The sequence below is a fragment of the Panicum virgatum genome, chromosome 4K (genome assembly GCF_016808335.1).
Source record: "Panicum virgatum strain AP13 chromosome 4K, P.virgatum_v5, whole genome shotgun sequence".
NCBI lineage: Eukaryota > Viridiplantae > Streptophyta > Magnoliopsida > Poales > Poaceae > Panicum > Panicum virgatum.
The window spans coordinates 6,926,948-6,996,135 of NC_053139.1; the positions used below are offsets into that span (position 1 = coordinate 6,926,948).

The following is a 69,188-nucleotide window of genomic DNA, read 5'->3' on the forward strand; positions in this document are numbered from 1 at the left end:
GTCGAGAGCTGGCAAAGAGATTCTGATCAAAGCAGTTGCACAGGCTATTCCGACCTTTGCCATGGGATGCTTTGACATCACAAAGGAACTGTGTGATGAGATGAGTTCCATGATATGCCGCTACTGGTGGAGCTGTCAGGATAATGAGAAGAAGATGCATTGGATCAACTGGAAGAAATTAACGGAGCCGAAGGAAGAGGGAGGTTTGGGTTTCCGGGATATTCATGCTTTCAATCTCGCGATGCTCGCCAAGCAAGGGTGGAGACTAGCACAGAATCCTGAATCTCTATGTGCAAGAATCCTGAAAGCGAAATATTATCCAAATGGCGACGTGCTGAAGGCGCGAGCTGGCAATAATCCTTCGTATACTTGGAGTATTTTGAAAGGAATCGAAGTGCTGAATAGGGGGATAATTTGGAGAGTGGGTAATGGCAGGAGCATTAACATTTGGCGTGATCCATGGCTTTCATGGCTCTGATCGAGATTACCCATTACACCAAAAGGACAGAACGTTCTAACGATGGTGGACGAGCTGATAGACCCAGTTACTGAATGGTGGAATGAGGAGCTAATCCGTGATGTGTTCTGGCCGGAGGATGTGGAGTTAATCCTATCTACGCCGGTTCACGTCAACTTGGAGGACACCTTAGCCTGGCACTTTGACAGCAAGGGCATGTTCTCTGTCCGCTCGGCGTATAGGGTCCAACGCGACCATGAAAGGACTAGTAGCCATGGAGGTGCTTCTTCTTCGGAGGGCAATGTTGCTGGTTGCGTTCAGTGGAAGGTGTTGTGGAAGATGGGATGCCCAGGGAAAATTCGTCATTTCTTATGGAGGTTTGCCCATGACAGTCTAGCACTGAGGAAAAACTTGCAGCGTCGAGGGATGGACATTGACACAAGATGTGTGATGTGTAATGCACAGGATGAGAATGGGGCACACCTATTTTTTAAATGCAAGCTCGCAGAACGAATTTAGGAGGCAGTGGGTTTAAGCGCTGAGTGTCACCGGCTGGCTGAATGCAGGTCGGCAGGCGAGGTTATGCGGCATATACTGCTGATTGAAGCTGAAGTACAGTTAAAAGTTGTTGTGGTCTTATGGCATTGGTGGAATGAAAGAAACAGAGTGAGGGAGGGTGAAAAAAGGCGAAACGAGCAAGATCTCGCTTTTGTGATGCTTAAGTCTGCAGAGGAGTTCACAAAGCTGAATAAACAGATGGAGAAGTCGGAAAGGAGTTCTCTGAACAGGTGGTGTAAGCCACCGCCTGGCTACTTGTAAGTGAATTCGGATGGTTCATTCATCACACAAACGATGGAAGGAGGATGGGGTTTTGTGATCAGGGATGAGGGGGGTTCGGTGGTCCATGTAGCTGCAGGAAAATTGTCCTTTCTGAGGGATGGTTTGCAGGCGGAAGTGTGAGCGTGCTATGATATGAGGGGGTGAAGGCCGCGGAGCAGCTGGGAATCGGCATGGTTGTTCTTGAGACAGACTCACTTATTCTGAAGCAAGCGTTGTCGGATAATTCATAACGGCTCTCCACGGTGGGCGGAACCCTATACGAGCTGAAACAGATTATAAACGGAAGTTTTTTTTGTCTTGTGTCGTTAAGCATGTCCCTAGAGTCTGTAATAAAGTTGCTCATGCACTAGCAGCTGTTGGGCGGTCGTGTGTGAATGAGTCTACCCAAGTTTGGGATAGTACTCCGTCTTGTATTGTGAACCTGGGCTGGTTAGGTGTCACATTATAATTTCACAAAAAAGCAAATGTTCGCATAGAGTACCAAATGAAGTCTATTTGTAAAAAATTTTCAGAGATGAATATAACTTTTCGAGACGAATCTAATGAGCCAAATTCCATCATGATTGGCTACAATGATGCTATAATGACTGCGCTCAATCATCCCCTAATCGTGCGGTTAAATGCCTTATTAGCTAGAGTAACTATTACAGTACCATAGTTGTGGAGATAATTTTGTAATTAGATTTTATTTAATACCTCTAATTAGTGGTCAAAGCATCAAAAAGTTTTCATGAAAATATTTTCACGCCAACCCAAACACGGCCTTGGTGGCCAGCGACATGGCTGAGCCTCTAAGTTAATGGAAAATTATTTGTCCGCGCAAAAAAAAGCATCCCTGCAGGCCTGCCCCTTCTCAACTGGCGAGCTCCACGGACGAAGGGTCCCGTTTTGGTTCGCGGTTACACCAAAAGAATTATGCATGAAATATTAAACAAAATTTATTTACAAAAAATTTAATAAATGGGTGCAACTTTGCACGACGAATCTAATGAACCTAATCAATACAAAAATTTTAATAGATGGGTGCAACTTTACACGACGAATCTAATGAACCTAATCAATCCATAATTGACTATAATTATGCTATAATAATCATCTTCTAATCATGCGATCAAACATCTTATTAGATTCATCTCGTAAAAAATTATGGAGTTAGTTTTGTAAAAGAATAAATACCTCTAATTAATAGTCAAAATTAACTACAGTACCATATAATACAAAACTAAACACGACCCTAGTAATCCAATCACTATGAACGATGGGATGCAAAGATTGGGAAGTTGCCGTCGGGTTCGAGTTCACCGTAGACGATACAGATGCCCTGTGTAGTTCTCAACAAATTTTATATAATACATGTCACGTGAATATTCGGATATATGTATAAAGTATTAAATATAGTTGAAAAAAAAATTAATTACACAGTCTAACTGATTAGTACGAGATGAATTTTTTAAATCTAATTAATCTATAATTAAATATTATTTATCAAGTAACATCAAAATATAATACAATACCAAAACTAATAATTTTCACCAACTAAACAAGCCCAAATACTACTTTTCCACACCTCCATCTCTCGCCGGGAGATGCTCCTGCGCTAACACAAGCATATCATCGAAGAAATAAACGACATGACATCAGGACAACAACTCGCTTGCACCAAAAGCTCACACTAAATGACTTTGACTCTTCTTTATCAGTCACTCCGTGCAGTGGGGCCGCTGTCACACGTTTGGTTTGGCGCTTCCTGCCGCCGCTTCGCGCTGTCCGCCGTCGTCGTAGGCTCGTAGCTTCGCTGCAGCTCGTCCACCAGCCGCCGCAGCGCCAGCCGCGACGTGCCGCCGTCGCCCACGGCCGCCTCCCCGACGCGCTCGGCCCTGGCGCGCATCCCGCGCCCGGCCTCGCCGCCGCCGTCCATCAGCTCCCGGACCTTCCCGGCCACCTGCGCCCTGCCGACCAGCTCCGGCGGCGCGTTGGCGCCGGCCTTCACCCCCGCGCGCACGCCGGCGCCGAGGACGTTCACCACGTGCTTCGCGTTCGCGGCCTGCTCCGCCATCACGGGCCACGTCAGCATCGGCCGCCCCGCGGCGAGGCTCTCCAGCACGGAGTTCCAGCCGCAGTGGCTCACGAACCCGCCCACCGCCGGGTGCGCCAGTACGCGGCGCTGCGGGACCCAGCCCCTGGCGATCTTCCCATCGGGCCCCGCGTCCACCGGCGGCGACCACGCGCCGTCCAAGCACCGGACGGCCCAGAGGAAGGCGTGGCCGGAGCCCACCAGCCGGTGCGCGAGCTCGTCGAGCTGCGCGGCGCTGACGTGGACGTGCGTGCCGAACGACACGTACACCACCGACCCGGGCCGCTTCGCCGCCCGCTCGTCCAGCCACGGGAGGCACCCTTCCGGGTCGTCGTCGCCGTCCTCCTCCTGCGACTCGCCGGCGGCGAGGAACAGCGGGCCGACGAGCCAGGCGCGCGCCCCCGGGAGGTAGAACGACTCGAGGATCGCGGCGTAGCCCCCGTCCAGCGCGTCGAAGCTGTTCACCAGGACGCCCCAGCTGCGGTAGTCCCAGTCGCGGACCTCCTCGAGCAGGAACCGTGTCACGGGGTCGTCGGGGTCGGCCGCCTGCGCCACGGCGTGCGGGACCTCGTCCTTGGTAATCGTGAAGCCCTCCGGGAACCCCGGCACGGGGAACGGGCCGCCGTCGTCCTCGGCGATGCTCCCGGCCGCCGCGGGCGAGCGCGTGGCGAGGGAGAAGCAGAGCGCCAGCGAGAAGGCCGACATGCCGTGGAAGGTGATGCGGCGGGCGCCGGCGTCGGTGGCGACGCGCTGCGTGAACCCTAGGAAGAAGTCGGAGACGAGCGCCAGCGGCGGCGCGGGCAGGGAGGCCAGGTACCCCGCGAAGGGCTCCCGGAGCATCGCCGTGGCGCGGAGGAACGCCGGAAAGAGCGAGGGCGAGGGGAGCGCGTCGGTGGACTCGACGCCCGGCGGCAGCTCCGGGTGCGCGGGGAACGGGAGCTTGACGAGGCTGACGTGCGCGGGGACGCGGTGGCGCGCGAAGGCGAGGTTGCCCGGCGTGGTAAGTACCGTGACGCGGAGGCCGCCGCCCCCGTGGCGCGCGGCGAGCGCCGAGGCGAGGTGGAGGAGCGGGATCGTGTGGCCCTTGGCCATGAACGGGAACACGACGACGTGGTCGCGGCCGAAACCGGCCGGGGCGGCAGGACGCGCGGCTTCGGCGGTGGCCATGGAGTGGAGACTCATCTGTGGAGATGGCGGGTCTAGGCTGCGGACCTTTGTTTTATGAGGCTCGTGTCCTGTGCGCGGGATGACTATTGATGATGTCGACGTGACGGCATAGATGATGGACATGTTGAATTGCTGTATACGATGAATACGGAGATATTTGTGTACCGCCATTGTATTGAAAATTCAAAGGTTCCTACCGAGAAGTCTGGTTTGGTCTTAGGTATTGTCTCGTCTAAGCTTAATCAACCTGCAATTTATTTAGATTAGAGTTTGGTTAACTACCATAAGTCAAGCAATACTATGGAAACTTCAATCTGAGTCATTGGATCAACATCCAAGGAGCATGGAAGATTGATTAATTTTACAATCTGGACCCGCCCTTAGATTGGGTAATTACATTTTTGCAAATCCCCCTCCCACCTCTTTGCGCCCATCTCCTTGGATATTGATCTGATGGTCCAGATTGAAGTTTCCATAGTTTTCACGGATATATTGGTTTGCACCTAATACGTTCCCTAGGGATCTCAAAAAAAAAACCCCATGACCTGCACATCATACGCTCATTTCTTTGGCTAAACTTTGTCAAAAATTCGTTGGCTATATATTTTGTATCTGACCACGCTTTGTCTAATCTATAAGTTGTGGCTAAGACGCTAAGTCAATTCAGCAATTCATTTTTCATTATAATGACAAGGAGAAAACATAGTCTATATACATAGTACAGTTTTGCGGTCTAAGCTTATGGACTATTGAGCGAGCAAGATTAGAATCTCAAAAGTGACAATAGTACAGTTTTGCGGTCTAGTAAGTTTATGGGAGCAAGATTAGTAATCCCAAAAGTGACAAATAGTAATCCCTCGGTGGTGGAACGGAAGAGAGAGAACCAAGCAAATACCCTAGGCTGGATTGAGCCTCATCCAAATCTAATTGGACTTTAGCATTTCGATTCTACTGGGTCCTGTTTGGTTTCCTAGCACAAATAAAAGCACTTTGCAAAACTAACTTCATAACCCTTGTGCTATTTCAGAAGAGAAATCTAATGAGGCTTTTGACCGTATGATTAGAGGATAATACTATAGTATTAATGTAGCCAATCATGAATTAATTACTGTCGTTAGATTCGTGACGAAACATTGCACCCATCTTTAAAAAAATTTTACAAATAAATTTTGTTAATATTTCATGCATGCAAAATTCTTTTTGTAGTGAACCAAACGGGACCTAGATTTAGAACTAATTGACTATGAACATCCGTTTATTTGAGATCAAGTAGAATTATATTCTATTGGATAAAATTAGGGGATAATCCAAACTTTGTTGGACTAGAGCAAGGGAGCGCTCGATAGGAAAATAAGCAAGCCCAGACTTAGAAGGAAAAAAAAAAGTAAGCCCAGCCCACAAGAACCGTGCTGTTTTCAGCTTTCCCTCTCGTACAAGGTCCAGCCCCACCTGACAACGGCGATATATCAATCCTTGCGTGATCCCGTCTTCTCGCCTTCTCCGCCTCCGCGCAGCGACGCTCCCCGGCTACCCCGCCCCATCCGCCAGCCCGCTGCCGGCAGCAGCCTCCCCTCCCCCGCCGTCGCGCTTCCGGAGGAAGCAGATCGGAGAAGGTGAGCTTCCGAATCCTCTCTCTTCCCACCCCTGACCCTCCCCCTTGTTCTTTGTTTTTTTACCCACAAAGCCCTAGATCTGGTGGGTTCGTGCTCGCCTCGTCGCATGCCGCGGCGGATTTTTGTCTTCGAGCTGTAATTTTCGGCTGGATCCGAGCGATTTGGTCGTTTGATTTTGCCTGGCGCTCTCGTCCTCTACGTTTTTCTCGCTGGCTTCGCGGATATCTGATTGGCCTCGGTGTCGCTTTGCGGCGGATGGTTTGCAGGTGATCGGCTGCGATGGCCCGCTTGTACGTCGGGAACCTGGATCCTCGGGTGACGGCACGGGAGCTCGAGGACGAGTTCCGCACCTTTGGAGTTCTTCGGAGGTCAGTGCTCTCGCCCCAGATCTCTCATCTCTGTGCGATTGGTTTAGCGCCTCTTGGAATCCCATATTCCTATGTGTTTTTATGTGCGTCCGTTTGGGCAATCCATAAGGACAAATAAGGACTTAAGAATTTGTCCGTTTGGGTGATAATCCTAAGCGCAAATAAATAAAGAACTCGTTTCGAGGCAGAAGTTTCAGGGCAGTCCTGTGTTTCAAGGACAATTGAGAGTCACATGTTGTGTATATGCAAACCCTCTCTTAGCTCACCCTATGGATCATTCTGACATTCCCTGTATTGTATATTGTTCCACTAGTGTGCTCAGTATATATCACCTCATCCCATGCATCATTCTAACATTCCCAAAAATTTGTACTGTCCGTTCATTGTGTGACAACTATTTGTTTGCTAGGCCCTTACGTGGCATAATCTTTTTAAAAATTCACCAGGGATGATCTTAGGATAGCTTATCTGGACAAACTGAAAGTTATGGTCTGTTTTCTGAACACCAAAGAATATGATGATGTTCTAGATCTGTAATGTCCCTAGTACTTCTTGCAATTTTTCTGGATCATGAACATTAGGTGCACGTATTTTGCCTTTGTGACCATATATGCTGTTTGATGCTGATGATTTCTGATACGTTTTTTCCCCCAAAATTTTATTTGTGGAAGCAGTGTTTGGGTTGCTCGGAAACCACCAGGCTTTGCATTTGTTGATTTTGATGACAAGAGGGATGCTGAGGATGCAATCCGTGATCTTGATGGTATGTTTTGAACATATTAAACCTTTCTCAGCATGTTCTGTTAGATGTATATGCCATTTTCCTCCATTTCAGTCTTAACTGTCTTTTGGTGAAGGCTATGTATGTTCTTGGTGTTTTTTTTTGTGAGGAATATGAATTGCTGTTAATTACATCTTGATTATATGGAATTATGATTTTGGTTTTTGGATCAATGATCATGGGCTTATCTGTTCTATCAGATGCTGACCATTGTATTGGAAAGTAGGAAACATTAAAAATGCTTTTTCTGATCACAAATAAGTGGAATGTGTGGCCATCAGTATTTAAAATTTCAAGGAGATTAACAACAAAGATTTGGGCAACTATATTTATCATAGAAACAACCTTTCATAGCTTATGACTCATCTTTTTAAGTTAATATTGTTTCTATAAATATTTCTAGTCAAAGTGTCCAATTGATGATCATGTTCATCTCCTAAACTCCTAATGGAGTTGTATTTTTCATCAGTCAGATGAAGTAATATATGATTGAGTTCAACTTATTTGATCTTCTGTTAGCATTCTTTTTGTTTCAGGGATTACATTCCGGCCAGCCTTATTTTGTAGTTGAGGGTTTCTATATTTTTGTGCACATGGTCCTCTACTGATGTTTCAATCCTTGTAAAGCTAATGATACCTCATGTATTATGGTTTTATAGGCAAGAATGGATGGAGAGTTGAGCTATCACGTAGTGCCAGCAGTGGTCGTGGTGGTCGTGATCGGGGGTATGGTGGATCTGAGTCTAAGTGCTACGAGTGTGGTGAGACTGGGCACTTTGCTCGTGAGTGTCGTTTGAGGATTGGTTCTGGAGGTCTAGGCAGTGGAAGGCGCCGAAGCAGGAGCCGCAGCCGCAGCCGCAGCCGTAGTCCCAGATACCGCCGGAGTCCAAGTTATGGAAGAAGGTAACTGGAATCAATGTTGCTTACTGTTATGCTTGTTTTGCCCCTGCTTTACTGACTCTTTATGTATATCAGTACATATCCATCTACCTTGCTATAGTGATTATAATCTATATGATGTTGCCAAGCTAATTTTCATCATTTTGAATCTTCACACATGATGACACTGTCTAGTTTGTTCTTTTTTTGGTTGATTTGCATGTGGATCATTCTCTCTAGGGGAGCTTTTAAATTTCACTCTGACCTTATTCACATTCATCCACATCCTCCGGGCTATGTGGGATTTGAGTGATGAATGATAGCAGATTTGTGTATTGAGCCAGCAAAAATAACATCCATACTCTTATTTACATTGGTTTACTATACAAATATGTTCTTGCACCCTTGACATGTTAATTACGTAAGTTGCATAGTGAAACAATGAATCTGATGAAAACATTATCTTTGCGAACAGAAGCTACAGTCCTGCAGCGCGCTCTCCAAGGCGTCGTAGTGTGTCACCAGCCCCAGCTCGTGGACGCAGCTATAGCAGGTCACCGCAGTACAACCGTGCACGGGAGACATCTCCCTATGATAACGGGTAAGGCAGATTTTAGTTACCTTTTTTTAATTCTTAGGCACTGAAATATTGATGCAATTTCACTATTGCCAGACACCGCCGCAGCAGGAGCTAGAGCAAGATATTTGTGTCTGACGGATTGCTCTTTGGCCCGTCAGCTATAATCAATAACCTACTTGAAAGATCCATTGCCGACTGCTTGACTTTTGGTTAAGGTTCTCATAACTTTTATCTATCTTATTATGCCTGTGTTTACTTTATAATCAGTAGTAAAACATATTGGTGGGTGTATCTATTGAACTAAGACCAGCTGTCTTTTCTTGTGTGGTATAAAGGCATCGTCCTGCACTGCTTAAACGACTCGGCCGACTACGGCTCAGTTATGTCTTCATGGTTTTGTTCTGCGCTCTTCATTCTTCGCACGCCCTCGCATGCTTCATTCAGACAAATGCCGCATGTTAGTCTGCCTACAGCTCCTCTTCATGATCCATTTGCCTCGTTGAAGATGCTGCGCATCGCAAAGCAGTAATGATCTTCCTTCTCATACCATTTGGTAAGGTTTGATTGTGCTGACTAATGCAGCATCTGGTAAGTTTCTCCGTAGGCTGGGTCACCGTAAACTGCTCCTGGTTCAGGAACTGCAGTGTTTAGATGGATGACTCACCTGTGCATCACGTATAATGCCTTGCTTCGGAGAAACCAGGTAAGTGAGTGCCAGAAAGATAACTGACCAGGCTGATTGCTACATTGAGTCGACTTCTGGCTTTGCTCCACGTTTGCCACATGCCACCACGCGTTGCCTGCCTTCAACAGAGGACGACTGTTGCAATCAGCACAGGAAGTCTTCTCGCCTTCTGCCTCGTCACTGCATCATCCTGATCGACATTCTTCATAGATGCCTGCTACGAGCGCCTTCCTGATTGGTGTTCTTCATTAGAGCCCGCGATGAAGCCAAATCATACGTCTATCATATGCTGTCATTTTCTGGTTATTTTTGCAGATGATATATTACCTTCAGCTTATAATCCTGTTGGATAGGTTAAATGTTGGGACTAAAGATGGTAGAATGTCGGATGCTATTGGATATATACACAAATGGTAGATACATTCTGGTAACCATCAGTTTGACAGTTTTGATAACTGTTCGCGCCCTGAATTCGACCACGCTGCTCATGGTTGCTATCTGTGCTTCCATGTTTCTGATCCAGTTTATCGTCCTTGTTGATGGTCGCTGTACGGTGCTATCATCAACGTCGTCCAGCAATCCAGCAGGTTTGCTTGATTACAATCACCAAGGTCTTGAAGGTGGTTGGCTTGCTGAATCAGGCGTCTCCTGGGCAACGGCCAGGCGTTATCCTCGGCAACGTTTTTGCCTTCCGCGTCTGTTTGCTTGCGTAGCTGCAGCACGTATTTTGCGTGAGCTGTTCAAGATGTGACACGTAGGGTTGGAAGAAAAATTCCTCGCTAGTTCGCTCGACTCGCTCGTTAAAGGCTTGGCTCTAGCTCGACTTGTTTTATAACGAGCCAGTTTGTTTTATAACAAGCCAGTTTGATTTATATCGAGCCAGCTCAAGCTGCTCGCGAGCCATATCAAGTCAAATTAAATCTCAAACAAACAATTAAAATTGACTCGACCCATATATCCACACCTCCTTTGCAACTCGGTCCAGTCCAAACTGTGAAACCTTAACCATCCACGGTCCACCACCAGTCCACCACATCACGCACTCACGCATGGTCTTCTCTTCGCACTTTCCGCTCCTCCCGATTCCCAGCCGCCGCCCTGTGGTGCCCCGTGCCTGCTGCCGCCTTGCGGCCTACCCCTCTGCCTGTGCAGCACACGCGGACGCGGCAGCACCCGCTCTGCACAGCAGGTCAGCAGCCAGCAGCGCCCTCGCCCTGTTCCTCTGTTCGCCCACTGCCCTACGCGCGCGGCTGGCCGGCGCCACCCTGCGCCGCTTCCTGCTGCCGTCGCCGATGGGGTAGAGGAGAGGAGCACCAGAGCCGAGCTCGAGTTCTAAAATATCCCTGAAATGTGTTTTTGGTTTTGGCTCGCGAGCCAAACGAGCTGGCTCGAGCTCTTTAGCGAGCTGAGCCGAGCTAGTATACTGGCTCGTTTGTAAAACGAGCCGAGCCGAGCTGTAACGAGCCGAGCTGGCTCGATATCCAGCCCTAGTGACACGCAACTTTACTGCTGGAAAACAAAGCAAAGGAGCAAGTCCAGGTCTACTGCTACTGGTGCGGTGGGTTAGCTGTTGCACCGGTGGCGTTCGGCTCCATGGACGACGGGGGCGTTTTTTCCTCCCTGTGCGCACATCATGCTGTGAGTTAATTGAACACTGGGTACAGGTCATGTAGCGTTGACACGAAAAAATGGGTGATTTTCCTGGAAGTATGCGATCCAATCGACACGTACAACGGAATATCTCTGTTGGTACACGATACATTACAGTTGCCATTGTTTTTAGGACTTGTACAGCTATAAGTTGACACATGACAGAGTCTTAGCCCCCACAGAACCGCTCGGATGAACAGCTGCACGTGCAACCTATTCAAGTGCCACGACAAAGAATAAACGACTGCGCAAACTAAACGCGTGGGAGGAGAAAAACAAGAAATCAAGCGAAATAAACATTCGTTATAAACACAACTTAAAATATCACATGCAATAAGACCTTTGTCACAATAAAATCAACGCAAGAGTGATAGAGGGGGGAGCAGTCCTCGGCCCTTTTTTTCTGCTTCTGCCACGCTTAGATTATAAGCAAAGCGAAGATTTTTTTGCTTATCGTTTTCATTTCTTGCTTACCACATTAGTGAAAATAAGTGAGATGTTTGGTGGAATTATCGCCTATTTCCATTGGTAAGCTGATTATAATAAAAAAACAGATAGGACCGTCAAATGCAAAGGGGAAGCTAGGAAGTGGATGCACAAGCACAACTTCTACTATATGGTGTCGTCCTAACCTTATGTGCGTTATACTGACCATAAGTATTTTGATGAGTCATCCTACTTCATGGCTTTCTCAAGACTATGCAATCCCTAAGTGGTAAGGAGTTTTAATACAATTATAGTATTAATAATAGTTGTGCTTGTAAAATACCCTAGTACAAAAGCGTGCTGTCTTGTACATCTACACAATCACCAATAAATTACTTTGACAGTTATAACTACTAATACAAAATGAATTCATAATATTAAGAAATCGAAATGTGCTGGACCTTTTCAAAGCAACATTGGATACACTATTTTAATGATCCAACCGAGATATTGTAGTCAACACGACAGTATTTTAAGATTACAATTAAACTACCCAACCAAACTGTACTTTTAGCATCTGCATAGCCGTGCATGTAGATTAACTGTGCTCGATTTCTTCAAAAAAAAGAAAAGATTAACTGTGCCTCGCATCTGAAAGTCTTTAGTGATTTTTACAACAGCTTTCCTGTTTAATTGGTGAAAAGTTGTTGGTTTTGGTACCGTAGCACATTTCGTTGTTACTTGACAAATAATATTCAATTATGGACTAATTAGGTTTAAAAAATTCATCTCGTTGTTACTGTATAATTAGTTATTTTTCTAACTGCATTTAATGATTACATGTGTAAACAGGGCCAGGTCAACAGTAACATCTTCATATTACCCCCTAGCAACAACCATGGACTTTCTTCAGTTCCTCTCCTCTCCAAGACTCGACTACACCCGGTAAGTCCGACCCAGTGCACGGACACGGTCTACTGTCTTCTCCCCCGGCAGTTCTCGCTTTCCAACTTCCGTTCCCTGTCGCTTCCCTCCCCTGTCCACCTTCCCCTCCCCTCCCCTCCTCGAACTCCGCGCGGGTTGCTGCGATTCCCAGCGTCCGAGCGAGCACCCCTCCCCGCCTCCCCGGTCTCCTCCCCGACGAAGGACCGGCCTCCGCCTGCTCCAGCGCCGGATGAGCGAGGAAGGCGGTTTCTTGGGCGAGCTGCCGGTCAGTGTAGCGGCCTGACTCCATGATGTTCGGTCCGAGGAAGGTGGAGGACGAGATGGCGCTCACGAGGCAGAGGACCGTCAGGTGAGCACAGCGCGAGGACTCGGTGTTTCCGTGTTGTTTTGCCGTTCAAGGTCTTTGCGCGTGGGGTTGGAGATTTTTTTTTTCGGGGTGGGGGTTGGGTTTGTTGATTGGAGGTGATCGAAAGCATGGGAAAAGGCGCAATTTTGCTACGAATTTTCGTGGTTTCCGAGGGTGTTTGTCAGGAAGAGCTCTTGCTTGGGGTTGGAAAGTTGGTTGGTGTCGTGCTTTGCAGTCTTCCTTTGAGAATCTTGGAATTGAGCGTTTTGTTTTGGTTCCTCGAATTGGAAGCTAGCATAATTTGTTTTTCTAAAAGGAACCATGCCCTTTTATTTTTCTCGAAATAACTAAAAGTATTCATGTTGGATGATCCACTAATTTGCTAGCATTTTTTCGAACTAATCTGTTCACTGATTATAAAGGTTTATCTTTCGTGTGAGTAGGATTAGATAGAGATTGGTGCCAAATAGATGAATGAAACAGGAATATTATTTCATTTCTGGCTGTGCTTATGGGTTATGAATGGATGGCTCATCGCTGATAGCCTAAATGATTACTGAACCATCTTTACTATTACTAATGAATATTATTTCATTTCTGGCTGTGCCTATGGGTCATGAATGGATGGCTCATCGCTGATAGCCTAAATGATTACTGAACCATCTTTACTATGACTAGCAAATATGCCCGTACGTTGCTACGGTCGAAGATTAATGCATACATTATTGCTTATTGCTTGTTTTAGAAATAGTAGAGATAGAGATTAGGATTTTGATTGATGGACCAAGAAATCATTGCTTGCTTTAGAAATAGTATAGATAGAGATTACTAAATGGCAATTCTAATTCTATCTTCATTCCCAGATTCCGTGATGAGAGGGCAAAGCCAACTATACCCATCCACCAGAAGCAGCAGGGCCTAGCTGCTAGCAGGCTAGGCTTGGGAAGTTCAGGGGAAAACAAGATTTTTGTTTCAGGAGATGACTTATGGTACAACAAGATTATTGATCCGTCAAGTGATTTCATCCTGACATGGACCTATGTTTTCCGTGTATCATGCTTCATTGCTCTATTCATGGACCCTCTGTATTTCTATGTGCCCAAAATCTTTTATGCCCCAACCACTTGTGCTGGCAAGGATAGACACCTGACCGTCATCGTTACTGTCTTCCGATCAATTGCCGACCTCTTTTATGTCCTACAGATGATAATAAAGTTCAGAACAGCCTATGTTAATCCGAGCTCAAAATTAGGGGTTTTTGGTCGAGGAGATCTCGTCATAGATCCGAAGGAAATCGCAAAGCAGTACCTCAGATCTGACTTTATAATTGATTTAGTAGCTTCATTGCCTTTTCCACAGGTAATTTGGTTCCTTTTCAGAACTGAAAACTGCAATGCCTTTATGATATGCTGTGTAACTTTGTTCTTGTTGTTTTTCCTTTGATTGGCTGCCTTTGGGTTACCAAAATAAATTTTCTTTCTTCTCATTTACTATTGCCCTCTGGCAGGCATGCACACATACTCTCTTCTGATTTTTTTTTTAAACATGAAACGTGGTTTCTCAGTTTTTTACCCTTAAATATTATGCACTTTAGTTGAGAGTTTGTAGATGGTGAAGCTGTCTGATAGCTGATGTTTGAGTTATGTCTGTTACCTGACTAACTGATATACCTGTCTTTTCCTTTCTTGCAGATCATTATTTGGTCTGTGACACCAGCTATCAAATATTCTTTGTCTGAGCATAGCAACGACATACTGCTTCTGGTTGCTCTTGTTCAGTATATTCTAAGATTATACCTCATGATTTCCTTGAACAATAAAATAGTCAAAACGACTGGAGTTTTCGCGAAGACTGCTTGGCAAGGAGCTGCCTACAATCTTCTGTTGTATATGATTGCTAGCCATGTATGATACTTATATCAGTAATACTTGCACTGTTTGGTCACTTCATATCTTGAAAATTTTCATATTAATTTTAGAGTGCTACCATTTTATTCTACAGTGGAACTTCTCATGATGTAGTTTTCTTCTTTCAGGTTGTAGGAGCACTATGGTACCTGCTAGCCTTTGATCGCCAGATCACATGTTGGAAAAAGTATTGCAATGATGAGACTGATTGCGAGACTTGGTATATGGACTGTGGCGTACAACAAGATCTGAATTGGAATGGAACCTTAGTCTTTTCTATCTGCGATGCTAATGATACTGACAATCCCAATTATGACTACGGTATGTTTGAGTCATTATTATACAACAGAACTCCTAATCAGAGCTTCCTGAAGAAGTATTTCTATTGCCTTTGGTGGGGCTTGCAGAATCTAAGGTATGCCTTTATCTAAACAAATGTTCTCTGAAAACGTCATGACTGTTTATTTACTACTCGAGGAAGTTCAAAAGGTAATTATATTAGTATTATCTGTTAAAGTGAAGCTTCAGAGACAACAAAAGCAGATCTATGTTAATGGCTAATATGAATTCTAGCTTGGATTGTGCATGGGAAAGAAACCCAAAGATATTATAAGAACAGTGAATCTGACAATTGGTATGATGATCATAGTACATTTCTAATATGCTCTGTGGCACTCCATTCTCTCTCTCTCTCTCTCTCTGGACAGTTGCTATGGCCAGTCATTGTTGGTGAGTACCTATCTTGGTGAGACGCTGTATGCTATATTCGTGGCGGTGATTGGTCTTGTCTTGTTTGCGCATTTGATTGGAAATGTCCAGGTACTTTTATCTACTCCTAGCTTATTGCTTACTACACGTGCAAACTGAGGAATATAAATCTGAGATTTTGGTTTTGATATGCTCACAGTTTCCCATTCACTGTATGATTATTTGTACAAGTGTGTGTGATATTGTCATAGTGGTTTGAAATCTTCAAATCTTTTGTCTTGTTTCGAAGTTGGTACACTGAAATCTTAACAAGTTAATTATACTGAACAAGCTCCCCAATCCCAATCCCATTATGTCGAAGTATTAGTTAGATTTTGTTTTCGAGGGGTAATGCCAGCAGTTCTTTTACTAGGAAAATTCTGCTTATCAAATCTCATTATCTGCTAGACCTATCTGCAATCAATCACTGCAAGGGTTGAGGAGTGGAGAATAAAGCAGAGAGATACTGAAGAGTGGATGAGACATCGTCAACTGCCCCACGAATTACGGGAGAGGGTGAGAAGATTTATTCATTACAAATGGCTTGCAACTCGAGGTGTGGATGAAGAATCTATATTGAAGGCTCTGCCTGCAGATCTTCGCCGTGACATCAAGCGCCACCTTTGCTTGTATCTTGTTCGTCGGGTAAATTAGCTTACTACCTTTGCCATCTCAGTTTTGGCTAGCAAACATAGATGACAGTGTTAGCTGGCATATCTTTTATGAAGTTTTCATGGAGAATTCATAGCCTCGCGGATATCTTATGTCCGAGTATATTATTAACCTTTTATATTGCAATCCTGCAGGTCCCACTTTTTTCCCAGATGGACGATCAGCTTCTAGATGCCATATGTGAGCGTCTTGTATCCTCCTTGAGCACAGAGGGAACATATATTGTCCGTGAAGGAGACCTAGTGACTGAGATGCTCTTTATCATTCGTGGTAAGCTGGAAAGCTCCACCACAGATGGTGGCAGGACGGGTTTCTTCAACTCAATCACCCTCAAACCTGGTGATTTCTGCGGCGAAGAGCTCCTTGGATGGGCTCTCGTCCCCAAGCCTACCGTCAACCTGCCATCATCCACTCGAACAGTTAAGGCGATTCTTGAAGTGGAGGCGTTTGCTCTTCGAGCTGAGGACCTCAGGTTTGTCGCCAGCCAATTCAGGCGCCTCCACAGCAGGAAGCTGCAGCACACGTTCAGGTACTACTCTCACCACTGGAGGACCTGGGCTGCGTGTTTTATCCAGCATGCTTGGCGCCGCCACAAGAGGTGGAAGATGGCCAAGGACCTGAGGATGAGGGGGTCGTTCTCCTCCATGACATCGTATGAAGATGATGCCTCCCCAGAACAGAAACTCAAACTCAGGAGAGGAGTCAGCATCATCAAGGAATTGCCTAAGTTCAGGAAGCCTTCTGAGCCGGACTTCTCAGCAGATCATGATGAGTGAGGGGTAGCTTAGTAGCTGATACATCATACATTATTTGGTAAGGCAAGATGGCTGTTTCTGCTGTGAACAGATACTGCCTCGTTGGTCTTCCTGGAAACATGCACTGGTTGGGAGCTGACAAGTTACTATTGTGGATGAAACTTTCTAACATCTGGGCATCAACTAATATATGGCGAAACAGCTAAGGAGCTGGGCAGTCAGGGTTTCAGTGTCTGAAAGTAATGAAGAAGAAGAGAAGACTGTTATGTTGTGAAGTAACTTATCCGTATGGCAATTTCATTGGATATGCATTCAACCGATTGTTCATACTGTACGTACGCGTGTAGTTGTGCTTGGGCAATAGGGACCTCACCTTAAGAGTGGAAGATTGCTGTGTTGGCTGGCTGAGCAGATTTTACTTCAAATGGTCAGGGCTTCAACTATTCCTTTTTTACTTCAAATGGCCAGGGCTTCAACTATTCCTTTTTTTTTTGAAAGTGTGTAAATTGCAGCGTTAATTGTTTGTTTTACACCTATAACACCATACCCGGCTTGGTTATTAGTTGTGATATTTGCGGTCAGATTAACAAGAATGAAACAACGTGCAGATTCTTTTTTTTATTTATGTTCCTGATTTTGTTCCAGTTGAGTGGGGAAGTCACAACAAGGTGATAAAAGTACGCAAGACTAACGTTGTGAAACCAGCAACAAATAGGCATGAATCCTTCGTCAACTCCAAGCAGCACCGGCAGTAAATGAACATGATGATGCCTACCATTTCAATCCGATTCTTCTTCTTTTTTTGGGGGGGGGGGGGGTATTTTTTATCATCCAACTACTAACAGCGTCCAATTTTGGACATCAAACTTGAAAACCTGATATCTTTGATTACCACTACCAGACTATGAAAACCAGATAATCTGATTCTGACCCTGTTATCTAAGATATCCAGTTCGACGGTCAAAAATGAACTTCTTCCTTTTCCCCATTGCCTGAACAATAGAGCACATAGTTCAAGCTCGACGAACTCACGTCAGGAGTATTCAACCGGGCACAGACAGAAGTATCAGCGATTCAGTGACAAAGCCACAAAGTAGGTAAACAGGACTGTTTCTTGACGAAGAAGAGCTCCAGAAATCTGTCCTGCAGCTTCCTTCGCGCACAGTTCCTGGTGCCACGATCTCTCAATCAGCTTCTGGATCAACTTCACAGGCCAAGCTGATTATTTTTTGTGTAATAGCATCTTAAGCATAAAATTGAACTGAGAGTTCAGTATAGTCAACGCATTGAATCGTTTTGCCACTAGAACTAAACTACTGCTACTACAAATTCAAAGAATAGGTGCCATATATTTCCATCATAGGACAAATGTAACAGATTGCACAATTCCATTTCCTCCTAATAATTGTCTTTGGTTAACAGCACACCTTGTTCATTGAAGCACAAAAGGCTAGCTTACAACGGAATCCTATATTACTATCAACTACAAGATAAACAACGAAACAAGTTCATCTAGCAAATAGTACTATGTATCAGCTGCCATAGGATCAAGAAAAGAAGCAAGTTCTCTAACAAAAGGACGCAGTATGGTTGCTTTCCTTCCACTCCCTACTTGTTGACTCCGTTGCCAGCATCCATTCATCCATCTCCCTGAAGCTGATTTGACTAGCGGCCATCCCTCTCATACTCGCCTATCTGCTTCTTGATGATTGATGGGTGACTCAGTGTGCTCGGCGCTGCCAAGGCGTTCAAACCATGTGTGCAACCTCTGCAGCGACATCGACCTAGTGCGAGACGCTGCAGCCCTGAGCTTGTCTCGCTCCTGGTAAACGAAGATGCTAAGGTTTATGAGAAGGGCAAGGCCAGAGGTCATGCCAGTAATGAGGAACAGCCCACCAAAGTTGCTGAAGCTGAGCCTGGACGAGTTGATGCCGCCGCTCTTGCTCTCACAGGCTCCTGGGTCACCGAACCATTTCCTCTCTATCCGCGCCATCTCCTGCTGCACTGCGGGTGTCATGATGGCATGTGATACGTCGTGCGCCATGGGTGACCCTATTGGAAAAGCCTAAAACAATGTATTGGAAATCAAATCCAATCCAGTTTTTTTCACAGTACACGAAATATCAAATTGATTAGTGGTAAAGGGCTTACAAATCCAAAGCCTCCCCACTTGTAGGTTGGGCCAACCATGGTGTAACCTTCACAATACTTTGACAGGAATATCTTTAGGTAGGGGACTTCATCAACAATTGCAGAGACCCCTCCGTTCCCTGATCCCCTTTGCAGGGCCTCAGCATACTCCTCTACTGTGACATAACCCAGCAAGTCCTTCTTGTGGAAGCCCATTTCCTCCAGCCAATACTTCACAGTAGAACCACTTTGGTACCCCACACAGTCACCATTTCTTAGAAGATCTTGCACGCTAGTCACAGTTGGCTGGAGCCGCTGGACTGTCAGCATTGATGTCAAACTCGCTGTATAGCTTGAGGTCAAGATAAGCACGACGAATACCCATATGATCACCACAAATCTTGATAGGTTGCTCTCCAGCTTCTCCTCTAAAATCAACAAGTTATAATAGGTAATGATTTAATCAATCCTCTTTAGCAGCGAACATGGAGGAAATACTTACTGTGGGAGAAGACAAGAGTCGAGAAGGCAAAGTAGAAAATGATGCCAAATTGTTGCCAAGGTGTGCCATGGAATTCAGGGTTTATTCGGTGCTCAATTGCCCACACAACAAAACCTGTTAAGAAGAAGAAGGCAAGGCTGGTGATCCAGAGGGTACTAGTCAGTGGCTGTAGGAAGATCCACATGCTCCTGCTCGAATCTTTCTTCAGTGCCACGATCATCGACAGCCCTGTGTCGGTGAAGGGCATTGTGAAGGCCACCTTATTCATCCTGCTCATCGAAATCGTCGTGTCACCAACCATGACATCAGCTTTCTGCAACAGTCACTGCCAGTTATTGTTCACAGAAATCACCTCAAAATTTTCTAATGGCAATATTAAGAATGTTTATCATGTCTGCACTAACCTTTTCAAACACCGAGAAGATTTTCATAACAGATGTTAGCAGTAGATGGCACATATTGGTAGGCCACAGGATACGGTAGGTTCTGTTAGATAATTACCCTTGCTCTCGCTTGTTATCATGCTTGAACAGTAGTGGGAGCTCCTGCTCCTGTGTTTGCCATGCCTGGTCTTTTGACTTGGGCGGCAGATGACTGTAGCATATAGTAGTGGCTGCAAGTTACTATATGGCAGCATGGTAGCAATAGTTGTAGCAGTAGCAAGTAATAGTAGAGGCTGCATTACACTGTAGCCATACCCTGTACATTGAGTGGCTGTGTCCATAAAAAGGAGAGCAGCTGCAACTCACAAGATTAAACAGCTCCACTTTGTGTGCTCTTCCTGAGTCCTTCTTCTTCCTCTCATCTTCTTCATCCACCTGCAAGCAAGAGGGTGTTGTGTGTGTGTGTGAGGGAGTGCCAACAAGTGGTCTCAGAGCTTGAGTGTTCGAGCTTGGTGGCCATGGCTTCCCTGGATCGTGAGCATGGGCGCGGGCGTTCTCAGGAGCGTGGCCGTGGGCGCCAGACGACGTACGTCGTGAAGAAGACGGTGCGGGACGTCGGCGGCGCGCAGTACCCCATGCCGAGTGGGTGGTACTGATGAAGGTGATGCTCAAGGCGAGGCGCCTGTGGGCACCGCTGACGAAGAAGACGACCAGTCGGCCATGGAGGCCATCCTCAAGTCCGTGCCGGCAGAGTACGTCGTCCCGCTCGGCGCCAAGGACTCCGCCAAGGAGGTGTGGGAAAGCTTGGAGACGATGCGGCTGGGCGGCGACCGTGTGCGCAAGGCAAAGGCGCAACAGCTCAGGCGGGAGTACGAGGCGATCGCGTTCCACGATGGAGAAGCCATCGAGGACTTCGCGCTGCGGCTCACTTCTCTGGTGAGCCAGCTAGCGCAGGTCGGCATCGACATCGGCGAGGAGGAAGCGGTGGCCAAGTACCTGTGGGTCGTGCCGCCCCGGTTCGCGCAGATTGCGCTCTCAATCGAGACGCTGCTCGACATGAGCACGCTCTCGATCGAGGACGTCACTGGGTGGCTCAAGGCGGTCGAGGACCGCGCAGAGGCCCCCGCCCGCACGACTGCCGGCGGCCAGCTACTGCTCATGGAGGAGCAGTGGGCAGCGCGCCTGCACGAGAGGAAGCAGGGGGAGGGCTCCTCTGTTTCGCGCAGCGGCGGCGGAGGTGGCGCGCACGGCAGGCGGCGCGGCAAGCCACGGCGGAAGGCGGAGGGCGCCGGCAAGGACGGCGGAGATCGTGCCGCTGACAAGGATCGTTGCCGCAATTGCGGCAAGATCAGGCACTGGACCCGCGACTGCAAGGAGCCGCGGCGCCAGGAGCGGGCGCATCTCGCCCAGGATGACAAGGAAGAGCCTGCGCTGCTCATGGCGCAGGTCTGCGCAATCAACACCGAGGCAGAGGACCGCGACGGGCACGTCGAGCTCGACGAGCCGCGCACGCGGGTCAACCTCGGGCGAGCAGAGAAGGAGGCAGAGGAGATGTGGTACCTCGACACCGGCGAGAGCAACCACATGACCGGGAACCGCACGACCTTCTCCGAGCTCGACACCAGAGTCGTCGGTACCGTAAAGTTCGGGGACAACTCCGGTGTCGACATCTAGGAGCACGGCACGGTCGTGTTCCAGTACAAGAATGGCGAGCACAAGGCGCTGACGGATGTGTACTACATCCCCAAGCTCCAGAGCAACATCGTCAGCATTGGCCAGCTCGACGAGCGAGGCTGCCAGGTGCTGATCGACGGCGGCATGCTCCGGATCAGGGACCGCGAGCGGAAGCTGCTCGCCAAGGTCGAGCGCGGCAGGAATCGCCTCTACACCTTGGCGCTGCGCATTGCACACTCAGTGTGCTTGGCGGCAAGGTGCGACGATGCGGCATGGCGCTGGCACGCGCGCTTCGGCCATTTGAGCTTCGATGCTCTGGCCAGGATGGCGCGGCAAGGCATGGTGCGAGGGCTGCCACTGATTGAGCATGCTGGCGAGCTGTGCGACAACTGCCTTGCCGGGAAGCAGAGGAGGCTGCCGTTCCCCAAGAAGGCGAGTTACCGCGCTGGCGATACCCTCGAGCTCGTCCACGGCGACCTCTGCGGGCCAATCACGCCGGCAATGCACGGCGGGCGGCGCTACTTCCTGCTCCTGGTGGATGATTGCAGCCGCTTCATGTGGCTGCACCTCCTGTCGAGCAAGGATGAGGCGCCGACGGCGATCAAGGAGTTCTAGACGCAGGTGGAGATGGAGACGGGGAAGAAGCTGCGCGTGCTGCGGACGGATCGCGGTGGCGAGTTCACCTCGATCGAATTCGGCCTCTACTGCGCGGGACAGGGCTTGGAACACCACCTCATAGCGCCGTACTCGCCTCAGCAGAACGGCGTCATCGAGAGGAGGAACCAGACGGTGGTCGGCATGGTGAGGAGCATGCTCAAGGCCAAGAGGATGCCGGTGGCGTTCTGGGGCGAGGCAGTGAGCATGGCGGTGTTCATCCTGAACCGCGCGCGCCCCCACCAAGAGCCTGAAGGGCACGACGCCATTCGAGGCTTGGCACAGGAGGAAGCCGGACGTATCCTTCCTCAGGACATTCGGCTGCGTCGGGCACGTGAAGAAGACGAAGCCCAACCTCGCCAAGCTGGAAGACAGGAGCACTCCTATGGTGTTCCTAGGGTACGAGCGCGAGAGCAAGGCTTATCGGCTCTATGACCCAGCCAGCATCAAGGTGGTCGTGTCCCGCGACGTCGTCTTTGACGACGCGGCGTGCTGGGGCTGGGAGTCCGGCAATGGGGAAGCGACGCCAGGCGGCCTGAGCAGCTCTTTCACCGTCGAGTACATGGTGTACTCCGGTGCGGGGGAGCTGGCTCATGACGAAGGGGAAGCAGCACCCTCAAGCGAGGCGCAGGGGGCACCCTCGAGCGAGTCACAGGGGCACCCTCGAGAGCGGCACAGGGGGCACCCTCGAGCAAGGCGCAGGGGGCACCCTCGAGAGCGGCATAGGTGACACCCTCGAGCGAGGCGCAGGTGACACCCTTGAGAGCGGGGCAGATGACTCCGATCTCCGCCGCAACGAGCACCATTTCGTCGATTCGCTTCATCACACCTCCGCCGAGCGCCTCCCCGAACATCGACACTGATTACTCAGGCAAGCCACTCCGATTCCATCTGGTGGATGACATCGTTGGCATGGGGAGTCCGCCCGGGCAGGCGGCCCATGTGCTGGACGACCTCGAGCTGCATCTGGGCAGCGCAGAGGAGCCACCAAACTTCGCCGCAGCAGAACAGGAGGCACGCTGGTGGGCGGCGATGCTGGAGGAGATGGCGGCGGTGGAGGAGAACCGCACCTGGGAGCTGGTGGATCCGCCGGCCGGTTGCCGACCAATTGGGCTCAAGTGGGTGTTCAAGGTGAAGCGGAACGAGCGCGGCGAGGTGGTGAGACACAAGGCGCGGCTCGTCGCCAAGGGATTCGTGTAGCACGAGGGCATCGACTTCGAGGAAGTCTTTGCGCCGGTGGCGCGCATGGAGTCCGTGCGCTTGCTGTTGGCGCTGGCGGCGGTGAGGTGCTGGAAGGTCCATCACCTGGACGTGAAATCGGCATTCCTCAACGGAGAGCTCGCCGAGGAGGTGTACATGCAACAGCCGCCGGGATTTGTCATCGCCGGCGAGGAGCACAGGGTGCTCCGCCTGCGCAAGGCCCTGTATGGGCTGCGTCAGGCACCACGCGCGTGGAACATCAAGCTCGACGCCAGCCTTGCGTCGCTCGGCTTCACCAAGTGCGCCACCGAGCACGCCCTCTACACACGGCGGTCGAAGGGAGGCCTGGTGATCGTCGGCGTGTACGTCGACGACCTCATCGTCACCGGAGCTGAGCAGCGGGACATCGACGCGTTCAAGGAGCAGATGAAGTCGATGTTCCGCATGTCAGACCTCGGTCTGCTCACCTACTACCTCGGCATTGAGGTGGAGCAGACCGGGAATGCCATCATGCTCCGCCAGAGCGCCTACGCGAGGAAGCTGCTGGAGCGGAGCGGATTGGGCGAGTGCAGGGCGTGCCAGACGCTCATGGAGGAGAAGGTGAAGCTGTCAAAGGACAGCACTGCCCCCTTGGTGGACGCCACGAGCTACCGGAGCATCGTCGGTGCACTGCGTTACCTCACGCACATGCGGCCGGACATCGGGTTCGCCGTGGGGTACGTGAGCCGGTTCATGTCGGAGCCGCGGGAGGATCACCTCGCCGCGGTCAAGCATCTGCTCTGCTATGTGGCAGGGACGCGCGACTATGGGCTCGTCTACCCAAGGAGGAGCAGAGGAGAGCTGGAGCTGATCGGGTTCAGCGACAGCGACATGGCGGGCGACGTTGATGGACGAAAGAGCACGACTGGTGTGCTCTTCTTCCTTGGAGCGTGCCCGATCTCCTGGCAATCGATGAAACAGAAGGTCGTCGTGCTGAGTACTTGCGAGGCAGAGTACATTGCGGCGGCGACGGCATGTTGCCAGGGAGTTTGGCTGGGGCGGCTGCTGGCAGAGCTCACCGAAGAAGAAGCTTGGGCACCTGTCCTAATGGTGGACAACCAGTCCGCCATTGCTTTGGCAAAGAACCCCCTCCACTATGACCGAAGCAAGCACATCGACACCAAATTTCACTTCATCCGTGACTGCGTCGATGGTGGACAGATCAAGCTCGAGCACGTCGAGACTGCTCGACAGCTTGGGGACATCCTCACCAAGCCACTTGGGCGCGTTCGACTCACAGAGTTGAGGACCAAGATTGGAGTTGAGGAAATTAAACAAGAGCAGTGCAATTAGGGGAAGGATTGTTAGATAATTACCCTTGCTCTCGCTTGTCATCATGCTTGAATAGTAGTGGGAGCTCCTGCTCCTGTGCTTGCCATGCCTGGTCTTTTGACTTGGGCGGCAGATGGTTGTAGCATATAGTAGTGGCTGCAAGTTACTATATGGCAGCATGGTAGCAATAGTTATAGCAGTAGCAAGTAATAGTAGAGGCTTCATTACACTGTAGCCATACCATGTACATTGACTGGCTGTGTCTATAAAAAGGAGAGCAGCTGCAGTTCACAAGATTAAGCAGCTCCACTTTGTGTGCTCTTCCTGAGTCCTTCTTCTTCCTCTCATCTTCTTCCTCCACCTGCAAGCAAGAGGGTGTTGTGTGTGTGTGAGGGAGTGCCAATAGGTTCTTCATCAGCGTGTCGAAAACATCGATGCAGTAACATGTGACGAAAGAAGTGTTGGTTCTCAGGCTGTAGGAAACCTCCACAAGCTGCGACGAGCAACTGCACCCCTCCTGCGACGGCAATGAGCGGACGGCCGCGCGGACAGGGCGCGGACGGCGCAGATGGCCGTGCGGGGAGGAGCCGCGACGGGTGGCGACGAAGACGGCCGGCGGAGGAGGCGGAGGCGGCCAGATCCGCGACAGGCAGGGCTTGTTGCTCCCCTCCCGCGACCGGATCGACGACGGATCCGCGACGGGGACCGCGTAGACGGGCGCAGATGGCGTTGGCGGGCGCCGCGCGACGGCGCGGATGGATCCGCCGCAACGGGCGGCGGACAGAGGACGGCGGTGATGGATCCATGACGGGCAGGGGCTGCTGCTCCCCTCTCGCGAGCGGATCAACGACGGGACGAACGGCGATGGAGATCTACGACGAAATCTTGCTACTGCTGCTGCTACTACGACGCAGCTACTAAAAAAAGAAATGGGTTTGGCGCTACTGGAGGAGAGGCCGCCCCCCAGGAGCAAACGAAGCTCCCAGGGGCAGCGCAGCGGCAACGGAGGGTGACGGACGAATTCAAGAAACCTGGAGCTGTGATACCATGTTACAAGATAGGAATGGAGGCTGAAATGTTGGATGTATTGGATAGCCCCAAATGGGGTATATATAGTACATGAGCACCCAAACCCTAGACAATAGAAAAAAACTAAACTACCCTTGACTCATTTACTCTTATACCCTTAACAGGCAACACTGGCCCGGTGGAAGACGCGAGCAGCAAGGTCTGGAAGCATGTGCACAATAAATACCCGTGTGGAATTCTCCTTCTGGTAGTATAATAATGTGTCCAAGTAGCTCTCAGTTGCATCAATGGGCAAAGCTAAACTATCTATAATCCAAGTGTTGTAACCCTGAAGGGTGTATACAAGCTCCGGGGTAATGCCAGCTCCATATGTTGAGTCTTCATAGATTAAGCTGGCTGTCCGCCATTTGAACATAGCAAGGATGGCAGCAATCAACTTGGCCTGAGAGGAGGCAATGGGTGCAGTATGCAGAAAGAATGGTGTTAATGATGGCGCCAATGCTGCAGAAACTGGAGCAAGTGAGAGGATTGGAGTGAGTGCGTGATTCCCAAGGTAAGCAATGTACTCAGCTTCGGCTGAAGTCAGAGGCCCAATAATTGCTTGCACCTGATCGTTTCTGATTAGATCATCGGCTGCAAGCATATGAGCATACAGCACAGTATACATTAGTATAACATTCAATGTTGACCAAAATCAGATATGCATCAAACTTGCTGTTTCCCTGAACTATGGTTTGCTGAATTACAGCATGTTAGCAGTGCTGATATAATGAAGCCTAAAGATCTTTTTTTTTTCCCAACGTGGGACTGTGCCCGAATTTCATTACTGAAAGTAACGAAATTACAGAGTTTTCAGTTGAGTAGCCACAAACAACCTAGCAGAACTACACCACACAAGTCTGGTGACCAAACACAAGTAAAAGCTGCTCGACAACACAGGACAACACTTAACCGGCAACAGAGCCCAACCTCTGTTTTTAACAATTCACTGCACCACCAGAGACTCAAAAGCAAGAAAACTCCACCCCACAAGCTAGACATTTAAACAGAACCAACGACTACGCCTCCATCAGTTGAGTAGAACCACACCGACATCCTCTGCTTGAGCTTCTTGCGGGTGAAATGATAGAGCAGCCTTCTTGAGATCTTCAGCGCCAGCTTCCAACTGCGACTTGTCTTCTTCCGACTGCAATTCTGCACAAAAAGACATAAAAGAAGAAGCTAAGCATATGATCTCAATAGGAGATCTTACAACCTTTTTTGTCAAAATGAATTTTGTTTCTCATTCTCCAAATCGCCCAGCAAATCGCTGCAAGCCCGACATATAGAAATTTTTCACTTAGAGGAAAGAACTGTTTTGCCCATAACCAAAACTGATCGAATGAGCATGGCCTACAGTCCGTGCCCACCACATATGCAACTAAACTCCAAACATATCTTGCCATGGAACAATCGAAAAACAAATGATTAACTGATTCATTTTCAAGACAGAAATTGCATCTCTTATCCCCATGCCAATCTCTTCGGGTCAGATTATCCCTGGTTAGGATTGAGTTCTTTTCATCCAGCCACATAAAGATTTTTATTTTCAGAGGTAGTTTAGCCCTCCAAAGATTGGTATGAGAAATTCTGGGACGTGATTCACATAGGTGAGCATACAGAGATTTTACAGAAAAAATTCCTCTCCCATCCCAGCACCATTTAGGTATGTCTTTTTCATTAGACAAAGCCAAGGGAGTTATCATGTCTCGCAATTGTCTGTATTGAATTTGTTTTGCCACATCTAACCATCTTCTGAACGTCAATCTCCACCCATTTCGAGCCATCCCTTCCACTGAAACCACATTAGTATTGCAAATAGCAAAGAGATCAGGAAACTTTTCTTTCAGAGGCATGGTGCCACACCAAGCATCTTGCCAGAAGTCTGTGGATTGGCCATTTCCCACAATCATAATTCGACCCTTCAGATAGAACTCTTTCACCTTGAGAAGATCATTCCAGATCGGAGAATTACCAGGTTTCTTTTCCAGATTGTGCAAACATTGTTTTTTCACATATTTTGCCATGACAATATCCTGCCAGAGCCCCTCACCATTTTCTAACTTCCACCACCATTTAGCTAGCAGACTAATATTCACCTTTTTTGATCATCATCTTTCACCATAACTACTTCACTTTTGTCAAAATTAATTTTAAGACCAGACATTTCCTCAAAAAGATATAGCAGCAATTTCGTGTTTCTGGCCACTTCCACTTCATCTTTAAGGCATAAGATTGTGTCATCGGCGTACTGCAGCACAACCACTCCATGCTCAACATAGTCTACTGCCAATCCAGTTATGAGGTTATTTTCCTGAGCTATAGTTATCATTTTTGCCAGAACATCAGCTGCCATATTGAACAGAAGGGGGGAGAGTGGATCTCCCTGTCTTACCCCTTTCCCACACATGAAGTAAGGTCCCAAAGAGTCATTTACTTTAACATTCAAGGTCCCACTAGTCATCACCGCCCAAATCCAGTCACACCACCTCTTATCAAAGCCTCTTTGTTCAAAGCACCTTTTAAGAAACTTCCAACTTATTTTATCGTAGGCTTTCTCAAAATCCAATTTAAACACCACCCCATTTTCTTTTCTTAACTTGGTGTCATGCAATATCTCATGAAGACACATAATTCCATCCATGATATTCCTTCCCTTAATAAAGGCATTTTGTGACTTATTTATGATCTTCCTCATGATTGTTTCTAATCTCATCATCAAGACTTTTGTGAAGATTTTGTAGATCACATTGAGGAGGCAAATAGGTCTATATTGCTATATCTTGTTGGCTTCTTTTATTTTCTGCAGTAAGGTGATAGTTCCATAATTGAGTCTTTTTAAGTCCAATTTTCCATCATAAAATTCTGCAAACATATCCATAATCTCACCCTTGATTATCTCCCAACAGTGCTGATAAAACTCAATAGGTATATGGTCAGGACCTGGTGCTGTATTTTTTCCATGTCAAATATGGCCCTTTTGACCTCTTCTTCAGTAAAAGGGGTAGTTAAATGGTTATTATCTGCCACCGAGATCTTTTCATGTATTCCCCAGCACTCAGGATCCAATTCTACTCTTGAGTCTCCAACAGGACCAAAAAAGGATTTATAATACTATGTAGCATGGTCAAGTAACTGGTCTTGTTCCTTGATAATACCATTATCTCCTTCCAGACTGAAGATCATATTTTTCCTTTTTTTACCATTTGCAACTCTGTGAAAAAAACTTGTGTTATTGTCCCCCTCCAACAACCATTTTGAATTGGATCTCTTGTGCCAGTATAATTCTTCCTCAGCCACCAATCTCAATAACTCAGTTTGGATAAAGGTTTTCCTTTCCATTATGTGAGATGGAAGTAGGCCCTCCTCTTCTTTTATTTCCAGATTCAACAATTCCTCTTGTAGCATTCTCTTGTTTTTTTAGCATGTCCTTTTAGGCTGATACCCCAACCTTTAAGAAATTTTTTCACTCTTTTTAACTTAATAATCCATACTTCAGCAGCATCTTTGGCTCTCACCTCTTCACCCCAAATTTCAGCTACCTTTGGTAAGAACTCATGCCTCAGCCAAACTGTTTCAAAGCAAAATGGATGGTTTTTCTTTTCAGGTTCTTGTCCATAACACAACAACAGATGATTGTGATCTGACATGAATCTTGGTATTTTCCTTAAAGTGGTTAGAGAAAAATTAGATTCCTAATCCTCATTAATCAAGATTCTGTCCAGCTTCTCCAAAGTAGGATTCTCTTGATTATTACTCCAAGTAAACCTACCTCCACTAATATCAAGATCTCTCAGCTCAAAAGAGTTAATGATAGAGTTAAAAATGTCAGAATGTTTATTATTGTGGAAAGACTTATTTTTTTCAGAGCTGAATCTTAATATATTAAAATCACCACCAAGAAGCATAGGATACTTTTTGTTGCTGCATATTTGAGCTAATTCAGTCAGGAATTGATCTTTCTTATCCTCTTGAGCTGGTCCATAGACAGTCACTAGCATCAGTTCTTTATTCTCTTTTTTATCCAAAACATGAGCAAAAAGAGAGAAATGACCAACTGAAAAGGATATGACATCAAATCTTTCTAGTCTCACCCCACAGAGCACACCACCTGAATGTCCAGTAGCAGGCAACCAGTGCCAAGAAAAGAGATTACCTGGGTCAATTTTCCTAAAAAAAATGTTATCATACTTTTTTTTGATGGTTTCTTGGAACCCAGCAAAATCAACCTGATAATCCCTCAATAACTCCATCATCCACCTACTCATGCCTTTTTTGGACATACCTCTACAATTCCAAATCAGTCCAATCATGATGTTTTTTTTCCAGATCCCTTCTTCCCCTGAGATTATAACCAGAGCTAATCTTGGTTACATCTCCCTTAGATACAACTACCCCATCAATAGGTTGGGGTTCTACACATCCAGTTTTCTTACAGGAGCTTTTTCTTTTCTGCTTTCTTTATACTTTCTGGATGACACCACTTTAAACCCTTCATCTGAAGAATCAGAATTCCAGGTAATAAACTTTATCTCCTCAGAGGGGAGATCAGTATCAGAACTAGCATTAGTTTTATCCTGCTTATCTTCTTTGGCTCTTTCAATTAAATTAGCCCGAGCTAATTCTAAATCTTTCATAATGTCAAAAAAATCTAGATCAATCTTTTTAGAGTTTATACCCATCTTATTGGTTCTATCTAATAAAACATCATTTTCAAGAACTGCAAAGGAGTTCTTGAATTTCAGAGAGTTACCTTCCAATTTTTTGTTTGCTTGGAGAGCTTCTGCTTTATCAGCCATCTTCAAGTGTCCAAGTCCTTGTTCTTTGATTCTTTTACTCTGCCTCATGGGATGATGATTGGCATCTTCATTTTTAGTCAATATTGTGTCAATCACTCCCTGATCCTCCTCATGCTCCCCTAATTTTTCTTCAATAACATCTTCCACTAGAGTTTCTGCACAAACTCTTGACTTCTCTTCTTCCATGTTGTCCCTTTCAACAACTGGGGTTGCGCCATGTTGGCGCTCCTTAAGTACCCATTTTACTATATGATTAGGAGTTGTTTTGGTAAATTCTTCGGGATGATTCATGTACTAACCCGCCACTTAGCACCCGAACTTGACCGTTTTCGATTTTGTCCTGGATTTTGGAGCATGTTGCATTTTGACAGGAAATTGGACATTTTCGGAGATGTTTTGACGCATGGTTACAACTGGGCTAAGATGAGGAATAAGAGGAAGATTCAACACGCGAAAGATGGGACCGAAAGGGGCTAGAAAAGGCCTAGGCCAGCCGGCCTAGAGTCCTTGGGCCGGCCGGCCTAGCCCTTTTCGGAGCCCAATCGATCTCGGTTTTCTTCAGCACGAAGTATGCGTCAACCCTAATCTATGTTTTACCAAAACCACCGACCATATCTGCCTATAAATACCCCGAAGCCGCCGTCAAAGAGGGGGGGGGGGGCGGAGAGATCGCAGAGATCGCAGAGAGGAAGCATCCAGAGACGAGTTTCAGAGATCCATTCGAGTTAGACACAAGAGAAAGGCGACACCGGAGGCCTCATCGCCCCTCGGTGCCGCTGCAAGTTGGAGGACAGCAAGGGATCCATCCCTTGCCGGAGATTTCACCACCATGATCGACTACGCTTCGCTTAGCTTCATGGGGTAAAGTCCTCGTTTGTTCATGGGGTTGTAAGGAGATCTTGAGTTGTAATTGCCGAATCCTTTATGAGATTGATCTATCATGATTCTTGTTGATGATGCTTTGATGCCTAATAGTTCGTGACTTGGCTTTGGGTTTGCTTTGCTCTTGCATGGTTTACTTAGATTACATCAACTATCGTGTTCTTGTTGATTCGTTACCGATTATCCTCGTGTAGTGACAGTATGCGGGAGGGAAAGGTTTTGATCTTGGAACACACTTTTGGTAGATTAGATCCGTTCTTCATTGCTTGGCGATTACATCTCTAGTGATCCTAGACCCTATGGACAAATGCTCTTCATATCTTGTGCACACACATACCATTGCTCACTAGTCTAGATTAGATTAGATTGGTTAGATTAGATCTATTTCACACTCAAACACTCAATATAGATCTTTTACCAACATCATTAGTGCTTATTTAAGCATAGTAATACACTTGTTCCGTGAATTGATAAACCTTGGGGGAATACTCTAAGGGAAAAGCTACACGATCCGTGCGCTTGCGGTACGTAAATTGGTGCTTTAAGAAGCGTCAACAAGCTTTTCTGGCGCCATTGCCGGGGAACAAGTGATTTTGCTACGTTTAACTTTGTATTAATTTTGTTGGTTACTAACACCTAACCTTTTCCCTACAAAATTTTTGTTTTCTTGTTTTTGTTTTAATTGTCTAGATGGACCATCTCATTCAACACGTGGAGGAAGGAGAAAAATCACTAAGGGACTATGCAAGCCCGCGATCGGAGGACTTCGACATGCAAAAATCAGATTCGGTGTTGCGAGCCACCGAGTACGAGATCAAGCCTCAAATCATCAAGATGGCGGCGGCAAACCCCTTTAGAGGAGATGAGACGGACAACCCATGTAGACATATCAAGTGGTTCACAATGCTATGCAACACGGTATAACAAGACGGAGTTCCGCTAGCTTGGTTTAGATGGAATCTTTTCCCATACTCACTTGCGGAAGAAGCGAGAAGATGGTTTGCACTTGCATCCTTCGAGGTAAAAGGAAATTGGGATGACTTGATGAAGAAATTTTGCGAGCAGTTCTTTCCGTTAAGCAAGGTTCAACATATTCTGAAGCAAGTGATCAATTTCGCGCAAGGAGAAGAAGAAGGGATAGATCAAGCATGGTATAGATTCAATGGATTGATTGAACAAGGATCGAAGCTCGGATTTTCCGGTGAAGTACTCTTGCATACCTTTTACTTTTCCCTAACCCCTGAGTGCATGCAGTTTATTCAAATGTGTGCAGGAGGAGATCTCATGGAGAAAACACTCACGGAAGCCGCCCAACTCCTACAAAAAATCAGCAAGGGTGCGGCCATGCGAAGAGATTGGGAAAAACTATGTTCGGCAAGCTCCGAGGAAGAATCTCAAGTACGGGTGCTTGCTAGAATTTTCAGAAAAGAGGCATCGGAAGTGAGGAAAGAACAACCGAAGCATGGGAAAGTCATTGAGACAAACCACGATGAAGAAGCATCGGTCCGGAGTGCAATGAAAGATGACCCGGAAAAGAAAGGAAGAACCACGGGCACCGCTAAATCGCTAAGGGAATTCGAGCAAATGGATTGGATACCAATTGACTTCGGAAGATTGTTCGACAAAGCAAGACCGCATCCAAATCAACGAGCAATGGCGAAGGTGATAGCGGAAGACTTCCCACCGGATAATCACATGGGATATACATTTGACAAGGAATCGGCCGGTGATATTATTCGGAAACTTTTTGAAGAAAAAGAGGAAGAGATTGACTTGGACGAAGTGCTGGAGATCAAAAGGACCCTGGGAGTAAACTCGGAATCGTCACCCTACGCGCACATAGCCCAAGTATATGCGATTGGAAGCGATCAAGGTGAAGGTAATCCATCACCCACACCTCGTGTTGATTGCATGATAGACGGAACAAAATGTTGCAATATTTTATGTGACGTTGGCGCCCATGTTAGTGTGATGAGTTCCAAGGTTTATGTTGAGCTTTTTAACGAAATATCAAACCTAGATGCCACAATCATTAAATTGATCATGGGAGATGGTAGATTAATCAAACCGCTAGGAGTGCTTAGAAATCTAAATGTTGCTATAGCGGGTAAAAAAATTCCTACCGACTTTTTTGTGATTAATGCTAGTGATGATGAGCATGAAGGCATAATTCTTGGAAAACCCTTTCTCAAATTAGTAAATGCTGTTCTAGATGTTGGAAAAGGGATTGTCACTTTTGATCTAGATGGAGAGAAGCACACATTTGAATTTCATTCAAAACCGTCTTTTGCTTCACCTCTACCTCTTGATAACGAAGAGGTAGAGAGCATTCGTTCCATTGATTCTTTCAGGGATCTTCTCCAACGCGCTTTGGAGAATGGAGACGCTCAAGATGATCAAGACGGAGAACTAGTGGAAACAATGGAAGAGTTGAAGCCGCAATACGGGAATTTGGAGGAAGAAAAATTTGAAGACATTGGAGAGTTAGATCAAGAAGAGGATGGTGCATCCGATGTTGAGATGAAGCCACTCCCCAAGGGATTGAAATATGAATTTTTGGGAGATGGCAAGACTTTTCCGGTGATTATTAGCGACGAATTGAGCCCGGAAGAGACGGAGAAGTTGCTGAATTTATTGAAGAAGCACAAAAAGGTGATCAGCTACTCGATTAACGACTTGAAAGGTATTAGCCCCGCTTTTTGCACACACCATATACAACTCGAGGAGCAATACAAGCCGGTCGTAGAGCATCAAAGAAGGTTGAGCCATGCTATGCGTGATGTGGTGAAGAAGGAGGTTATCAAATTGTTGAATGCCGGAATAATATACCCCGTGCCACATAGTGAATGGGTAAGCCCCGTGCATTGCGTTCTGAAGAAAGGAGGACTCACGGTTGTGAAAAATGAGAAGGAGCAATTGATACCGCAAAGAACCATCACGGGATGGAGGATGTGCATCGATTATAGAAAATTGAATAAGGCAACAAGGATGGATCATTTTCCACTACCATTCATTGACGAGATGCTAGAAAGGTTGGCAAAGCATTCACACTTTTGCTACCTTGATGGATACTCGGGATTCTTCCAAATACCTATTCATCCAGATGATCAACATAAGACCACATTTACTTGCCCGTATGGAACTTTTGCATATCGGAGGATGCCTTTTGGATTGTGCAATGCGCCCACTTCTTTTCAAAGGTGCATGATGGCTATATTTTCAAATTTCATAGAAGAGATTATGGAGGTATTCATGGATGATTTCTCGGTGCATGGCACTAGCTTTGATAATTGCTTGGGAAATTTGGAGAAAGTTCTTAAAAGATGTGGAGAGGTTGATCTTGTGCTTAATTGGGAGAAGTGTCATTTCATGGTGAAAGAATGAATTGTTCTCGGTCATGTTATCTCCGAGAGAGGGATAGAGGTGGACAGAGCAAAAATAGAAACCGTGGAGAAGTTGCCACCACCTACGGACATCAAGTCTTTGAGGAGCTTCCTCGGTCATGCCGGATTTTATAGGAGGTTCATAAAGGATTTTTCGAAAATCACCAAGCCATTGACACAACTTCTCCAAAAAGATGTGGAGTACATCTTCGATAGTGATTGTCTTCATGCATTTCGAACACTCAAGCAATCCCTCATAAGTGCTCCTATCATGCAACCTCCGGATTGGAATCTAGCTTTTGAAATCATGTGTGATGCAAGCGACTACGCCGTAGGAGCCATTCTTGGACAAAGGAAAGAGGGGAAGGTAAATGCTATCTACTACACAAGCAAGACTCTCAATGAAGCCCAAGTTAATTATGCAACATCGGAGAAAGAATTGCTTGCCATGGTATTCGCCTTCGAAAAATTCAGATCATACATAGTAAACCCTAAGGTGATAGTTTATACCGACCATGCGGCAATCAAGTATCTCTTGTCCAAGAAAGATGCTAAACCATGCGATTCGATGGATCCTATTGCTACAAGAATTCGATGTGGAGATAAGGGACAAGAAAGGGGCAGAAAATGTTGTGGCCGACCACCTATCAAGGATGAACCATGGAGATGATGGAAAAGAACCGATAGAGGATCAAATGAGAGATGATCACCTATATAGAATTCTCGACAAAGATAGTTGGATGAATGAAATAATAAGGGCAATAAAAGGGATGCCCTTGGATCACTTGGACAAGAATGCAAAGAGAAGAGTGATCACGGAAAGAAGAAAATACTATTGTGATCCACCATACTTATATAGATATGGAGAAGATGGAGTCCTAAGAAGATGCATACCGAGAGAGGAACGTGAAGAAGTTCTAAGAAAGTGTCACTCGTCGGAATATGGAGGACATTATGGGCACTTTAGAGCTCAAGCTAAGGTATGGGCTAGTGGATTCTATTGGCCCGAGATGCATGAAGATGCGAAAAGATTTGTTTCGACTTGTCCGGAATGCCAAAGGACGGGGAATATCTCGCAAAGGAATGCCATGCCATTGAACTACAATTTGCAAATAGATCTATTTGATGTCTGGGGAATCGATTTCATGGGACCATTTGTGAACTCACATGGGTTTGAGCATATATTGGTGATGGTGGATTATGTTTCTAAGTGGGTTGAAGCTATGCCGTGTCGGAAGGCATCAACAGAGGAGTCCACACACATGATTAAATCGGTAATCTTCCCTCGATATGGCATCCCGAGAATCTTGATAACCGATGGAGGAACACACTTCACGGGCAAAGACTTTGGTAAATGCTTGAAGAAATTGGGAATTGAACATAGAGTGTCCACGGCTTATCACCCCCAAACAAACGGACAAGCGGAAACTTCGAACAAGCAATTGAAGGACATTTTAAAGAAGACCGTGGTAAAAGGAGGAAAAGATTGGTCGAATAGACTAGATGATGCACTATGGGCATATCGTACGACACACAAAACCCCGATTGGTATGACTCCTTATCAACTTGTTTATGGAAAAACATGCCACTTGCCGGTTGAGCTAGAACATAAGGCATATTGGGCGATGAAGGAGATGAACTTTGATGTGGAAGCCGCTGGAATTAAAAGGAGAATCCAAATAAGTGAATTGGAGGAGTTAAGATTGAAAGCGTACAATAGTGCATCAATTTACAAAGAAAGGATGAAGAGATGGTATGACAAACGATTACAAAACAAGGAATTCAATGAAGGAGACAAAGTCCTACTCTACAATTCAAGATTCAAACTCTTTGGCAAAAGAAAATTACAAAGCAAATGGGATGGACCATACATCGTACACTCGGTTTCACCCACGGGAGCGGTGCCAATCATGGATGCGAAAGGCGACCAATATGTGGTGAACGGACAGCGACTAAAGGTATTCTTGGAGCCCGACGTCGTGCCCCTTTCATTACATCGACATATACACCATGGATGAGGAACCGGAACGTCAAGCCTAACGACGTTAAGCAAGATAAGTTTGTTAATATTCTCTTTTAGATTTTATTTTCTTAGTTTTATTTCTATTCTGGACGAACTTTGAGTAAAACATAGCCTTCTACTTTATTGGTGAGCACCTCGAAAAAAGTTGGAGTCCAGGGGGCTGAAAAACCCCCTGGGCCGGCCGGCCCAACACCCGTAGGCCGGCCGGCCTAAGCCACTTCGTGTGCGAATCGGTCTCAATTTTTGGTAGGTACGAGATAAGGAAATTTCAAACCTATGTCTTATAGATTTCGCATGCCAAAACCGAAGAGATTTTGGACTTCTCGTCCAAGTCTTTTCGGGATATAAATAGAGGCGCGGGTTAGATCTATTCTCTCCTACTTTTCAATCTACACCACCACCTCGTGAGAGACGTCGACAATGGCCGGTCCAGCGAGCGCAAGAGCCATGATTGCAGCAATGGAGATCGAGGAGAGAGGTTGGACGCCTGACACCCCCACGCCAAAGACGCCTAGCCCCATCTCGGCAACCGGTGCGCAACCCCTCCTTGTCGAAGCAAAGCGATGTGAAGCGAAAGCCCCTCCGAAGAAATTCAATACTCAAGCAAGGATGAGCGTTGGAGGGAAGGGCCTTCAATGGTACAACAAGAAGCTAGCTAAAGCCCGAAGGGTGGTCGTCGTCATCAGCAGCGATGAAGACGAAGGCGAGAAGCGACAAGACAAAAAGCCACCCGTGCCTAGGCGTTCCTTGCGCCTCCTCGGAGTCAAAAGAAAGAACTACATCGAGCACACCCCGGAGCCGAAGGATTATGCGGGGGACAGCGATTGGGAGAGCATCATGAGCCCTGGTTCATGGGGTGCCACCGGTCGTGACTACGATGATGATTGGCCGGGGTGGGCCGAAGAGGAGAGAAAAGAAGAAGATGACCCCTCCGGAGGCGATAGCGGCAAGAAGGAGAAGGACGACGACAGCCCCAACCGCAGCGGGCATCACTTCAGGTGCTGTGACAAGTGCCGCAATGACATCGCGGACCTCCATGCCACCATTGATAGGTGCCACGATCGAATCATGGCAATGGATAGAAGGATGGACGACATCGAGATCTTGACCGAAAGAGATTACAACTTCCTTCTCCGCAACATAAGGAAGTTATTCGGGATGGTCGGAAATCTACAAAAGCAAGGAGGAGGGCGTCCAAGATGCAATTGCCTGAGGTGCCGTTGAGAACACCGACGAGTGTCACACCCGTCTTTTATATCATTGCGACGAGGACGCCGCATAATCTAAGCATGGGGGGAGGTGTGATGACTTGTAAATTGAATTTTGGTCTTTGTTTACTCGAAAGTTCGTCGTGTGAGTGTGCTTTATTTTTTGCATGTGTGAGAGTCATAGTCTAGCGTTGTGTGCTTTATTTTTCGCATGTGTGAGAGTCATAGTCTAGCGTTGTGTGCTTTATTTTTTCGCATGTGTAAGAGTGAGTCTTAAATTAGCGTTGAGTCATGAAAACAAAATAAAAAGAGTCTTTGTTTTTGTTGGATCGTGCAATTTTATTTATGCATTCAATTTTACTTTATTTTCTTTAAAAGCAATTGTTCACGAGCGTTGTCATGAAATTTATTTCGTATTTGTGGAGCTTAGTAGATTATTCGTCCATGTTAATACCCACACTTGAGCTTTGATCTAGCACTTGGTTTTGATTACGCTTGCGAGTAAGGCATGATTTGGAGGACTTTAATTTCATAAAAATAATAAAACCCCTACAAACATAAGGTTGATCAAGTTCTTGACAAGTCGAGAGTAAAAATCCTATCATCCAAAAGCTTTATTCGTTCCACCATAAGTATTGGATGTACATTGAGTTGAGTTAGGATTTCTTTCTCTTGGGAGTTTTAATTTCGAGAAATAATCATGTCCGTATTTTTCATCTCTGAATTGCTAGCCCCGTCAATATTCGGTAATGAGAATTCCTCATTGGAACAACTCATGAGATCTACCGGATTCCAAAACCTGAACCCGAGATTATCTTGTTTATTATCGTCTTCTTTGACCACAACCCAATTGTGAGGATACGTTCTGTTTCTGCGCATGATTTGTATAAAACATAACTTTGGGATGAAGAAAGGAAGGAGTACTGGAAAGATGGACCGAATCCGACCTGGAAAAGCCCTAGGCCGGCCGGCCTACACCTCCTGAGCCGGCCGGCCTAGGCCTCTCTGGTCTCGGTTCGGGCTCCAAAAATTCAGGGAGACACTTTGGAGATTTGGCTATCTATGTTTTATAGAAAGTGTCCTATGAAAAAGGGTCGGAACAGAGAGAGAAAATTCGGGAGAGAAAAAAAAGAGAAGAAGAAAGAGAAAAGAAAAAAAATGTATGAGAAGAGAAGAAAAAAATAATAAGAGGGGATTCTATGGTTGGAGAAGTGCAAAAAGATATCACCTTGTTGTTTGAGAACAATATCCTCAATTCCAACCATGTGCAATCCGACAATGAAGACGATGCTTGTGCCTTGAAGTCAATCTTTTTGTATGCCTTTGCACATGTCCACCATTCTAAATCTTCTTACCCTTGAACCCTTTACATTATGGAGAAACTCTCATGATCATTGGCTCAGAAGGTAAGCAATCATTAGAAGGTTTTCTTAATTTTACAATATATGTATATACTTTGCTAAGCCTCACCTATAGCCCCACTTTATACTTGAGAGACTTTTTGGGAGATGAGAGTTTGCAAATAAAATAGGATAGCCACTTATATTGAGAGACATGAAAGGACTTGTGCAAGAATTTTTGGTCTAACCTTTGTTGCAGGGTATTTTGTTTCTTAAATAAAAAAAGAGAGAAAAACCTTCAAGGATGGCAAGAAAAGCAAGTGTTGTCGATATTCGAGTTGCCGGCTAAAGGTAAGAGTTGTGGAGTAATATTGGATGAGTTTTTAAACGCCCATGATATGATTATCCTCGCTGCTCCTCTGACCTTTGTTTGAAGAAATATTGTTAAACTTGTTTGCATAAGTAAATTTTGCAGTTCGAGAACTCTTGAGCAACCCATGGAAGGATTTGATGATTTGATTTGTTCGAGGACGAGCAAAAGCTAAGCATGGGGGGAATGTCGACGCTCCTTAAGTACCCATTTTACTATATGATTAGGAGTTGTTTTGGTAAATTCTTCGGGATGATTCATGTACTAATCCGCCATTTGGCACCGAACTTGACCGTTTTCGATTTTGTCCTGGATTTTGGAGCATGTTGCATTTTGACAGGAAATTGGACATTTTCGGAGATGTTTTGACGCATGGTTACAACTGGGCTAAGATGAGGAATAAGAGGAAGATTCAACACGCAAAAGATGGGACCGAAAGGGGCCAGAAAAGGCCCAGGCTGGCCGGCCTGGAGTCCTTGGGCCGGCCGGCCTAGCCCTTTTCGGAGCCCAATCGATCTCGGTTTTCTTCAGCACGAAGTATGCGTCAACCCTAATCTATGTTTTACCAAAACCACCGACCATATCTGCCTATAAATACCCCGAAGCCGCCGTCAAAGAGGGGGGGTGGAGAGATCGCAGAGATCGCAGAGAGGAAGCATCCAGAGATGAGTTTCAGAGATCCATTCGAGTTAGACACAAGAGAAAGGCGACACTGGAGGCCTCATCGTCCCTCGGTGCCACTGCAAGTTGGAGGACGACAAGGGATCCATCCCTTGCTGGAGATTTCACCACCATGATCGACTACGCTTCGCTTAGCTTCATGGGGTAAAGTCCTCATTTGTTCATGGGGTTGTAAGGAGATCTTGAGTTGTAATTGTCGAATCCTTTATGAGATTGATCTATCATGATTCTTGTTGATGATGCTTTGATGCCTAATAGTTCGCGACTTGGCTTTGGGTTTGCTTTGCTCTTGCATGGTTTACTTAGATTACATCAACTATCGTGTTCTTGTTGATTCGTTACCGATTATCCTCGTGTAGTGACAGTATGCGGGAGGGAAAGGTTTTGATCTTGGAACACACTTTTGGTAGATTAGATCCATTCTTCGTTGCTTGGCGATTACATCTCTAGTGATCCTAGACCCTATGGACAAATGCTCTTCATATCTTGTGCACACACATACCATTGCTCACTAGTCTAGATTAGATTGGTTAGATTAGATCTATTTCACACTCAAACACTCAATATAGATCTTTTACCAACATCATTAGTGCTTAGTTAAGCATAGTAATACACTTGTTCCGTGGATTGATAAACCTTGGGGGAATACTCTAAGGGAAAAGCTACACGATTCGTGCGCTTGCGGTACATAAATTGGCGCTTTAAGAAGCGTCAACACATCATCAATCTCCAATTGCACAGCCATTTCTGCTACACCCTCCCCATAATCTCCAGTTGCACTCTTAAGCAGGGTATCTTCTTGGCTTGATAGATAAGGCTGAGGAGGCTCCTGAGTTCCATAGAGGGGACTAGGAGAATGTTGTACCTCCAGCACATTGTGAATTGTTTCTATGCTTTTTGGAGGCAACTTATCAATGTCCAGGTCTGCATGATTAGAACCTGACTGATTTTTGAGGCCTCTCAGAGCATTTTTAGCCTCAATGGCTGCTAAGGAGTCAAACTTTGAGTTGTAGAAATTAGTGCCATATTCATTTATGGTTGCGGACACATTATCCCTCAACATGACAGTGAATAGGTTCTTGATCTCCATATGTTTAAAAGATCCAAAAGTCAAGTGTTGTCTTCCTGGTGAAATGATGTCATCAAAGCACAGACCCTGATCTTCACTTTCTTCACTGTCCTCTTTATCTTTCTTTTCCACTTCCATAAGTGGCTGTTTTCCTTTGTCAAGAGTGCCAAAATTCTCATTTTCAGTTACCCCTCCAGGTTCTTGCTGAGATTCATCATTCTGCCTTCGTTGATGACTATTTTTTTTCAGAGTTGCCAACTGAATTTCCCTGAGCTTCACTCCCCTTATCTTGTTGTGATGTGCCATCACCCCATCTAGGTTTTTTAGGGGAAGGAAAGTCCCCTGAAGGCATGTCAGTAGTTCTGGTCCAACTGGTCCCAGCAGCATTGGTGACCCCTTCCTGTGGGACTTCCCTCTAAAAGGTGAAGTCATAGAAGTGAAAATCCAACAGACCTTCTACTACAGCCGGAACTTTGGTTATGTCCCTGCATCCAATCTTTACCCTGATAAATTCCCATCTCTTGATATTTGCACTATCAACTTCTAAAGGTATTCCAACCAAAGATGCAATTAAACTAGCTTTTTTCATTGTTCTTTTTTCTACAGGAATTCCCAGGATCCTGAACCAAGCTGATTCAATCCCAAACTTGGTTCCAGCATTAGATTTCCACTTTTCCACTTTCAGAGTGACTTCTGGATTTGTCCTCATGCGCATACCAATAAAGTATGATAGATCTTCCACTTTTTTTTGTTGTAGGGAATCTCATTTGGAAAGTAGTGTCTGTTAGCTTCTTTGCATACCATCTCCAGCTTGATGTAGGACCAGCTTGAGTTCTGAATTCATGCTCAATCTGTCTAGCAGTTGCCTCCCCCTCCAAAATAGTGATGAGAGCACAATTAGCCATGTCTCTCTCTCCCTGGTCTTGATCCCCATCCAAAATCACATGGAATCCTTGACCTTGTGCAGCTAGGCCACAATAGGGCGCCACCCATTCCCATGGCATGATTTCAGGACATACTCTCTGGACATGCCCTTCTTTACCACACCTTGGACACACTACTGATTTTTTACACTCTTCAGATTTATGACCAACTCTCCCACATCTATTGCAACCTGTATCAGGGTACTTAACTTCTGGATTCTGCAATTCCACTCCAAACTAACCTGAATGATCCATTCTACCTAGATTTCTAGTATCCATATTAACTCCTCCAGTTGGTCCATCAACCCCCGATTGCACTGTTTCCTCTGGGAAAGCTAGCCCCTTCATTTTCAGATCCTCCTGCAGTTTAGCCTGTCTTTCCCTCTCCAAACTTTCCACCTCTCGTTTCCTCTGTTCTTCCTGAATCCTATTTTGCTGTTCTCTCCCCTGATTTAAATTATTCCTGAGGTCGAACTGTTGTTCTCTTGTATTGCTGTTGAACTCCTGTCTGTTCATATCCTTTTGTTGCCACTGAAAATTCTGCCCTCTTCCTCCTCTGAACGGTCTCTCCCTTCCCTCTCTGAAGCTGTGATTAAATATGTTTCCCTGCCACTGATACTCATTCCCACGACCACCAGTCTGATTGAAACCGAAGCCCCCAGATCTCGGACCATGTTGTCCTCCGAAACGTCCTTGATCAGCCATCGCAAACCTTGAATCGGTGCGGACGACCTGCACAAATGATCTAGTATCACCACCCATCGTCGACCATGGAATCGAATTTGCACCACGAAGGGGCGCAGATGAAGAAATTGGCACATAAATTTCCTCGCAAGTACCTACCTCTCTGCTGCGATTCCACAGATGATCAACACTCTCACACAAAGTCGAGTCTAGATCCTCCCGTAAAACTCTCGTCCGAGGCCGGATCGAATTCTGGGCACCCCAACTAACAGAACACGAAGGGTTCTGTAGATGGGATCTCACAATTAGATGAAGCCTAAAGATCTTGGTCAATTCTAGTTAGTAGTTTCTTATATATATTATCAATTAGATGTGGCTATGGTCTATTATACTCAATCCAAGCACGTAGAATTCAATATCCAAAGTCCACCTCTACCAGGGATGGCAAAACAGCCTGCTTCTAGCAGCGCAAAAGGCTAATGGAGCTGTATATAAACAGTGGCAGAGCTTGCCGAGGACTTGAAAGGGGCCAACAAGAGCGAATTGCATACATAGAGCAATTGCTCTAAGTAGTGAAATTAGCTATTGCTTTCACGAACAGAGGAGGGTAGGGGGGCTATGCCACCTTAACCACAATGAAGCTCTGCCCCAACTGCTATTCCAGTGATACCAAAGAAAAAATTGAACAGTTTATCAAACTCTACAATAGAACACTTGGAGCAGAGATAAGATAACTAGCATAGGGTGCAGAGTTGGTGCCTTGGCGGTATCAATCAATATAAGGCGCCATAGACGACTAGCTCATTGAAGAAATTCCAAATGTAAGTATGTGGAATTGGATTATTCTAGTGCTCTGATAGTGGAAGGGCTTTTTATTTAAGCAAAAAAAATGATGGATGCTTGATTTAAGACCACTACTCAAGGATGAAATGGACGGGGTGGGTGCAAACTAGAGCTAAATATGTTGCGAAATTTTCTCTTAATACAAAGATACACAGCTCTCTTGCGTGTTCGAGAAAAAAATGTTGCAAGATTACAGTGTGCTGACAGCGGTCTGGGCTTGTGCCTCTGCACATACTTCCTTGCTTACCTTCCGTGCTTGGTTCTCCTTTCAATCCTCTTCTGTCCTCTACTTCCCTTTTGTAATGGTTCTTAACGACTTCTCCAATGAAATGTATCAGAGCTCACTGCCCCTCTATTAACTTTTTTTTTTTGTAACTAAGAACCACACCAATTTGATAACTGCACTCCAAACTGCTGCTGCTAGTTTCTCAAACCTTAGACATGACATTGCCATCTTTTCTTTGATTTTCCAATTTCCCTATCACGTGAAATCATAATCGATCCAATTGCTCGAAAGAACCACGAACCTTTTTCCTTCGGGGTTCCACTCAGTCACGAGTCACGAATACAGGATAAGGGGGACGAGCCCCCGGCAGAGCTCAACCAGGAGGCAGATGCATCCTGGTTCAGGAGGTTTGGGCATTAGCCTCGATACGGGACTATTGGGGACGGCGACGGCGCCATTGAGATCGGCCCGGAGGAACTAGTGGCATGGAGATCACGGGAGCTGGGAGGGTGGGCGTGCACGGCATGCATCCCGCCAGATGAGCGCTGGGCGCAGCAGCCGATAGGCTCCAGTGCTACCCCAGAAGGGCGCTCAAAGGGCGGAGGCAGGGGCCGCGGGCTCGGCGGCGGCGGCGGCGGCGAGCTCCACACTGTCACAGAGCCGCCTCGGTGCCGGCGGCAGGGCCAAGCTCCGAACAGGTATGGCAATGGTCGGGTACAGTGCAAATAGACCACATATCCGTCTGCGATAATACCCGAAACTTGAAGAAATATTTATACCTGCAAAGTCTAGCGGGTCGAATTTTATGCCGTGCCCGTACCCACCGGATACGGATCGAGTTTTGGGTTATGTTGTTTGATCACATGAATTAGCACATTTTGAATTTATCGTCTATAAAAAAATAAATGCAAAACATTAGCAACATAGAGAAGGAAACGTTTTGCACCATTTTTTTATCTTAAGCATCTTTTAAGTTGTATGCAAGTAAATGCATTCAATTATAGCTAAGTATTTCATCTAAAAAATACAACAATAATGCATACACTTAATTGCAAACTATAAGAAAAATATCAATGTCACTTTCACAACTATTAGTTCACACAATTTCATTACCACTCTATGTAGTAGTTCATACCATCACTAGAAAATGAGATATAAAATTTAAGAACAAAGGAGTTCATTAGGTTATAATTATTGTATTTTGAGTACCCAACGGGTACCCGCGGGTAATGATTCTTACCCGTGCTCTACCCGTAGGCGTGCTCGTGGGTAAAATTGTCATCTCTACTTCCGAGCGAATTTCGCTTTAGCTAAAATTAACTTTTCGTGTTATGGTAGAGTCCAACAGATTAGCTATTTATTTATGTAACTCTCTCCCTCCCCACACACTATGACATATGAGTCCCACCCTATTCTTTCTCTCTCATCCTGCCTGCTCTGCTCCATGCTCCCTCCTCGGCTCCTCCACACCTCCCACTCGGGCCATGGTCGCGCTGCTCCGTTGGCAGCCGCGCCGCGAGGGGGACCCGCTGGAGTGCCACGGGAGCGCGGGACGGAGGCGGGGCAGCCGGCGGCGCTGCTCACTCTTGACCCACGAGCTCCGGCGGCAGCGCCCGTGCGGCCTCGGCCTCGGCTTCGCCGCCGTTGGCGTCCCAGGCGGAGTATAGGCGGAGGATAGGCGGCGGCGAGAGAGCAGGACGAAGACGCGCGGACGGGAGGAGCGAGATGGCGAGCGGGACTCCCTCAGCAGGCCCTCGGGCAAAAATGCGAGCGAAGGGATCGGTTTGGTGAGGCAGAAAGAGAGTCTATTGGATGCAGTTTTCACAAATATTTTTTTTCATTTTTACCTAACCTGATATACAAAGATTGTTGGAGTTGCTCTAAAACAATCCTTAAACCTGTCAAGTCGTTGCGCTCGTACCAGCGTGCGCCGCCGTGACGACGTCTCCGCGTCGCTCGTCAGGTCCAGCACCACACCCACGCGCACGCCGGCCGCCGCCGCCGCCGGCAACGGCACGCCGCCGCACAAGACGTGCAGGAGGAGCAGAGCGAGAGAGAGGCTGGGACTGGCACGGCTGCAGTGCCTCAACGACCGCTCCATCTTTACACTACAGGAGTTTGCAAAAAATTTTGGCCACACCCAAAAAGCTGCCAGTGGCAGATCTCCCGGCCAATTTGTTTAGGCCCAACTATTTTGGGTGGCGTTTACCGAACTTGTTTGTGACAGCAGAATGAAATTTACCATTTTGCCCTTAACAAAGGCATCACAGGGTACCCTTTGCATATGCCTCAAACTACATGCAGCACCATACGCGTTGCCAAAACTGAATCCATAAATTGATGAACTGCCACATGTTATCACAAAAGCTACAGTACAAGTAATAATACACGTCCACAACTGATCAAAAACTCAACAATCTGAAAAAAACAGCACAAACAAAACTGTTGCCGCAAAAAAAAAACAATGGATTCGCTCACACATTCACACGTACAGCTCCAAATACATACGTACACAAGTGCAACAAAACTGTTAATTACGGTTGAACAAAGCAAGCGCAAGGGTATTCCGAAACTCATTCATGTCGTCCGGTTGATCCGCCACTTCTTCTGGGTCCGGCTGATCCTCTAATGCTTCAGGTGGGACAAAATTTTCATCACGATCACATCTGCGAAAGTGTCTATCCCGTATACCACTATTCCTAATGAAATTATGCGATGCACATGCGGCCTGTATGATTTCGCTCTGCTTGTCAGGGGAATAAGGAGGTATTTCCTTCAGCATCCTCCACTTCATTTTCAACACACCAATAGACCTCTCAACGACATTCCTAAGGGAAGAATGTGCATAGTTGAAGGTCTCTTCCATACCTTGTGGCGGGCCGGCATTCCTATACTCCTGCAGATGGTACTTGGTTCCCTTGTAAGGAGCTAGGTATCCCACCTGGTTGCAATACCCCGAGTCCACTAAGTAATATTTTCCTACACCAAATGAACCTGAGTTAGTGTCATTACATCCACATAACATTGCCAAACTACATCAGAAGCTTTGCAATTGTACCTGGCGGTGGATGTGGAAAAACATGGCTATATGTTGTGATTGCATCATTAAAGGGTCTCATATCATGGACAGATCCGGGCCATCCACTAAGCACAAATGTAAACCTCATGTCAAAGTCGCAAGCAACCATAACATTCTGTGTGGCCGTCCCTTTCCGACACAAATGCTGCACGAATAGATTCTTCGACACCACACACTGTACATGAGTTCCATCTATTGCCCCTATGCAATTAGTGAAGTATGGATAGAACCTACGGCTGCGAAGTCTCGGATGCACAGTGCTGAATTGTGCATCATCAGGCTTTATGATGTGTGCAGCAAGCCTTAGCACACTCTTCAAAACTTTGCTGAACATGGTGCTTACTGTCCCCAAAGATCGCTCAAATCTGTCCTCAGCTTGCCTGGCTGACTGAGGGGACCCAAGCATCCAAAGAAACATCCCTAGAGCCTCTATCGAGGTTGATTTTGAACTAGATTTGAGTCCATAAGATTGTGTCAGTAGAGAGTGCAGGCTATAAAACATGTCCGGGCTCAATCTAAACATGTTGTAACAAGATTGTCTATTGTTCAACTTCAAATGAACCCATTCCAAACCAGACAATTTTGGTCGCCTGTAAGGTGCTCTACTCAAATGTTTGTCAGCATGCATTGCAAATTCATACATACACAAGAAGAAGTCCTCATCGTCATCGTCGGCTGCCATGCACATTGCCATCATCTCATAGAAGTCCTCTTCGACATGTTCTGGGTCCAATTTGATGATGTCCACGGAACCTGCAGGAACAACCAAAGACCATCACTGTTAGGGGCACCTCTGACACATGCTTGAAAAGTGTCTTCAGCAATAGGGTTTCCATTTGCATCTCTACCCAACCCCGATCCCCCATAGCGCAGCAAATTGCAGAAGTGCAAATTGCAGAAGTGCCATTCTTTTTTCAGGTTTCTGAACCTGCTAGAAAATTGTTCTGTGGTGTGCAGCATTCCAGTGGCAGCAAAGAACCTGGTCCTGATATCGGCCCAGCCTGCCTTGCTCATAACACCCTGGGTGCAATTGCCATTGTCTATTTGCATGCAGTAAAGCTGGCAGAAAATGCATGTGCGCTCAGGAGTCTAATTGGCCCTGGCTTTCGCAATGTTGCGACCCTAAAATGTTTTGCAACGACAACAACGGAAAGCAAAATGACGTCTACAAGGCGGTCATCGTATGATGGAAAACATTGGCGACTAGAGCTGGGGAGAAAGGATTTGTACCCGGGGTGGAGGCGGTGGGGGGTTCCATGTGCTGTCGAAGTTGTCGCTGCCGATGATGCCGGGGGCGCGGACTCGGGGAGTCGTGGGGGTCCGGCCCCTCGCGCCCGTCGCAGTTCCTCCTCCTTCACCGCCGCTGCGAGGCTCCTGGGCGCCGGATCTTGTTCCTCTCGACTCAGGTGAGACGCGAAGGGGGGGAGGGGCCTGCATTGAGTTCACCTCCTGGCCCGAGTTGATGTAGGTGCCGTAGGCGTTCATGTCCGGCCACGGGTTGACGGAGTTGAGATCCATTGTGCTGAAGGCGGCCGGGAACCCGGAGCCCCTCGGGGAGGGGGCACCTTGGTTCGGATACCCGCCGCCGCCATTGAAAGCCTCGCCGTCCGAGCTGTCCATCGGGTCGACCGGCCACCCGAGAGCGTGGATCTGCACGCGCGGCGCTGGCCCTACGAGGCCGGGATGCGGTGGTTGGAAGGGAATCAAGGGGAGGGGGCGGCTAGGGTTCCTGAGGAAGAGGGAGACCGCTGCGGCGGCTGGTTGGGGAAGGCGAGGGCGGACGGACGAATGGATAGGGTTGCGACGGGGGGTGGGGGTGGTGCTGGGACGCGGGCACTTTTGTCCGGCTATAGAAAAATTTCGCCTCCATAGTAACAGGCCGAAAAATTTTGGGCGGCATTTAGTTTCCAAACAACCCAACTTGAAAAATTTTGGGCTAGGCCGAAATTGTTCGCAAACTAAACGCGGCCTACGTGTTCGAGCCTGATGGCTCCCGTTATTAATAGGCGCGCGTAGCCGCGTGGAAAACTAGTAGCTTTCAAAGTAGAATAGCTCCAATGGTGACCGTCAGATTGATTTTTTTTTTTTTGCGAGTAGATTGAAATTGAAGTAGTAGACTCTGAATTTTCTTTAGCTCGACTCCGAGTTTGACAGGTAACAAGTCCAACTGAACTCCGGACCTGCATCCTCGACGTGTTTGAAGCTCTTGAAGATGTATCTGTACTCGAAATGACACAGAAGCTTAACAATCACCCACTCGACCCTCCCACGGTGGAGCGTTGAAGATGCCCCGGCATCAACTTTCTTTGTTTCCTCTTCGGCTGTTCGCTGCATCTTCGATGCATCCAGGCAACAGTGTTTCTCTCTCACACAAAACCAGCACCAGCCAGCCAACAGTACTTTTCTCTCACAAAAAATCAGCACCAACCAGCCGAACATAGCCAGGGTTCACCTAACCGGTGGGAACCAGCCCAAATTCAAAATTTAAATTTAAATAAAAAAAATGAAAAATTCCCAAAAAATTTCTAAAAATACTTCAAGGTGCGACGAATCTAATGGTGTCAAATTTTCTCAAAAATTCGTTCATTTAATATAGTTTACGGGGATTTGAAGTAAAAAAATATGCATACAAAAGTATACAAATACAATATAAAAGTAGTACAAAAGAGGGTTGGAGGATTCATTTAGACTAAAATATGTTATACAAACATTTATTTAGTATACTTTGCGGGCATTTGAATTTAAACTAAAAAAGAAAAAAAATTTGAATTTAGCCGGTTACCGGTCAAACCGACCGGTATACCGGTACGAACCGGTTGAACTGCGCCATTTGAATTCAAATTTGAATTCCACCGGTTCCGACCGGTAATCGGCCAAACCAGACCGGTATACCGGTACCGGAGGCCGGCGGTTACCGGACACCGGTCGGATATTAAAACCCTGAACATAGCATCTATGGTTGACTCAGATACTGGGCCCTTCGAGGCTTCGACACGATCCATAACCGGCCAAATCAGACTTTTGCAATAATTTAAAGATAAAAATGGACTTTACACTAAAAATAGACTAAAGAAACTACCTCATCTATTCCCTTGCACCAACTATTTGCTGGTGGAGAACCAAGCCCAAGAAAATTGGACATAAACTGGTGTTCCAGTAGTTATCAGTTCAAAAATAAGGTACAATTATAAAGTTACTGAATCTAGCGCTACTTGTGGGCGTGTGACTCTACATCTGGTACCAGCTTTCGTGGTGTTTTCTTTTTCTGCTTGTATTTGGCATAGGAGTACCAGACACCTCCAAATGTGTTGATCACCAGTCCAGTAACATTAAGAGCGTGTACTTCCACACCTCCCAACAGAATAAAACCCAGGGTCTGAAAAGTGGAAAGGAAACAAGGTGTAAGATGTCTTGCATTTAAAACTTGAGCAAAAATGCATCAAAGGTTCCAGCAACAGATTAAACTGCTCAGACAAGGGTGTAAACTTACCGTAGACCCGACACCCTTGAGAACTCCTACTATTGTTGTTGTCAGGGCAGAATTCACGATCGTGCACCAAAACATGGTGAAATTGAGAACGATTCCCATCACCAGAGAAATGACAAGAATAACACTGAATGACAGAGAAGCTGTCTGCAGTTCACCAGATAACGTAAGTTAGGACAGAGACATACAACAAATAATTTGATGCAGAAACCTAACAGTACTATTATGCTAATGAACAACAGTGAAGTGTGAGACTATCTGCTCTAGAAACTCAGGAAAACATCAGCAGTCATCATTTCGAGTTAGGGGTGAATCAAGGGAACGTAAAGAGATTGCTACCTCAGATTTATTAATCAAAGTATGATCATGCTGGATGAAGCATACTCACCTTTGCAGATAATACTGCAAGAGAATGTGGGAATTCTCCTGTTGCTATGATAAGGAAAAACAAAAATGGAAGTGACAATATACTGTTGTAAAACATCAAATCCACTGAAGAAAGACCATCCTCAGCACCTGATTTCTCCACCAGAACCAAATACATTGTCTGCATAGTGCATACACATTCATATGTCAGCTGAACCTTGCCTCAAGCAAGAAAGAATTATCTGACAACAAAAGAGTAGAAATAACGTAACCTGGAAGAAGACTGATGTTAGAGCCATGCAGTATCCATATAGGTCAAAGGAAAAATCTCCAAGAGCTGCAATAAGGACACCTGCTGCGGTGCAGATAACTGAAAGAGTGACCTACAATAATTTCGAATCGATCAGGACATGGCAAAAAATTGCAAAGAGCTGTTCATTCCCAGGGGAGAACTGATGCATTTCCCTACATTTTGATTTTCATTTTGCATATGATGAATTTTCAAAACAAAAAAGTACAGCAGACAAAGAGTTTCAGTCACAATGCCAATGCCTTCCACAATACTACCTGAAGCGCTCGCACAATTTTACTAGAGAGGCATGAATGCCGGAAGCTAAGCACTGATGCTAACCAAGAATATTAAGATCTATTGGCTTGAAAGTTTGAAAAATGCGATTTATGCTATCTAGTAAGGCTAGAATTCCCGTAAACTTTTGATTAACTATGTTGACACAAACTTTTGATTAACTATATCGACATATAAACTTTTTATTAACTCTATCGATGCATAAACTTTTGGTTAACTATATCGACAGTTGTCTAAATTCATAACTACCAACTATTGAAGGAGATTGATCATTTTTTAAAACATCCAATGGAGAAAGTGAGGGGTCTACAGCTGGAGTGAGCATTGTAATATATGTAAAAGGATCAAGGAAGCCCAAAGAAGTCTCAATAAACGCATCCTTACCTGCGTTGGTGGCTTTCCCTTTCCCCGTATGCACCCACTCACTAACACGGCAAGGGGAGTGATCCTCTTGATTGCAATATACATAGGAATGTTAACTCCTTTCAAGCTTGCAAGAGCAAATCCCACATTTGCATTGTAGAAAATTGACACCGGAAGAAGCTTCTTTGCCGTTATCAAGTTGAAATCTTTTCGTTTAGACATTCCTAGAACTTGACCAAAATGTATCAAGAGTGCCGTGGCTATTTGCTGCAGAAGTAATGGAGATATTGAACAAAACAATCAGGCTTAGTCAAACATGGAAACAGATTATGATTTGTAGGCCGTGATGTTTAGCGATACCTGTAAAGTGAGCAGGGTCATGGAGTGAACATACTGCATAAGAACTGCTTTGTTCACGAAAACCATTGCCATAGACGCGACTCCATAGGAAAAGGCTGCAGCTAAGCTGCATGAACATATATATATATATATATATATATATATATATATATATATATATATATATATATATATATATATATATATATATATATATATATATATACAGGGAAATGGTCAGAACTTCCAATGCACTTTAATCTTCAATCTTGTCTGAACCAATAGCTGTATAAAATAATTAAGAATTCTTTCGAAATTATGCCTACTCCAGCATCATCAGGTCCTGAATTACCGATGCGGTGAGCCATTACTAATTTCTAAACTATCCTTTCGAAATTATGCCTACTCCAGCCATGACTCTAAATGCAAGTACTCTACAAGCATTATCTGCCGAAGGACCACATTTTGCCCTTGATTGAGCACTAGTATGCCGGAGAGCGCCGACTAAGACGGCCTTGCCTGAGTACAGGGTTGAACAGAGCAAATGCTACTCGTGTGCGCCAAATGGCAGCCGAAAGGGAAATTGCGCGCGGAAAAATCCCCCTTCCCTTGCACGATGCCGATCCCACCACTAATTCACTGCCCAACACAACCGAATCGGCCCTCCATTTCCGCTGCTCATCCTCCACCACAAATCGTGCGGCCATTCAGCTCCCCAAGCGTCGAAACCAGCAAGCGGTTGCCCACGCGAAGGAACCCCCCATCCCTCCCGCCCGTCCCCAAACCCCAATCCCGCGGCGGTAAAGCAGAGCAGGGCAAGGCGACGGACAGGCGCGGGGGGAGCTGACCTGAGGATGGAGCTGGGCTCGCCGGCGTCCGCCCCCATGTCCCGACAAGCCGCGGGGTCGCGCGCGGTGGCTCCTGCTCCGTGCCCGGGCGCGGGGCTACATGGACCGGCCGTGCCTGCCGACGCGTGCGGGAGAGTGCGTGGGGTGGAGGTGGAGGGAGATCCGCAGCCGGGGATTTGGGCTCTCTGTTTCTGCTCGCTATACATGGCCAAACGGGCCGCCCGGGCACGGCACGGCCCTAGCACGGCGAGGCACGGCACGGCGAGGCACGGCCCGGCGGGGCACGGCGGCGCTGCCGTGCCGTGCCGCGTAGTGCCGCCGTGCCGGCATCCCGGCCCGGGCACGGCCCTATGAGGGCGCCGGCGTGCCGTGCCGTGCCCAGGGGCACGACAGCACGGCAGAGGTGGCCGGCGGCCCGGCGCAGAGCACGGAGAGGAGCCGAGGAGGGGATGGCGGATGACAGCAGCCGCGGCCTGCGCAGGGTCGACGGCGGCGACCGGGGCCGGCGGCGGCGGCGGGCGGCCGGGGAAGGCATGCGGCGGCAGCGGCGGCGACCGGGGGCGGCTGCGGGATGACCTGCAGCAGCGGCGGCCGGGGCTGGGGCGGGACGACCTGCGGCGGCGGCGGCCGGGGGCGGCTGCGGGACGACCTGCAGCAGCGGTGGAGGCCGGGGGCGGCTGCGGGACGACCTGCAGCGGCGGCCAGGGGCGGGACGACCCGCTGGCTGCTGCGGACCTGCGGTCGGGGGAGGCCGCCGCCGTGCCCCATCGGGCCGCCGCCGTGCCCTCCGTGCTGGAGGTTTAAGCGGGCCGTGCCCGTGCTAGTGCCGCGGGCCGCGATTGCGGCCCAGGCACGGCACTAGGCCCAGCAGGAGCACGGCACGGGCCCGCTCAGTTACGGGCCAAGTCGTTCTCGGGCCGTGTTTTTTCGGGCCGTGCCCGTGCCGACCCGTCGGGCTCGGCCCATTTGGCCAACTATACTGCTCGCGAGCTCGTTAAAGGGGGCACCTCGTGGGCGATCGAGCGCTAGGATGAGTCCGCGGGGAACGCGTGCTGCGATCTACGCACGAATCCAGCAATTAGCTACCGGCGCATACAAACTAATTGGAGTGCGTGCACAGACAACAGATGTTCCTATTTTTCTTGTCTAGCTTTGATTATTGTTTCTCTTATCTAGCTTCTGTTAGCACTTTGATAGATCTTTTTACTTTTCCCTTTACCATCGGAACAGTGGGTGTGGGAGATAATATGGGCGGGGGATTGCTTTCACACCTATATGGATGTAGAAGAATTTAAAAAATATTTTCATATATCATCTTAACTATTTGAAGAAGAAGAATCAGCAACGAACAAAATAAAAAAATATCAAAATTCTCGTGAGTTTTAAATTAAAAAAGTAAAACTCTATACGATATGTATTATAATATTTTCACATCCAAATATATAACCACTTTAAATTGACAAAAGAAAAACTTCAAATACACATGGGCGGGGTATTCAAAAATTTTCTACATCTCGATTTTTCAAAGTCTCATGTCAAAACCTTGGTACATACAAATTTTCAAGTAACACTATAAAATCTTTGTAATTGAAAGTGGAAGAGTTTTATACTATATATTCGAAACTTTCTACATCCCTAACTTTTAATGTGCTACATATCCAACTTTCAAGTCACATGTCAACCAATGCACACATAATAATTTTTTTTTTCAAAATATATGTTCAAATGTTTGTACATCAAACTTTCAAGTAACATTTTAAAATATTTGCAATTGGAAGTAAAAATCTTTCAAAATATATTTCAAACTTCATATATCTCCAGCATTGAAAGTTCTTACGTCTCCAACTTTCAAATCACATGTCGAAAACTCTATACCCATAGTTCAAAAAAATTGAAATCATATATTAAAAACTAAAGTTGCTAAATGCACCTAGATGAGTTTGGAATAGCACCTTGTCGAACACTAATCAAAATTTTGTACATATAAACTTTTAAGCAATATTCTAAAATCTTTGTAACCGGAGATGAAAAACTTTCTACATCTCCAATTTTAAAATTTACACATGTTAAAAACATTGTGTTCCAAATTTATGAACATTATACTTTAAATTCAGAAACTTCTAAGCCATTAGTCAAAAACTTGTTAAAAATGCTAAATCAAAACTTTGCACTCCAAAATTCAAGAACTTACATTTCAAACATTGTACTATGAATATATATAAATTTTGTAATTTCAAAATTTACGCTACAAATGATAAAAACTTTATTTTGAAATTGTAGATTCAACCTAATAATATAAAAGTTTGCGTATGCCTCAACCAAATTCGCCTTTAAATTCTGAAATCCAAGAACTATGTAGGTCTAGATAATATAATTACAACTGAAAGCTAACAACTAAAAAAACTCAATGACCAAAAAGTATTGTTCAATGTGAATTTTATTAATTTTTGAATGACATATTTCAAAACTTTACACATGATTTGGTGAAACTTTCAAAGCACATATCAAATACTTTATACCCCGCACTTTCATGTTACATATTTCAGACCTTCCTATTTATGGATAAAATATTTGAAATGTGCTAATTAAAATAAAGTATTCCCTACTTTCAAGGTATATGTAGGAGACTTTGTAATTGAAATTGAGAAACTTTTGACTTTTAATACTACATAACAAAAGGTACATGAATACCAATATCAGATAAAACTTTGACTCTATATGTTGAAAACTTTCAAATATGAATTCTAAAACTTTAATCCAACACTTAAAAGAACCTGACAACATATATTGGATAAATCTTTAGACATGTATGTTGAAAGCTTTCAAGAAGGAACCCTAAAACTTTCAGTAATATATAAGAAAACTTTGATTGAAAGTATATAAAAGAATTTTGAGCCCACCATAATCCTATATGCACATGAATTGAGTGTAGCTCAGCTTGTAAGGTTGTTTGCGGTGGAATGTATCCATCCAAAATTTGAGCCCTCAACTTAGCATATATGCTTGTATTTTTCTATATTTATTTTTTGAATACTGATGCTTTCTTTCAGTGGTAGCCGATGCACCCATTGACAATGAGATGTACGGCCCGCGGCCCGGCGCCTATTAACCGAGGCGGTCCGGGAACCTGCCCGCCTCTGATGCCATTTTTAAGTGCCTCGCAAAATAGAATTCTATAGTAGTGTTTGTAATGACTTCATCGGTCTTGGGATCTGCTGGCTCAGTCTCTCGGATGTGCTTATAAAGGTAAGGCTGCGTGCGTGTATTTATTGGACGAGTATATGACTATACATACATGTAAGTCTGCATCTATACTGTGTTTCGTAAAAAACAAAATTTGTACACACAACACTAAAACTAAGGAAAAAGGGTGAAAAATAATAGGCAAGAAAGAGATGATGTGAGGAGATCATCACTCGAAGTAGTTAATATATTTACAGAGTCACCTGACATAGAACTGGAAAACTAGATCTAAAACTGTTCGCCGCGACATGCTAGCAGCGCACCCGCGCTAAGGAAATTGTCGTTAAAGCCAGGCCTCGCTAATTGGTTTACTAATTAGTAATAATTATTAAAAATCCTCTCATTAGCGAGCGGCGAGGATGCAGGCACGTGCGATGGGCGTGACTGCGTGAGGAGGAAGCGATGCGCTTGCTTTTCTCGCTCCCGAGCTTTCCAACTTCCAAGGAAGGAGACCGCGGAGATCGAGGTTGGTGGGAGTAGGGACGGATTGAGGCTTTACTTGCTTGTAAAAAATTTTAAGGGTGTGTTTAGATCCGTGAAAAGGTAGTAGAAAAAGTTACATCGGACACTGTAGTACGCTGTAGCACTTTTCGTTTGTTTGTGGTAAATATTGTTCTATCATGACCTAACTAGGCTCAAAAGATTCGTCTCGCAACGTACATCAAAACTATGCAATTAGTTTTTTTATTTACCTACATTTAGTACTCCATGCATGGGTCATTTGCTATATTTAATGTTTCGATGTGGTTTCGATGTGATGGAAAGTTTGGAGGAGTTTGGAGATCTAAACACACCCTAATATTTACACATGCATAGCATATTAAATGTAGATACAAAAATTAATTTTTATAGATTGCTTTTAAATTGCGAGACAAATCTTTTAAGCCTAATTACTTTATGATTAGATAATAATTGCTATAGTAAGCATGTGCTAATGATAGATTAATTAATTTTAATAAATTCGTCTGGTAGTTTACAGACGAGTTCTGTAATTAGTTTTGTAATTATTCTATGTTTAATAATTCAAATGTGAAAAGATTTTATTTCAAAAACTTTTAAAAAACTAATTAAGGCCTAAGTTTCTGCAGTCGCTACTTGAACTGCAACTTAGACCAAGGCTAATAGATTTTGCCTACTGCCAGCGGATAGTAGTGCCATATCATTTGAGAAGTTCATTTGTCTAAAATAACTGTTTTATTTTTTTATTCATCCACGTCCTACAACATTTAATGCTTATCAATGCTATGGACGAATAGGAGCAGTAGGATCGATAGTCGTCCGCTTGAAGTTAGCGTTGTGCGCTACCAATTGTTTTCCTGATATGAATCAGATATGAGAATCAGATATGAGACACCTTTACAGTGTCTTACTAAAAAAAAAAAGTTGGCGTTGTGTGAACTGCCCGCTCCATTCTCTCTCCTCTCTTCTACTCCTCCATATAAGATTTCACCTGCTACTCGCCGGCCATTATACTTACTCTTAAGAAATCGCGGGAGCAGAGGGAAAACACTGCGCGGTGCTGCAGCAACACTATCCATCAGGGCACTATTCATTAATGTTTATTGCTGTAGCATCAAATCTGGTCCGTTCACGGGGAAAATGGATGGCTCGGATTGCGTGCAATCTTTAAGAAGCGGCTGCATTTTATCTGCATGAAGTGGAGCTATTCCCGCCGTTCATAAAGAATGCAACAACTAGAGTTTAAAAGTTGTTCCAAAAGAATGCAGCTCTAGCATACGCCAACTAGTGTGGAATCTATTTTTATAGAGATTACGGAGATAACGATGACGTACTGAAAAAATGTTAATTGTGGCGGCACCATTGGCGTCGTTTTCTCGTTGGAGGTACCGCATCTGGAAACCCACCTTGGCTAGGAAGTAGTGGTGGTTGGTTGGTGGTGTTGCCCGCGCGCAGCGTGAAGCATCCCCACTTAAGTAGAGACTAAATGTGATACAAATATCTAATTAAGTGGGAACGTTTCAGGTGGTATCAGAGCTGTAGATTGGCCGTAGGACGTGACCCTTAGGACCGAGGATCTTTTCTAAGCCATTTTCCCCTAGCACTTTCCCTGCTTAGCCCATCTTTCACATAGCACTTACCTTTGGCCTTGCCTGGTTCCTGATGGCTGACGACAAATGGAGTGGCGGAATCTGCCCCGCAGAGCCTGGCCTCCCTAAGTTGTTGCTACTCAGCCTGGAATGCGTCGGAGTTGTGGACCCACCGGAGTACATCTACCGGTAGTACGACTCCAGGGGCATCCGTCGATGCGATATGATGATCTTCGTGGGAAAAAGCACCGCTATCCCGACGTGGAACCTTGGTTCATCTCCACTACTGGCTTTTGTTTCCCAGACACCTACCGAAAGGCCGCCCGAAAAGCCCTGCGACGTCTGCGTGTGGTTTACAAACATCGTCTCTGGGGAACACCTATGGATTTTTCCTGCCTACTGGAGGAAGAGGACGCTCATAGATTGCCCGGATGAGAGGACTTGGGAGAGAAGAAGAAGAATTAGAAGATACGGTCCCCCCACCTATCCATCTACCTCCCCGGCTTGGACTAACGCTATCAATAACAGGCGGCACAACTGAAGCACCAAATCCGCAGGGCAGAAAAGGCAATCCAAGACATGGAAATACATTGGAAAAGAGCCATACAAGCCGAGAACTCCCTAACCGCTCTCCAAACCCAATGGCAAAACCATGAGGCGCCCTTTACAGAAATTGGAATATTAGAAGAAGAATCCGAAGAAATCCATTGGGATAAAGGTACTCAGACCGAAGAAGAAGAGCACTGTCTTCCACCCAAAAAGCGCCGCACCTGGTTTGAGGAAGCATCCCCATGAGTAGGGAATAGTATGTCTAGACTAGAACCGCTATCTTAATAATGTATCCATGAACCATATACCCAACCTTATGATGAAATAAGGACCGTCTATTCCCTTTTGTACCCAAGTATTTGTGCAAAGCTTGTTCACCCTATCTTTGTTTTCAGATGGCTGAGGAAGGATGGACCCAGGGCATTTGCCAAGCTGCACCTGGCTTCCCCGGCCTTTTGATCAATGCCCTGGAGAGTCTTGGCGTTACGGAACGCCCAAGGTACTACAGCAGGGAGTATGAGTACCATGGTACCCTCCGTTGCAGGGTGATTCTGTTCATCGCCAAAAGTGACCGCTACCCCGACATCCAGCCATGGTGAGTGACCGCCACGGGGTTTAGGTACCAAGACACCTACCCCTGATCATCAGGAAGGCGCTCCGTTATTTGTGCCGGATTTTTGAAGGACACCTCGCCCCCACACCAATGAGGTTCTTCCCTAAGGCCATCAGAACCCCAGTTTGGGAGGCCCGCATGAGAAGCCTGGAACGGCGCCGCCATGAAGAGAACCCCCTGTACCAAGTGGCTACTTATCTAGCCTCTTTGGATCAGCTCTTTAACGAGCAAGCCAGCATCCTAAGAGAGCAGACCCATTGGGCCGAGCAAGCAGAGCTCGCGGTAAGGATGCATCAGATCCGGGTGGCTCAAGTCGAGGCAAGAGCCGCAGCCGTAGTCAGTAGTGAAGCGGTTGCCCAGGAGAGCCTCAGGCAGGCCCGGGACCGGCGTATTCAAGAATGAACCAGAATTGGAACGTCAGTCCCGGTAATTGGGAAAACTCATATCCTACTTGGGACACCTGTCATAGGATGGGGACCATTTTTTGGACCCCACAAGCTCCACCCGAGAATCTTGAAAGGCCAACTGCTGCAGTCGAAGGAGAGGCTACTAAGCAACCCCTGAAAAATGGGAACCCAGAGGACGGTGGACTGTCCGTTCCCCTGGAAGCATGCTCCGTCCCAGAAGAAGGCTCGCCCCGCGGGTAGCATGCCCTGAAGCCACCCTGGAACAAGCCCTCCCAGCCCCTTGGCTTAAGTTGTACCCTTAATTGCGGCCTTTGTACCTAGACGTGTAGTACGCATTTTGGCCTTGCCTCAGTGTTGTACCCCTCTTGTAGTAATAAAGTTGTTTGTATTTGTTGTTTGTTAGTCCGTGTGTGCTTTTCGGCAGGAGGTGGATTCTGCCTTTTCAAAAATACGAATTAAATAACTTAAACATCACTTAATCCTAATCCCAGTCTCACAAAGACTCTACCCAATCTACAGATGTCTTTCCGACGTGGTTCAAAAGCCTCCCACAGTCGGACCCCTGCAGCTCCTGGCGCAAGAGGACCGCAAGATGAGCATGGACAAGACCCAAATCAGAAGAAGCAGGAGGTAGACCAGCAAGAAAAAGGAAGCCAAGGGAAAGTGCCACTGCCACCACCATCACCCCTCAGGGACCTGGCACAGATAATTCACAATCAGACCCTCATACTAGAAACCCTGGCCAATGCCCTCATCAATAAGCGGCCAAGAGAGTAGACCATGAATGACAAGCTGACAACTTTTCTGAGAACCAAGCCACCAACTTTTGCCGGATCCAGCAACTCCTTGGAGGCAGATGACTGGCTGCGTGTGATCCAGAGGAAGCTCGAGCCGTTCGAATGCCAAGATCGAGACAAGGTTCTTCTGGCAGCTCACCAACTCACCGGGACTGCCTTAGCTTGGTGGGAAAACTACTGCGCCGCTGCCGAAGATGACTCCACCATCACTTGCAAGGAATTTGTGAAGGAATTCCGCCACTATCATATCCCCACGGCCACCATGAAGCGCAAGGCGGATGAGTTCCGCGAACTGCAGCAAGGAAACAAGTCAGTAGAGGAGTACACCTATCAGTTCATAGAGCTTGCCCGCTATGCACCAGAGGAAGTGGACAAAGATGAAAAGAAGCAGGACATGTTCAAGAAGGGATTGAACCCAGAATTTCGGACCTTGCTTACCCCTCAGATCTACCCGGACTTCAATACTCTTATGAACATAGCCATCCTCACAGAAAGGGCCAAAGCGAAAGAAAGGAAGGATAACAAGCGCAAGTTCCTGGAAAGCATGGCCCGCCAGGAGGACCGCTTCCAGAAACCAAGAAGCGTCAGCCATACTGCACCAAGATCTCAGGCCCCAATGCAGTATAGGACCCAGTCTCAGGTGACAGGCTCCTAGGTTCCTAACACACAGTTCAGGAGTCAGAACACCATGAAGGCCCCGCAGAGCAATGCAAGCCAAGTCACCAACAACAACAACAATGCTAGGGCCTATTTCAACTGACGTGAGACAGGGCATTACATTGCTAACTGCCCATATGCCAAAAACAAGCCTCCGGCATCGACCTTCTCCAACTCGGTGAATGGTCCCAGGCCACCTGTATCCGGAGCCAACTGTGTTCCCATCGGCAGCAACAACAAAGGCAACAACAGCAACAACCAGCAGCCTTATGGACGAGCCTGCATCAACCGCATCAACGCGCAGGAGGCTCAAGGTGCACAAGGAGTGGCACTTGGTGAGTTTCTAGTCAGCTCAACTCTGGCAACAATATTATTTGATTCTGGAGCATCACACTCATTCATATCATCAAGCTTTGTGGATAAACATAAAATACCTACGGTAGTACTAAAAACACCACTATTAACCCGAACGCCTGGAGGTGACATCAAGTGTCAACTGGGTTGTTCCCGGGTAAGGATCAATTTAAGTAGGGTAGAATTTCTAGCCGATCTAGTGGTACTTAAGTCTAAAGGAATAGATGTGATCCTTGGAATGGACTGGTTAAGCCTACACAATGGTCTCATTGGATGTGCTGACAAGATAGTACACCTAACCAACTCAGATGGGATGCAAGTGACCTGCCATACTCGATAAAGTGGACTACACCCAATGGTTTTCAGTATGGATGTGAATTCCTTAGAAGGAGTCCCAGTTGTGAATAAATACCCTGATGTTTTCCCCAACAAACTCCCTGGAATGCCACCAGACCAGGACATAGAGTTCTCCATTGACCTTGTCCCAAGGACCGCTCCCGTAGCCAAGAGACCCTATAGGATGGCAGCCCCACAACTAGCGGAGCTGAAGAAGCAACTAGAGGAATTACATCAAAGTGGTTTTATTAGGCCTAGCTCATGCCCGTGGGGAGCCCCAGTCCTGTTTGTCAAGAAAAAAGATGGAAGTATGAGGATGTGTGTGGATTATCACGCACTGAATGAGGTCATCATCAAAAATAAGTATCCTCTCCCCAGGATCTTTTTGATCAGCTAAAAGGAGCCAAGTACTTTTCCAAGATTGATCTGAGATCAGGATATCGCCAGCTCAAGATTAAGGAAAGTGACATCCCAAAGACGACTTTTGTCACCTGTTATGGGCAGTTTGAGTTCACCGTGATGTCTTTTGGACTCACGAATGCACCTGCTTATTTTATGAACCTCATGAATAAGGTGTTTATAGATGAGTTAGATAAGTTTGTCGTAGTCTTTATTGACGACATACTTATTTACTCCAAAAGTGTCCAAGAACACAAGCAACATCTGCGGGTAGTTTTGGAAAAGTTGAGAGCACACAAACTCTATGCTAATTTCAGCAAATGTGAATTTTGACTAGAGAAAGTGGCTTTGCTTGGTCATATCCTAACCGCAGAAGGAGTAGCAGTCGACCCTGAGAAAGTCGAAGCGGTTTCCAATTGGCAACAACCAACTAATGTTAGTGAAATCAGAAGTTTTCTTGGATTAGCGGGGTATCATCGGAGATTTATTGAAGGATTCTCCAAGATAGCCCGGCCCATGACAGAGCTGCTGAAAAAGAAAAAGAAGTTTGTTTGGATAGAGTCCTGTGAAAGGAGTTTTCAGGAATTGAAGAGAAGATTGACAACCGCTCCAATACTAACCCTACTGGATATCCACCGGGACTTCGTCATCTATTGTGACGCATCCCGCCAAGGGTTAGGATGTGTCCTCATGCAAGACGGGAAGGTAGTAGCTTATGCCTCCCGACAGTTCAGGCCTCATGAGCAGAATTACCCAACACATGATCTGGAGTTTGCAGCCGTAGTGCATGCTCTTAAGATTTGGAGACATTACTTGATTGGAAATAAGTGTGAGATTTACACCGACCATAAGAGTTTGAAGTATATCTTCACCCAGCCGGATTTGAACTTAAGGCAAAGAAGATGGTTGGAATTGGTTAAGGATTATAATTTGAAAATTCATTACCACCCTGGAAAATCTAACGTGGTAGCCGATGCCTTAAGCCGGAAATCTTATGGACCCAAAGATGCCCATCTGCAAGAAGAAATGGCACGATTGAATGTGCACATTGTCCCTCAAGGCTCCAGCCACAAGCTGAGTGTCCAACCTACCCTGGAGGACAGAATCAGACAGGCTCAAGGATCGGATAAGGATTTAATGAAAATACGCAAACATACTGGAGAAAACAAAGCACCGGATTTTCGAGTGGATGATAAGGGAACTTTGTGGTATAAAGATAGAATTTGTGTGCCAAAAAAGGGACTTTCGGCAAATGATCATGGACGAGGCTCATAACTCGACATATTCCATTCACCTGGGGTCCACCAAAATGTATTTGGATTTAAAAAAAAGTATTGGTGGAATGGAATGAAGTCGGACATTGCCCAGTTCGTTGCCCATTGCGATACATGTCAAAGGATCAAGGCTGAGCACCAGAAACCAGCAGGATTACTACAACCTCTGTGTATCCCAGTTTGGAAATGGGATGAGATAGGAATGGATTTTGTGGTAGGATTGTCCAAGACCCAGAAAGGTTATGACTCCATTTGGGTAATAGTGGACCGTCTCACCAAGGTCGCTCACTTCCAACTCGTACGAACTAACTATGGAGGAGAAAAGCTAGCCCAGCTCTATGTGGATAATATAGTAAGAGTAAAGTCCATTTTTGGCCATCGAACTATTGCCCGAGTTTGGCTTTGGCCATCGAACTCCAAAACCGGGTATCCTTGACCACTCAACTCTCAAAACCGTTCATTTTTAGCCATCAGACGGTTTTGGTGAGTGGTTTTGCTGATGTGGACACCACGTGGTGGTGGGGCCCACATGTCAGCTTAATTTTTTTTCTCTCTCTTGTTTCTCTCTTTCTTCCCCGCTCTCTTTCCCCGGCGGCGCCGCCCTCCCTGGCTCCCTGCCCGTCCCCACCTCTCTCTCCAAGGCCATCGCGCGCGGAGCAGAAGCCCGCGGGCGGGGGAGCTCCACGCTGCCGCAGCCTTGGGCGGGCGAGTGCCGCCGCGGCCCGTGGGCAGGGGAGCTCTGCTGGCGGGCCTCCTCCCCAACTCAACTGCAGGGGTGGCGGGGGCGCGGTCGCGGCCCCGGTGGTCTGGCGAGAGCACAGCGAACGCGCCCCGGCAGCCGCGCGGTTGAACGGAGGCGGCTGGCGAGCGGCGGCGGCCCTTCGCTCCCTCTGTAGGCGGCGGTGGCGGGTCCCCTAGTCGAGGATGCGGACGACGGCGAGTGGCGGGCGAGGCGAGCGTGGCGAGGGCCTGCAGGGCCCCCACTCCGCCGGCCTCGCCTTGCTCTGTGTGGCCGCGGCACCGGCGAGCGCGGGCGGAACACAGCCGCGACAGGGAGTAGGTGGAGCACGGCGCGTGCGGGGGCCCGCGGGACGGCGGCGAGTGCGCGGCTCGGTGTCGAGCAGTGGCGCGGCCGCGGCGAGCGCGCGCGGTGCCACGGGACGGCTGTTCGTCGGGCCATCCTCCCCCGCCGGGCCGCCCCTCCTGCTGCGGCGGATCAGGAGCTCGAGCTCCGCCGCGCCTCCCTTGGCGGTCGAGCTCCGTGGAGACTCGGCGGCGACGGCGAGCTCCGCCGGCCTCCCTCCTTCCTCCTCTGTCCTCGTCCCCTCGGGGTGCCGCCGCCGGATCACCTCGCTGCGCCGCAGCTCCCTCCTCGGCGTCGCACCGCAGCTCTGCTCCCTCTGCCGGCAGGCGGAGCTTGACGCGGCACCAGGAGGCGCCGTGGCCCCTCGCACGGAGCTCGGTTGCGGCCCCCTGGCGGCGCGGCGGGCGGATCTCGGTGCGGACCCAGGCGACGCTGTGGACGGAGACCGGGCGGAGCAGGCCGTCATCGTAAGTGCCCATCTCCCCGCCGCCGGCGGGAACACGCCGGGCGAGCTCCGCCATGAGCCAGAGCTGCCGGCCGGGTGAGCTGGAGAGGCGTGCGCGGGAAGGGTGGTGGTCGACGCAGGGTCAGCAGAGTTGGATAGGAGAGAGGAGAGGTAGAGGGAGAGAGAAAGAGGAGAGAGGAGGCAGAGGAGGGGTTGACAGGTGGGTCCCACCGCCACGTGGCATCCAACTCAGCAAAACCACCCAGCAAAACAGCTCGATGGCCAAACATGAATGGTTTTGAGAGTTGGATGGCTGCGGATGTTCGGTTTTAGAGTTGCATTGCCAAATCCGGACGCAGTCGATAGTTGGATGGTCAAAAATGGACTTTACCCATATAGTAAAGCTGCATGGTGTACCTAGTAGGATCGTTTCAGATCGAGGAACCCAGTTCACCTCCAAGTTTTGGAAAAGTCTGCATAAGGCCATGGGGACCAAATTGGATTTTCGTTCGGCCTATCACTCGCGGACTAATGGACAGACTGAAAGGGTAAACCAAATTATGCTGGATATGTTAAGGGCGTGTGTCCTTACCTATGGTAAAGATTGAGAACAGAGTTTACCCTATGCAGAGTTCTCATACAACAACAGGTACCAGACGAGCCTAGGTATGTCACCATTTGAAGCTCTCTATGGGAGAAAGTGCAGAACTCCGCTGATGTGGTCAGAAGTGGGAGAGCATTCCGTAGACGGACCAGCCCTCATAAAGGAAGCCAAGGAAAGAGTGGCAGAAATTCACGAGAAGTTAAAAGCAGCCCAGTCCAGACAAAAGAGTTACGCGGACAAGAAGAGACGAGAAATAAGTTTCAATCCAGGAGACTATGTTTATCTCAAGGTTTCACCCATTCGAGGAACTCGAAGGTTTCAAGTTCATGGAAAATTAGCCCCTCGGTACATTGGACCGTACCAAGTATTAAAGAAAGTCGGAAAAGTGGCCTACCGACTTTAGGTACCAGAAGGAATGTCAGACATACACGCAGTGTTCCATGTCTCACAACTAAGAAAGTGCTTGAGGGTACCCGAGACAGAACACGTGCCAGTGGAGACAATACATTTACAGCCCGACCTGCGATACCAGAAAGTACAAGTCAGAATTCTGGACACTGTCACAAAAAAAACAAGGAACTCAGAGGTACGGGTTTGCAGAGTACAATGGAGCAGACACAGAGTAGAAGAAGCTACGTGGGAACGCGAAGATGCCCTGAAGAAGTAGTTTCCCTATCTCTTTAGGAACCGGCCGAATCTCGAGGACGAGATTCATTTTAAGTGGGGCAAGTTTGTAACGTCCCAAAAATTCACCAAAACAAATCACTCGCTAAAAATGTGTTTCAAAATCTTTTTGTCGCTGAGCTCAAATCTTTTCCGGCGATTCTCCGTCCCGACACCGAAATCAGTCACCGTCTAATTTCCCTGTACACCTCGTTTTTCATGCGCGTCGCATCTCGTCGATGCCACGACCGGCTCCTGACCGTCGCCGCGAATCCCGCCGACCGCTGCTCTCTTTTTTTCTCCCTCTCTTCTTTTTCTTTCCTTCTCCTTTTTCCCTTTTTCTTTTTCCTCTTTTCATTTTCTCCTTCCTTCTCCTTTCTTCTTTCTTCTTCTCTCCTTCTCTCTGCCCGCGTGCGCGCCTTGAGCCCCACACGCCACACACGCGCCTCGCCCCCACGCGCTCTACGTGACGGGATTCTCGCTGCGCTGCTCCCCCCTGCCTGACCCGTCCCGTCGCCTGTGCTCGCCGCGCCGCCCGTCGTCCAGCACAACACCACCGCCTCGCCGCCCGAGCCCGCACTGCTCGCGAGCAGGGCTCGATGCCGAGCACAGCAGCTGGCCCCCCTCCACCCTCCTCGACGTGCGCCACCCGCCCCTGCATGCAGTCACCCTCGATGCTCGCGCCGCTCCGCGACGCCCGCAAGCAGCCGGAGCTACCCCCACGCCATTGAAGGCGCACTGCAGAGCTGCCCGTCGGCCACCACCGCGCCCCCCCCCCTCCTCCACCGCCTTTCCTCGCCTATAAATCGGCCCTCCGCTGCTCCCTCGAGCCCCACGATCCCGGCCACCACCACACGCCCCTCCCCGGCCCTACAACGCCACCGCCGCAAGATGCGTACCGGGTCCTAAGCGGCGCTCTAGCAGCGATTAACATCCAAATAGAATTAATCAGATTCAGACATTAATCTAGGTGGTCAAGGAATGGTTATAACAAATCAAGGGGTGGCTATCCAACCATGTTTTCAGCAAGCAAAACATATGCAATTTTGTAAAACAGGCCAATAGGTTGTGTTTATAAAAACTAGGACAAAACATGAATCAAAGGATGGGATTGAACTTGCCGTCTTCGAAGCCTTCGGAGAGGTCCTGGTCGAAGCACTGTCCTTCGGGCTCGGGGTCATGGAACTAGTCCTCATTCGCTGGCTCGTAGTACTGCTCGTCAACGGGTTCTCCCTCGTTCACACCGTGATCTACGACGCATACAATCATGCACACAATCAAGAAACAGAAATAAAAGTTTTATCGTTGAGCTCGAATCGGAAATAGTTAAGATATGGAGTTCGGAGTAATATTTTTGGATGGTTTCCTTATGACATGGACAAAACTATGTCATGAGAGGCGTGGTAAAGTTTTAGGCAAATCCGATCCCGTTTGGCGCATGAAATGATAGGTTATATAAAGGTTTAGCGGTTAAATAAAGAGTTAGGGATCTATTTGTAATTAATCTCGAGAAGGCAGGGGCCTATTTATAATTTTTGGAAACATCTAGATCAATCTGGAAAGGTCAGGGATCTATTTAGAATTAAGTTTATATGTGGGAAGGGTCTATTTTGAAATAGAATTGTTGAAAGGGTTTCTTTTGGAAAATGCCAATAGGGTGGAGGGGTCTTTAACAAATAGCATAAAGGGGAGGGGTTATGGGCAAATATGCCCCTTTCTTCCTCCTCCCTCCATGGGAAACAGAGGAGCCGGCCATAGGGCGTCGGTGGCGGCCAATCCGGCCATTCTGGGCCACGGCGGCGGCCGGGAACGAGCGGGAAAGGGGAAGGGAGGTGCGCGGGTGTGATTCCCGTCCTCACCTCGGGTTGGGGCGGCGCGCAGAGGCGGGTCGACGGGAGCGGGTGGAGGAGACTGCGGCGGCGGCGCTGCGGGCTAGGAAGGGAAGCTATGGCCGGCGAGCGGGGTTGTGGGGAGGGTGAGCCGTGCTGGGTGCCCTTTTATAGGCGATTTAGGTCGGTGGGGGAGGCCGTGGCGGCGAGGTCGGCCGGCGAGCGGTGTGGGCGGAGTTAATGGTGTTTGGCCGCATTGGCTTGTCGCGGAGTGGTGTGCGGCGACGAAGACGTCGAGGCCGCTCACTGTGTCACGTGGAGGGGAAAGACCGGGCGCTGGGCTTGGCGCGAGCGGCAAGGCGGCGGCTCTGCGGCGGCGCGAGCAGTGGGGTGCTGCCCGTGGGGTCAGCGGCAGGGCAGGGCGCCAGCGGCGTGCGGCGCGGCGTGCAGCGGGCTGGTGTCGCGGTGTGGGCAGGCACGCACGTGGGCCAAACAGGGGAGGAGGATGTGCGGGTGTGCGCGCGGGTGACGGTGAGCTGTGCAGCACCGCGCGGTGGAGCAGAGCGGTTCAGC

The 69,188-nt window shown here is 47.2% G+C and overlaps 6 protein-coding genes across 12 annotated transcripts; 2 read left to right on the top strand and 4 right to left on the bottom strand.

Moving 5' to 3' along the window:
- Window positions 1-2,739: 2,739 nt before the first annotated feature.
- Window positions 2,740-4,587, bottom strand: LOC120702864 (UDP-glycosyltransferase 73B5-like). The gene is made up of 2 exons (XM_039986821.1): window positions 2,952-4,587; window positions 2,740-2,894 (listed from the first exon to the last, which is right to left on the bottom strand). The coding sequence occupies exon 1, from the start codon at window positions 4,551-4,553 to the stop codon at window positions 2,994-2,996; it is 1,560 nt and encodes a 519-aa protein (XP_039842755.1). The 5' UTR covers window positions 4,554-4,587; the 3' UTR covers window positions 2,740-2,894; window positions 2,952-2,993.
- Window positions 4,588-5,992: 1,405 nt separating this feature from the next.
- Window positions 5,993-9,899, top strand: LOC120702866 (serine/arginine-rich splicing factor RSZ21A). Of its 2 annotated transcripts, XR_005686565.1 has the most exons (7): window positions 5,993-6,151; window positions 6,418-6,519; window positions 7,194-7,282; window positions 7,960-8,203; window positions 8,655-8,780; window positions 8,853-8,974; window positions 9,095-9,899. XR_005686565.1 is itself a non-coding variant. In XM_039986824.1 (6 exons), the coding sequence occupies exons 2-6, from the start codon at window positions 6,431-6,433 to the stop codon at window positions 8,872-8,874; spliced, it is 570 nt and encodes a 189-aa protein (XP_039842758.1). In that variant the 5' UTR covers window positions 5,993-6,151; window positions 6,418-6,430; the 3' UTR covers window positions 8,875-9,878. The 2 variants fall into 2 exon arrangements, 1 of the variants encoding a protein (XP_039842758.1); XM_039986824.1 differs by having other exon boundaries at window positions 8,853-9,878.
- A 2,570-nt stretch (window positions 9,900-12,469) lies between these two features.
- LOC120702865 (cyclic nucleotide-gated ion channel 17-like) lies at window positions 12,470-17,513 on the top strand. The gene is made up of 7 exons (XM_039986823.1): window positions 12,470-12,814; window positions 13,675-14,170; window positions 14,503-14,715; window positions 14,847-15,133; window positions 15,426-15,537; window positions 15,874-16,110; window positions 16,272-17,513. Exons 1-7 carry the CDS (start codon window positions 12,753-12,755, stop codon window positions 16,911-16,913), a joined length of 2,049 nt encoding a protein of 682 aa, XP_039842757.1. The 5' UTR covers window positions 12,470-12,752; the 3' UTR covers window positions 16,914-17,513.
- A 741-nt stretch (window positions 17,514-18,254) lies between these two features.
- Window positions 18,255-20,178, bottom strand: LOC120702872 (glutamate receptor 2.8-like). 3 transcript variants are annotated; one of them, XM_039986833.1, is made up of 4 exons: window positions 19,929-20,178; window positions 19,525-19,837; window positions 19,044-19,450; window positions 18,255-18,957 (listed from the first exon to the last, which is right to left on the bottom strand). In XM_039986833.1, exons 1-4 carry the CDS (start codon window positions 19,980-19,982, stop codon window positions 18,574-18,576), a joined length of 1,158 nt encoding a protein of 385 aa, XP_039842767.1. In that variant the 5' UTR covers window positions 19,983-20,178; the 3' UTR covers window positions 18,255-18,573. The 3 variants fall into 3 exon arrangements, with proteins under 3 accessions (XP_039842767.1, XP_039842769.1, XP_039842770.1); XM_039986835.1 differs by having other exon boundaries at window positions 20,026-20,169; XM_039986836.1 differs by having other exon boundaries at window positions 19,525-19,793; window positions 20,026-20,168.
- Window positions 20,179-25,772: 5,594 nt separating this feature from the next.
- LOC120702870 (glutamate receptor 2.2-like) lies at window positions 25,773-49,126 on the bottom strand. 4 transcript variants are annotated; one of them, XM_039986832.1, is made up of 5 exons: window positions 48,555-49,126; window positions 47,304-48,077; window positions 47,114-47,224; window positions 43,493-44,987; window positions 25,773-26,551 (listed from the first exon to the last, which is right to left on the bottom strand). In XM_039986832.1, exon 5 carries the CDS (start codon window positions 26,440-26,442, stop codon window positions 25,933-25,935), a length of 510 nt encoding a protein of 169 aa, XP_039842766.1. In that variant the 5' UTR covers window positions 26,443-26,551; window positions 43,493-44,987; window positions 47,114-47,224; window positions 47,304-48,077; window positions 48,555-49,126; the 3' UTR covers window positions 25,773-25,932. The 4 variants fall into 4 exon arrangements, 3 of the variants coding, with proteins under 3 accessions (XP_039842766.1, XP_039842765.1, XP_039842764.1); XR_005686566.1 differs by having other exon boundaries at window positions 26,280-26,408; window positions 44,547-44,987; XM_039986831.1 differs by lacking the exon at window positions 25,773-26,551 and having other exon boundaries at window positions 44,116-44,987.
- Window positions 49,127-50,325: 1,199 nt separating this feature from the next.
- LOC120702873 (UDP-galactose/UDP-glucose transporter 7-like) lies at window positions 50,326-53,903 on the bottom strand. Its single transcript, XM_039986837.1, has 7 exons — window positions 53,314-53,903; window positions 52,487-52,592; window positions 52,148-52,393; window positions 51,450-51,560; window positions 51,200-51,358; window positions 50,815-50,958; window positions 50,326-50,700 (listed from the first exon to the last, which is right to left on the bottom strand). The coding sequence occupies exons 1-7, from the start codon at window positions 53,517-53,519 to the stop codon at window positions 50,533-50,535; spliced, it is 1,140 nt and encodes a 379-aa protein (XP_039842771.1). The 5' UTR covers window positions 53,520-53,903; the 3' UTR covers window positions 50,326-50,532.
- Window positions 53,904-69,188: the final 15,285 nt, after the last annotated feature.

Bases quoted from the DNA above. Each gene is read 5' to 3' on its own strand.
- LOC120702872 (XM_039986833.1), bottom strand. From the start codon at position 19,982: ATGTGCCATCTACTGCTAACATCTGTTATGAAAATCTTCTCGGTGTTT. The intron at 19,451-19,524 runs GTAAGTATTTCC...TGTTGATTTTAG, and splicing joins GACTCTTGTCTTCTCCCACA to AGGAGAAGCTGGAGAGCAAC. The intron at 18,958-19,043 runs GTAAGCCCTTTA...ACATTGTTTTAG, and splicing joins AGTGGGGAGGCTTTGGATTT to GCTTTTCCAATAGGGTCACC.
- LOC120702873 (XM_039986837.1), bottom strand. From the start codon at position 53,519: ATGTATAGCGAGCAGAAACAGAGAGCCCAAATCCCCGGCTGCGGATCT. The intron at 52,593-53,313 runs GTCAGCTCCCCC...ATGTTCATGCAG, and splicing joins GAGCCCAGCTCCATCCTCAG to CTTAGCTGCAGCCTTTTCCT. The intron at 51,561-52,147 runs GTAAGGATGCGT...AAATTATTGTAG, and splicing joins AGGGAAAGCCACCAACGCAG to GTCACTCTTTCAGTTATCTG.
- LOC120702865 (XM_039986823.1), top strand. From the start codon at position 12,753: ATGATGTTCGGTCCGAGGAAGGTGGAGGACGAGATGGCGCTCACGAGG. The intron at 12,815-13,674 runs GTGAGCACAGCG...CTTCATTCCCAG, and splicing joins ACGAGGCAGAGGACCGTCAG to ATTCCGTGATGAGAGGGCAA. The intron at 16,111-16,271 runs GTAAATTAGCTT...GCAATCCTGCAG, and splicing joins GCTTGTATCTTGTTCGTCGG to GTCCCACTTTTTTCCCAGAT.
- LOC120702864 (XM_039986821.1), bottom strand. From the start codon at position 4,553: ATGAGTCTCCACTCCATGGCCACCGCCGAAGCCGCGCGTCCTGCCGCC.
- LOC120702866 (XM_039986824.1), top strand. From the start codon at position 6,431: ATGGCCCGCTTGTACGTCGGGAACCTGGATCCTCGGGTGACGGCACGG. The intron at 8,204-8,654 runs GTAACTGGAATC...CTTTGCGAACAG, and splicing joins AGTCCAAGTTATGGAAGAAG to AAGCTACAGTCCTGCAGCGC. The intron at 8,781-8,852 runs GTAAGGCAGATT...CACTATTGCCAG, and splicing joins ACATCTCCCTATGATAACGG to ACACCGCCGCAGCAGGAGCT.
- LOC120702870 (XM_039986830.1), bottom strand. From the start codon at position 48,582: ATGGAACCCCCCACCGCCTCCACCCCGG. The intron at 48,078-48,554 runs GTACAAATCCTT...TTGTTCCTGCAG, and splicing joins CCCCACCGCCTCCACCCCGG to GTTCCGTGGACATCATCAAA. The intron at 47,225-47,303 runs GTACAATTGCAA...CATTTGGTGTAG, and splicing joins TTTTCCACATCCACCGCCAG to GAAAATATTACTTAGTGGAC.